Source organism: Podarcis raffonei, chromosome 2 (assembly GCF_027172205.1).
Source record: "Podarcis raffonei isolate rPodRaf1 chromosome 2, rPodRaf1.pri, whole genome shotgun sequence".
Lineage (NCBI taxonomy): Eukaryota > Metazoa > Chordata > Lepidosauria > Squamata > Lacertidae > Podarcis > Podarcis raffonei.
In genome coordinates this window covers 75539204-75611292 of record NC_070603.1, presented here as the reverse complement: position 1 = coordinate 75611292, position 72089 = coordinate 75539204, and positions in this window count along the sequence as shown.

Sequence of the window (72089 nt, the reverse complement as noted above, 5' to 3'; positions counted from 1 at the left end):
CATGTGCCACCCGATTCCATACTATTTACGCTGTTCATGCCACCCCAATCTCTGAGCGGTGTAAGATCCCAGTGGTTCCAGGCTCTTACCCAGGGTTCAGTTTCCTCAGGAGAGGCAGTGGAGGCTGTGGTGTCTTTATGATAAATGGTTTAGTTACACATATATGCAACCTGAGCCTACGATGGAGGGGCTCACAGCATTAACACCCCAATAAGGCCTTGCTTCCCCCATTGCCACAGCCTTGGATTCCAACAGAAATCAAGCATGACTCTCAGTCTCTGGCTTCCGCCTGCTTCTAACCCCATGCACTAACATCTCATGCACTCCACTCTGGCTATTGTCTTTCTCACTACCAGGTGAGGGAGGGGGTCCACACATTTGCCCCCAGCACAGAGCAACCTGTTACACTACAGCAATGAAGGCCATTCTCTCACAAAGGGACTTGCCTGGCCTGTTCAACAGTGGACTCCTCCAAAAACACAACAATACTATAGTCAGGAGCAGCACTATATACAAGGCCCATAGTGCTCATCTTTCTGTTGTACATAAAGTGGGCCGATTTATTCCCACTTAAGGATCAAGCCCTTATTGAGGGTAGCAGGGTTCTGATATGGCAAGGCAAGTGGGAATGTCAGAATTTGGAATGAACACATTCTTGCTAATGTGTGCAAAAGGCTAAGCCTCTCCAGAAAAAAAGTGTGTGGGGTGGGGATGTATTCAGAGTTTTTATGCCAGCCTTTCAGCTCCTGCACTAATTTGTGCTATTTTTATCAATGCTAATGTTGTGCTATGATAATAAGGTTCCACAGGAAAGTTTAGAATTCACGTTTTCTTTTATAAGCCACTCAGCAGAAAGTTAGCTCTGCAGCCTGCGCAGTGCCTAATCTCGCTTCATTAGCTTCTTCCACCCCATGAAACTGTCAGGTGGCTTTGGCCAGGCAAGTTGCCTCTCAGAGCTGCCGTGTCAAAGGAGTGGCGGGTGAACGTGAGAAGCCTTTTAACTCAGCTCATGACATACACAGCTAATCCATCTCCTTCATTATGCCCTTTCGCTCCTTTATTGACAGTCCCGTAAGACATCAAACCCTAACCAAACAGAAGAGTCTTTGCCACTCCATATATACTAACAGCAAATCCATTCTCCCAAGTTTGAATCTGTATGTGGTCAAAATGGCACCATCCATGCACATGAGGGAGGTAGCAGCAGGTTTGGAAAAATGCCCCCCTTAAAAAAACAACAAGGCTTTATACAGAAAAACGGTGTTGGGGTACCAAAATTCTGCTTGTCCCATGAGGAGAAAGCAGGGGGTCTGAGCTGTTTTCCATTTACCCCACCCCTTTCCCTGGGAAAACCCCCTATTTACTACTGGATCAGAGCAAACACCAATTCAATGGTAAAGAGCAGGTTTTTCTGTAGGAAAGTGGCAGAACAAACAGAAATGTAGATGAGTCCAGAGTTGGGGCAATAATGGGGTGCATTATTGTGATGGGGAAAAATTTGCAGTTCCCCAAACAATATGCAAATCACAACGCAGCTATCCTTTGAAATTTGCATTTGTCTGAATTTTGTGGTGAAGTTCTCCAGCAATACACACATGCACACACAAGACACAGCGCTGCCTGCCATCCTTGCACACTCCACTCACCAACCCCAGCCTACCCAGCAACCCCTGTTCTCCCACTCCTGGCCAACCCCTCCTCCCTTTACACATCCTTCATCCCCATGCCTATTCCCTCAGCTTATCCCACCCTCTCCTCCCCCACCTGCTCGCATTTAGCCCCAGTCCCTCCCTTGGAGTCATCTCACAGTAAAGGAGTTATGGAGTGCATGTATTCAGGAACAGATATAGGGATAGGGATGTGTGTATACATTTAACTCGTGCATCCAATTAAAGCTGTAGGCCTTCATTTTGCAACATATACTCCTTGCATGCCCCCATCACTTAGGGATGGCTTCACCACTCCCAGAACAATTTTCTCTGGCCACGGCATGGCAGACCCCCCAAATTTAAATCAAGGTATGCTAAGAAACACTGTCTTTGCTTTGGGCTGTAATATTGAGGTGGGAAAAAAATATCCGTCTTCTCTGTGCATCTGTTTCAGATTTTCATCTTCAGAAGAACAGGGAAAGGAAAACAACCCAAAGCTGTGGGGTGGGGGGAGGTTCTTCACAAAGGCAGCTTTAAGGGGAAGCAGGGCCTTTTCAAAACAGCCATGTTCAACAGCAGGTTAGTCTGCCTGTTCACCACTTAGCAAGGTCCCCTAAATGAATGGGGCAGGGAATCTGCTAGTCAACCTAACTAGCTGAAGAAGGCTGCAAGGTTGAAACACATCTAGCAGCTGGAATAGTTATATGCCATGTTTATCGTGGATGAGATCTATTTCTCTCTGTTCTCCCTGATCTCAATGTGTTATATTTTTAAACTTATTAGTTTTGTTTTTAAACGTGTTTATGCATAAGTAGTGGCAAACTGAGTAAATTGTGCTGCATCGTAGGACTTCTGGCCCTATTTTATTAAGTTTTGACTGGAATCAAACCAAAAAGAGAAATTCCTGCCAATGGCATGGTCGAAACATGAAATATTTTTCATCTGTAAGAGGCTGTCTATGGTGGTAACTGAAAGTTTCGTTTATCTGAACTATGATGCTAGATAGATATAGATACAGTGGTACCTCGGTTTAAGAACAGTCCCGTTTATGAACGATTCGGTTTATGAACTCTGCAAAACCGGATGTAGTGTCCCGGTTTGCTAACTTTACCTCGGTGTAAGAATGGAATCCGAACGGTGGAAGGGCACCGATGGCGGGAGGCCTCATTAGGGAAAGTGCGCCTTGGTTTAATAACAGTTTCGGTTTAAGAATGGACTTCCGAAACGGATTAAGTTCGTAAACAGAGGTACCACTATATAGATATAGATATAGATATAGATATAGATATAGATATAATGTTAGTTAGAAGCTGGCTTATCTTAATATTTAGCACTTGAAAGCACTGTTTCCTCACATTAGGCTGTTATATTCATCTCTATTTTATTGTTGTGTTGCTATTTTTGTACATAAGGATACTTTTAGTAAAACCTGTAGGGTTTTTGTCCTGACTTTGTATACTATCTCTTAGTTTTGATTATTCTGGGGTTCCCCTTTGTTGACTGTAGCAAGTGCATTGATAGTGGAAGAAGGATAAGAAATATCTGCTTCTCTAATTAATATCACATTTATTTATTTTATTCATATGATCATTTTACAGGACAGTCCTCTCAAGGTGGCTTACAAAACATAAAACTTCACAAGACCACAATTCCAGTAATATGACACAATGGCCATGTCTGCACAGCATAAACCATAAACAAGCCATAAACCATAGACAAGCTTGTCACACCCACTTTGCCTCTCCCCACTAGCACTGGGAAACAAATCACAATCCCTGGCTTAGCAGTACATCCAGATTTAGGATTGTGATCTGTTTCTTTCCAAACAAACTCTGATCTGAAGCCAGGAATTGGTTGTTGGAGCAAGCAAACCATGATCCCTGGTTCAAAAGTAACACAAAACCTAAGATTGTGGTTCCTATTCTCAATGCACTAGCAGAGAAGAGGAAAACTGCCCAGATAGGCATGTTAATTAACAATGGTTCACCAGGACATGCAAACTGGGCCAACATTTAAAAAGTTTGAAGGCAAAACCATTGCATAACTACCAGAGGTTTGGGCATCTTGAGCTAGTATATTTTCTGCACTAGAAGGGTGTTTGTAATGAAGGAAAACATAAGCAATAGAGCAGATTATTCAGAAGGAGCTGGATGAGTGGTTTATAGATTTATGAATGAGCTAAAACTGATTTCTAGTTTCAGACATTTGTTGTTTGCAAGGATTAAGTGCTCATTGCCATTGGAAATATATGTTAATTATGCTTCTAGCCCAGTGTCTACAGTAGACTCTACAAATTAATATAATCTGCGCCAGAACAGGTTGCTTAACAAAACAGAAAACAACTTGGAAATAGGGTTCTTCCTTTGCCTTTGGGGAATTTAATTATGCTCTTGTGTCATAACTTCTGCCAGTGTTTAGTGCATGAATGACACCTATCAAAGGAGACATCGTGACTCCTATATATATATATATATATATATATATATATATATATATATGGGGAAATGAGTCATTCCAGCACTAGAATATTCTACTTTGATCTGGACTGAGGCAAGAGGAATTATTAAGAAAAGAATCCCACTGAGAAGAAATAAGGAGACTGGGAGAGGTGTGTCTGAACCATTAAATGTTGTGATGTTGTTGTATTGTGTGTTGAAGGGCAAAGTAATTCCAACCATCACATGGATCTAAAGAAAAGTTTGATTGCAGCTGTGTCACTAGAAGTCGCTGCCTTTTTCAGTCCAAACAGAGGAGGTCTCAGCCCACCAAAGAGAGAAGAAAAGGTGTGTCAGATGGAGGTGACTTCTAGTGTGGGCGGGAGAAGTAAAAATATTCATCATGTGTCTACTTTCTTGTTTCCTTAGCAACCCAAGTAACGGATCTTCCAGGAATATTACAGGGTTGCTTACAACCTCCTATGCCATTTAGTGCACTTAAAACAATTGATCCACTTTTATATCTTGGCGCATTGTCAGTTCTAATCACAACAAAGCAAAATCACCCTCTTCCACTTCTTCATATTTCCGTACCCTCTCTGGAAGCAGTGGGAAGTCCAGAGAGAGACATCTGGTCTCAGTTGCAGCGAGTCTGAATCTCAACTAAAGCTACATGGACTTTGGGATATTTGCAAGGCTGGGCCAAGACATTTTGGCAGAAAATCCTAATGGATTTTTTTTTTTTTTTTTTGGTAAACAATAAAGTTAGCTGGGAATTTTCTGCACTTTAACAATATCCAGAATCTTCCAGCCTACTCCACTCTGCCTAACAGTAGGGCCAGCACTTGGCTCCTTAGTGCAGAGGACCCTACCACAGTACAAAAGGATGACTTGATGACATTCAGATCCTTACAGCCTCTGCTGTTTTATTAGTTTGTGAAACTGTAATCCATAAACTGCAGAAGTAGTATTAGCATGAGCACAACCTTCAGCCAAGCCCCCGCCGCATGACAACTCCTTTCATGCAATCTATTCTCCCATGAAAAGGGCAGGAATAATCTACACAAGGACTGTCTGCATAGGAGTAATTGTTCATTTATTAATCACATAGAAGTGAATAGGGTTCATGTGATCTGGCCACAGGCCATTTCCCACAATGCACCCCTTCCATTCCTTGGCTCAAGGGGCCCTATTGAGTGGTCTTTCTGCTAGAGATTAGTTCGGTCCCAACAGCAACTGCCTGTCATATTTTTCAGCTGGCTTTAGGTTTCCTATTGTCTGCCTGTTTATATTTCTAGGCAGAATTTGACCAGACATCTGTAGTTGGTTAAACTAACGCCGTAGCGCACATAGCACGCTGAATCACATGGTAGAAGAAAAGGGGGGACGTTGTCTTGAAAGTCTGCTCATTCCTGAGACCTGCTTGTCCACTATGTCAGCTGAAGAAAATGTGTTTCAGGTGTAGGAGGAGACCACATGCTCATGACTTAGCCCTTCTGCTTTGTTTTACTTCAGTGCCACTCCCATTCTTCTCCTGCTGCCATGTCTCCAGCGTGTTCCATTCACAAACCAGCCTAGTCCTTTACTGAGGTATGAATGCCGAGTTGTTTTAACAGCTAGAGGCCAAAGTCAATAATGGAGCAAAGCAGGCACACAACTCTATCGAAGCCATTCAGTTGCTGCTTCTGCTTCCACCACAGCTGGGCTTAGACCCCCTTTTTATGTTTCCAGGCCGTTTGAAGAGCTTAGCTCGATCTAATGCATCAGTCACCCTGGATTTCATAACATTCGACTCCACAATGAGAGTGACTCATCCCTTCTTGAAGTGCCTTATGTTGTTTGACTGATGATCAACTTTTGCTGAATGGGATGATAACCGGTATTAATTAGCACAAGGCTCACACTTTCGCCAACTGCTTTGCTGACCCACTTTCTCACTTCAAAACCACACAGATTCTTCAAGGAGTCTATGCTAGGCTTACATAGTCTATGCTAGGGTGGGGCTGTCTTAAGGCTAGCAGGATTGACTTTATTCACTAGCCAATGAGAGCCAAAATAGTGGCTCAGGAAGGGTGGACATAAGCTGAGAAAGAATTAATGACATATGTTCAGCCCAGGTGGGGGGAGGGGAACCACTCCTGGTTTTCCCATAAGATTCCCTTGTTTTAGCAGAGAGTGGGGAACCTTTTATTTATTGCTATTGTTAGACAACCAGAAACACTTGCTGATCCAGTGTGAATTGTCCACACAACTGTCATTACTGAATATGAGGGTGGACAACATGGAAGGTCGCTCTAAAGAACTTTTGATCACAACTGTCAACGTTTCCCTTTTTTTAAAGGGAAATTCTCTTATTCCAAATAGGATTCCTCTCAAGAAAAGGGAAAAGTCGACAGCTATGCTTTGGACATGGATGTAAACTGCAGCAATGATTTCAATAGCTCAGCGATGGAAAACTTTGAAAAATCTGCATTTGGCTGTGTGGTCTAAAAATCTATGGAATTTGGCTATTGCGAGTGAGGCGGGGGGTGGGAATCCACATAAACTGTGTGTTTTCTAGGGGTTTTGAGGATCCAGGACACTTTTATGACATTTGGTGGGATTATATTTCCTGTGCTTTGGATTTAGAAGCTCAGCATTCACCATCCACACCAGCTCGTGAAATATGGGTGCCTTGTTTTCTATCGGTGTGTCATCATTTCTTTCTCTTATTATTTATTGTTCATTTGCTTTTTATATGGTATGCTGTAATACCCTGCTACTGTACTCTTGGTTTGTTAATAATGTTAATAAAGGTTGTTGTTGTTGTTTTAAAAAAATAAGATTCAGCTGCCAGTCTGGGAAGATTCTGTAGGTGGCGGCGACCCATCCTGCTTCAGGCAGCAAAAGGTCAAGTTGCCCTTGCTTTTTCACATTACATGTACTGCAATTTGTTCCCAGGATTCCACAAGACTTCATAGGTACCTGGTTGGAACAAGAAAAGAGGAAAACAGAAATTAAGGTTTTGTCCTGAAAACATCATTTCAAGTCCATTGTGAGAAATATAATTATTCTAACTAATTACCAATCCAAACTTTAAATGGGGATTAGGCTTTCTTTCGTTCATGGCCACCTAAATCCAGCAGCAGCTGGCAGGGAGGAAGGGGTGGCTTTGCTCACCTGGCTTGCCAACGTGGAGGTCTCTGCCAGTAACCAAGAGCGGCAAGGTTGTTGTGCGGTTGATGTGGGCCAAGTGCCAGCAGTGGCAGAATGGCTTCGCTGCTATGCGTGCCCTGCACCTATCTCCCTGCCAGCCTCATTCCTCTCCCTCTGAGTTACCAGCAGCAACCTCTGTGTTAAGAATCCAGCTGAACAACAAGGACACCGTGCCTCACCTAGCCGGTCGCTATGACCTGAATCAACTTGTGCACAACAAAACCAGGCCTATCATCCAGCAGCCTGGCCCTGGCAGTGATTGCTAAAAGGACACATCCACCAAGTGAAGATTGAATAACACGGGCAATAAATCAAACAACACTCATTTATGAAGAGAAATCTATTTAGATTATTTATAAAAATAATGCACAATAACCTTCCTTGACGTGCTGAGGAGGAAAACTCAAGGTAAAAGGAAATGTAAAGCAACAGCAGATGCCTTTTAAAATATATATTCAAGAACCAAGGATAGCACAGTCTGGAAGCCACATTTTTTGAGCCACTGTAGGATTTACTGTCAAGATGGTTGCAAGTTAATAAGCAGAAATGGGCACATTTGAGGCACACATGAATCATTTTTTTGTCCTACACAAATCACTGCAATTTGTTTTTCAGAAGTGCTTTACATTTGCTTGAAATTAGACGCGCATAGAAGTTGCTAAAGTGCAAAGGACTTTATAACCAGAAGAAAGAAGTCGTTTTGTTTGCCAATAAGTTGGCCAACTAGTCTCTCGCTGACTCACTTCCATGCATTTACACTTCTGTCAAAGGGGGCTGATGATAAATGCCTCTCTCCTTGCAAAAGATCTCACTTCCCCCACCACTCCAGGTTGTTTTACAATAAACGGTTTTGAGCAACGCGTTTCATTACCTTACTTCCCCAAATACACTAACCACTGCACAATTATTCTTGCTCAACCAGTGTGGGCGACTCACCCGAGAGCACTCACATCATGCTCAATTAATTGCACATAGGGCGCTAATGTCGTGGACTCTGCTTTATGCTTGACACGGGAGTGAAGTGGATTTCCTTCCTCTTGTGATCACTGTGAAGTCATCTCACTAGTCTGAAGCACTCTGTATGCCTTACTCCCAATGTACAGAGAACACAGGGAGGAGCACCGTTTAAGATTTTACTGGAAATGGGAAGAAACTTCTGAGGGAGAAAAAAATTCAGCAAGGCCTGAAACTCCCCAGGGTCTTGGGGACACCAGACCCTCCAAGTGTCCTTATTTTCCAGGGACAGTCCCGGATTTACAGAAGCTGTCCTGGGTTCTAATTTGAAACCAGAATATCCTGCTTTTCCTTAGGGGATCCCTATTTTCATCGGAGAAATGCTGAAGTGTATGGAGTTATAAGACACACCCCCACACACCCCAAACCAATGAGATAAGTAACTATGCAACCTTGAGAAGACATCTTAATGGTTAATGTTTTATTATGTTTTTATTTATATTGGAAGCCACCCAGAGTGGCTGGGGCAACCCATTCAGATGGGCGGGGTATAAATAATAAAACTGTTGTTCTTGTTGGAATAGGTAAAGGTATAGGAACCCCTGACCATTAGGTCCAGTCGTGACCAACTCTGGGGTTGCGGCACTCATCTCGCTTTATTGGCCGAGGGAGCCGGCGTACAGCTTCCGGGTCATGTGGCCAGCATGACTAAGCCGCTTCTGGTGAACCAGAGCAGCGCACAGAAACGCCGTTTACCTTCCCGCCAGAGCGGTACCTATTTATCTACTTGCACTTCATGCTTTCAAACTGCTAGGTTGGCAGGAGCAGGGACCAAGCAAGGGGAGCTCACGCAGTCGCGGGGATTCGAACAGCTGACCTTCTGATCGGCAAGCCCTAGGCTCTGTGATTTTACCCACAGCACCACCCGTGTCCCTTCTTGTTGCAATAGGATGTCCCTATTTTCATCGGATAAATGTTGGAGGGTATGGGACACTCATCAAAACAACAACTGATCATTACACTTTGTAATAGCTCTAGCAAAGTTATTCGAAGAGGGCAAAAAGTGACTGCCTTTTTCAGCATGTGGAGCTAGTGAAACTGGTCCTGAAAACAACTACTGTGTCACATTGAGCTCCTTGGAGGGAAAGGTGGCATAAAAATGTAAGAAATAAACAAATAACCCCTTTGGGTAACAAGCAACTAGCAAGTCTGATAAATCGATAAAAATAAGTGACAGATATATGACTCGAGCTGGGCACTTTCCAGTTCACTGCCCAGTACCTTGGACATTACCCACATTAGCTCTCAGCCGGGGTTTATGTACAGGTATATTCTGCCTTTTGTTGCACATTCGCAAACTTGGTGGGCAGGTTGCTCCATGCGGCCTGGCATCGAGTGGCTGGTGCTCCTTGTGCTTGCTTGTTCTTCCCCTGCATTGGCACAGCGTTCAAGGCCATACTGTCCCTCACATCTGATTTAAGAAAGACTCTTTCATGAGCCAAGTACGTGTCGTCTGCCTTTCATTAGTGTAAATCAAGGACAGTAGAAAGGATGACTCATATGCCATCTACAGAAAACCGAGCTTGCTCGCTGCAAAAACTCGGTCATTTTTAGCTCTCCCCAGAACTATTCTTGTTTTGAAAACCTTCATCCCAGACCCTCTGCATGCATTGGGTTTTAATGTCTAAAAAGGGTAATTCCCATGTCTGATGAGTTGAGTTGCCCCTTCTTTGCAGCCCAATCAGGAGTTTAAATGCCTTGTCAAGATGGCAGGCTGAGGAGAGCGGCATGTTTCCACTTGCGAGAGTGTGTTTGTGTTTTGTGGACAATAAGTTTAAAAATTCCACAAGATTAAAAGCAGGTGGTGCATTTGATTTCTCTAGCAAAAGAAGGAGTCTTTGAGCACCACACAAGCGGATCCAGGTGCAGATAAAAGATAGGTAAGAAGTGGGGAAATTCCTCCTCTCATCCTATTATTACAGGGACTTATTTATAGCTTTTCAAGAGCAGCTGCTCTTGAAGCTCAGTTAGCATCTCAGAGCACAGTGAACCTGTACGGCCATGAATTATCTCTGCTGGTGCCAAAGTCTCTCTTTTTTTATCTCCACCCCTTTGTATCCATGAGTCACAGAGACTTCTTCCCTGACAGCTCTCAGTAAGAGAGGGAAATCAGAGCAAACTGGGGGGTGGAATCCTTTCCAAGGGGTAAAGGAATGCTGAGCACTTGAGGGGAGAAAACTCTGTCTTGTTTTTGCTTCAGTGTGCACATAAGGGACAGGGAGCCTGTGAGCCTCCAACTGTTGCTAGACTCCAAGTCCCATCAGCCCCAGCCTCAGAGACCAGTGCTCAGGGGTTATGGGTGTTGTAGTCTAGCAACACAAGAGTCTTCATTTTTCTTCAGCTGTATTTCTAACACCTCTTTGACCAGAATGCTAGTAGATCTGATGGTTTCACAACGGGAGATGTAGGGTGCAATCAAACAGGGTTATTTGTATACATCAGACATAAAAACAACTTCCCTATACAGTGGTACCTCGGGTTAAGAACTTAATTCGTTCTGGGGTCCGTTCTTAACCTGAAACTGTTCTTAACCTGAAACACCACTTTAGCTAATGGGGCCTCCTGCTGCCGCCACACGATTTCTGTTCTCAGCCTGAAGCGAAGTTCTTAACCCGAGGTACTATTTCTGGGTTAGCGGAGTCTGTAACCTGAAGCGTCTGTAACCTGAAGCGTCTGTAATCTGAGGTACCACTGTGCCTTCAGATGGCTTGAGGGTCGGAAAACTCAGTACCCTCCAACATTTATCTGATGAAAATAGGAACATCATAAGGAAAAGAAGGATATTCCAGGATCAAATCAGAAACTGGGATGGTGTCTGTAAATTCAGGACTGTCCCTGAAAAAGAGGGACGCTTGGAGGGTCTGCGATTGGTCTCATCAGCTCAGTCCACCGGAGCCTGTCTTCACATGCAGGGGAAGTCCCTAAATCACCCATGAGAAAGGCTTCGGGAGTAAGGTTACCAGGTTTTTTTAATGAATCCGAGGAAACTTTAATTAAATAAATAAATACTGCACGTTTGGGACGTTGATGCTGCAGCGATGGCGGTGGCAGAGAGGCGGCCGCAGCCTTGACCTCAACTGCTGTGTTTCCCCTTCCTCCGAGGCTTCTATCTCCTTTCTCCATGAGCCTGGGCAGCCCCTGAGTTGTTAGTTCTTCCGTGGTGGTGGGGACATGGTGTGTGGTGGGTCAGGCATGGAAGGCAGAGAAGGAGGACCGAGAGCGGTGGCAGCGAGGCCATCAGAGCAGCCCCGATCCCATTCCTACTTGCATGCAAGCAGGAGGGGGCAGGGATCCCTCAGCTGGGAAGGGATGCTTCCCATTGCCTAACTGAGAGATCCCTGCCCCCTCCTGCTTGCACGAAGGAGAAGTTGGGAGGCTGCGCCAATAGGCAGCATGAAGCCTCCCTTCACAGCTTAGTTGCCGGGGTCAGGGAAGGTGGAGGCAGCCTGGAAGCTGCATCTTAGAGCCCCTGCACCACCATCATATGGGGGCCTCAGAGCAGCTCCTGAAGCCAGCTAGAACCAACTGCTCTGGGCTGCTGAGACTGCCGCTGCTGCATTTCCCGGGGACGTTAGAAGAAATCCGGGGACATTCCGGGGATGGAATTTGTTTGAGGACTTATTTGCAAATCCGGGGGCTGTCCCGGGGAAACGGGGACATCTGGTAACCCTAGAGTAAGCCCCAAGGAAAAAAATCAGTACCCGCTGCCTTGCAGGACATCTTCAGGAGAAGATAAGGCTAAGGAGTAACCCCTATGCAAATCTGGAAAGAAAGCCCTGCTCATAACCCTTGAAACCATTTCGTTTCAGTCATTATCCTCATTATATCAGCATCAGAAGCATTAACGTCAGTGAGCGAGGACTGCTTGGGGGATGGGGGAGAGACAGTCCTAACTTTGCTCCCTGAATGCCTCCTCTTACACATAACTCCGCGCTGGGGGAGATGTGAAGCAAAAATGGAAGTTAGAATTCCGCTTGTGGGACTCAGTGAATGCCATCAGAGAGCAAGTGCCACACGTGACAGAGCTTTCTTGAGGCCCACGATTATAAAATAAATAAACGGGGGAGAAAGGGCGCATTTATTTTCATTGCAGCTGTGCTCCCCAGGACAGAAGGATTTCTGTGATAAGACAATAATGCTTTATATGGTGGCATTAACTTTCAGCTCCTTGAAACTATCAGCCATTCTGTCTTGTGAGTCATCTTGTATCCTCCACAATGACAGGAGGCTTTCCCAGTGGTAACTATTAGGTCATGCTGTTAAATCTGACACAAAGGCTAAGCTGTGATGGATTGAAAAGGGTGGAAAGGGCGGGGGAAGCAGACAGGGGCCCACACCGCTGGCTTTGGTGCCCCTCAGGTAGGTTGCCTCCTTTCTTAAAAGCCTGCTGAGCTTCTTTGTGATCTCAGGAACAGAGGAAGCTGCTTAATGTCAGGTCAGACTCTCTGTCCATCTCACCCAGCATTCATAAGGTGGGGAGAATGCCAAGCCCAGAGGCCAAATACCAGGCCTCTGGCCCCTCTTCCACACCTTCAAGCGCTTTTGCCTCATTGGAATGTGGCCTTGACCTGCAATAACATCTCTTTCTTGTGGTGTGTGGTGACAGCAGTGTAAAAACCTCTGGCCTTTTGTGTGGCTGGAATGTGGGTGGTTGCTCTGCTCACTTTTACCACCGTCCCCACCCACACACTTGCACACACCAAAACTTACCCATGAAGGGTTGTGGCCATCAAGGTAAAAAAGATTCCTCACCCCAGTGAGTAGTGTAGTGGGCAAATTCAGAAATGCAGGGCCCCCTCATGATAGCCACAGCCGCACACATACTAAATTCATGCCCCTTGCTAATTATTATTATTATTATTATTATTATTATTATTATTATTATTATTTACTTATACCCCACCCATCTGGCTGGGCCTCCCCAGCCACTCTGGGTGGCTTCCAACAGAACATTAAAAACACAATAAAGCATCAAACATTAAGAACTTCCCTAAACAGGGCTGCCTTCAGATGTCTTCTAAAAGTCAGGTAGTTGTTTATTTCCTTGACATCTGATTGGAGGGCATTCCACAGGGCAGGCGCCACTACCCAGAAGGCCCTCTGCCTGGTTCCCTGTAACCTCACTTCTCGCAAGGAGGGAACTGCCAGAAGGCCCTCGGAGCTGGACCTCAGTGTCCGGGCTGAACAATGGGGGTGGAGACGCTCCTTCAGGTATACTGGGCCAAGACTGTAAGAGGAGCCTGCAGCATTAGGCCAATGGCCCATCTAGTCCAGCACCCTGCTCTCACAGTGGCCAACCTGTAGAAACCTGAAAGCCAGACATGGGCGCAACGGCTGTCTCCTCACCTGCAATTCCCAGCCACTGGTATTCAGAAGCATTACTGCCTCCAACTGCCTTGTGGGAAACCTGCTAGCAAGATCCAAGCATAAGAGCGCTCTCCTCTCCTGTGGTTTCTGGCAATTGGTGTTCCAAAGCATTGCTGCCTCTGACCTGTTCCCAACAGCAACCCGGTTTGTCCACAAAGCTGGAAGCAATTGAGCAGTTGCAATCATAGCTTTTGGAATGGGTTGTTTAGATGAACCTAAAAAGTGCATTCAAGTCTTCATCTCCTTCCATCGCAGCTGATTCAAGAAGCTTGGAGGTTGTTGGGGAAAAGAGCAGACACCCACCACGGAATGGGAATAAAGGGGACATTGCAACCCTCCCACTCAGAACGGCTCTAACCCATACGCATGATCTAAATTTGTGCATCCATGCCAAAGCAAAACTATTTCAAGGCTGCGCTTTCATGGCTCACGATAGGCAAAATGACAGCACCGCCTGTCTCTGTAACAACGTGTTAACAGTCAGACAAGAGAGCACATCCTCGTGAAACATGAATAGGCAACGTTGATGGCAGTACCAAAGGGAGCAAGGAAGGGAAGCTGTCCGGCCAAAGGCACACAGTTGTCTGGGCACACAGCAATGATGTCAGCACCACATGTACTGGGGATTGTTTCAGGAAGTTGAAGCCACTGAGAAAAAGGCAGCATGCTGAGCTGAGCAAAAGATGCCTCCCCCCCCCCTTTAAGAGTGGAGTTGGTGAATTGTTCCCATTTAAAAATTCCAAAGTCCATATGAGGACAATACTTTTGTCTTTCCCCCATCCACCTTGGGTTTCTTAGCATGGGGCCCGATGAAGACTTCCTTGAAACTCAGAGGTTTGCACACTATTTAATGATGTTTCGTTTGGCCTGATAAAGGTATTGCCCTCATATGGATGTGAGGATGTTTTTAATGGACCAATACAGCTACCTTTATTCTGGATTTAACTCTACAACAGCAAGATCCTACCTACCTGAAGATGCGTTATTATCTTCTGAGGGACCATTACCTCCAACTACTAGGTAAAGATACCCAATTTCGCTTTGACTGACTTTTTCATGCGGTGCAATGCCTATAATTAACTCATATAAGGACTATCCAGATTCTCTCTTGTTACGGTTTCCCACCTACCAAAGGAATGCCTAAGGATGGCGGCAGAACTGTGGAACAGCTGGTTGTTGTATGTGCAGAGACAGGGACTCAGATATTATGGGTGTCTTCTGCCCACACCATCTTAAAACTTGCCAAATGCAGACATGGATGGCTTGACTAATACAAATAGCCTTCTGGCCACATTCACCCCATACATTTAAAGTGCTATGAAACAACTTTAAACAGTTGTGGCTTCCCCCAAAGTATTCTTGGAGTTTGTTAAGGGTGCTGAGAATTCTTAGGAGACCCTTCTGTTTCCCTCACAGAGCGACAATTCCCAGAGTAGTTTAACCATTAACCTCTCTTCACAGGGAACTCTGGAAACTGTAGCTCTGTGAGAGGAATAGGGCTCTCCTAACTACTTTCAGCACTTTTAACAACCTACAGCTCCCAGAATTCTTTGGGGGAAGCCATGACCAGTGGCATAGCGTGGGTTGCCAGCACGGAGGGGAGGAGGGAGGGAAACAGATGGAGTATGCATGTGCATGCAGCTGCCTAATGGCAGCTGTGTCACCCAGGAGATCGCAGCTGCAGAGATAATAAAAAAAGAGTCATTTCGTTGTCTGGAGGTCACTTCCTGGTTTGCATGGAGAAGCCACTTCTAACAGAGTCCAACAATGGAAGTGCACAGCTGTATTGAGGCAGCACCAGGTGTTGAAATTTTGCACCCCTAACAATTTTACTCCTGGGACAACCACCCCTGTGCCTCCCCAAGCTATGTCACTGGCCATGACTGCTTATAGTGCTTTGAAAGTATGGTGTGAATGTGGCTTCTCATTTCCTCTCAACCTCCATCTTGGTTTTGGTTTTGGTTTTGACATCTATCCTGACACAAATTTCTGGGGAACTCAGAAGCTTGCACACTGTTTTATGACATTTTGATTGGCCTAATAAAGGTATTGCCCTAATATGGACTTTTGCTTTTCTTAGTGGCTCTAAAGGATGCACTGACGCAACAAAGCCACCCATCTAAAAAAAGGAAGTAATGTGTAAAAGGTTTTCATCAGCTTCCCCCACTGCCAGCAGGCCTTGACAATGGTGAAGAGGGGAAAAGAAGAACGGACTGGAAGACATATTGTGCTCAGAGTAGAGATTAATTTGTGTCAGGATTAACCAGAGTTCAGCCAAGGAACCTGCTCTTTGTGTTAAATCTCAGCCCTATAAAATGCCAAGTGGAATATTAATTTTCAGGAGTTATCTGCCGCAAGAGAACAATTTCCTTGCCCCCAAGTACACAAGGATGTCATGACATACCAAACAGAGAGTCTGTAATCTGCAAGTTGGTTCTGACCTAGGGAAACTTTCGGAAAGAAACAGCCATTTTCAGGGCATAAACAAGAGAATAAGGGTGTCAAGCATCAATCTGGTCTTAGGCTCTAGTGCCTTACATATCACATTCCAGCTGAAATAATCTTTCTATGCATCTGTCTTTACTCATGCTGCAAACAGTGCTTTAATTTCTATTAATTCTCACTTCCTGCAACAAAACATGGACCGAAATGCAGTCACCCTTTGAAATTCACATTTCTCTGCATTTTGAACTGCAGTTCTAGCCATGTTTGTGTATAATATATGTATATAATAGGATAAAGTGTGCAAAATGTGCATATATTAATGGAAACAGCAAGGCAAAATGCATTATATTGGGGAGAATAGCTTTGCAAATATGTGTCTATAGGGAGAAATTCACGCTAATAATGGATGAATTTTCATGAGGACTTTTTTTAAAAAAATCATAAACTAATGTGGAAATGTGGGGAACTGAACTGAGGTTGGGAAAATGAGAAACTGAGAGAATCCAAATTTGATAGATTCGCCTATCCCTAGGAGCAGTCATCTATAAATTGTGCATGCTGAGTTGTATGTTAGGATATTTCCGTTCCACCTTAAAAGGGAGCAGGATGTTTGTATAACAGCCTGCGTAAGTTCCTGTCTCACAGGATGTTTATGTTGTAAGTTCGTTTCGTTTTTGGCTGTTTTGCCTGAGCAGTCGGAGCAGACGGTCATGCTTTCTTTGTTCTGACCAACGCCTAATAAACTGTAAATATGCATGTTCTGCTCTCATGCTGTGCAACTTCTGTTGTGTGAATTCTGCTGATAGAGTGTACACAAGTCCAAGAATGTGGCTATCTTTTCTTGAGGCTTCGTGTCGCTATAATTGCTAGATACTGCGTGACTAAGGGAGGTCGATGGATCGTCCGGCACCGAGCTTGGGGGCTCAGATGGACTTTATCTCCCTGGCAGTATCCCAACAACAGGTTATGGGCCCAGCACGCTTCCGCTGCGCCACTCTGCTGAAAGGTATGTGCTGGAAAAGCGAAAGCAGAGGCTTTTCTGAATGCCGGCAAGAGTCTTTGATGTCCGGCAAAGACTAATTGGCCTGGGAGCCGAGCCAGAGGCATCGTGATTTATGAGCTGCCGAGATAAGAAGTCTTAGAAGGCAATAAAGGCTCACGGCTCACGTAAAAAGCTGGAATGGAGTTTTTCCAAGCTTCAGAGGCCAATGAGTGCCCTAAGTTAAATAGGCACAACTATCAGACCTGGGCAAAATGGTGTGAGAGTTTGCTGCGTCAGTTTGGAGTCTGGCATACTGTATCTCAAGCCACTCCAGTTCCTCGGACAGAGAAATGGCAGGGCCAGAATTTGAAGGCCGTGGATATTATTGTCTTATCCGTCTCTCTGGAGGAAATAAAGACGCTTGCTGGAAATCTCACGGCACGTGACATGTGGGATGCTTTGAAAAAGGCCCACCAGCCAATAATCCCAGCCCAGTGTTTGAATGCATCGGAGGTCCTGGCTGTTTCCCAGAATGCTAGTGAATGCAGGGATGCTGAGGGCACCGGTTGCAAGCTGCAGGGGGAGCAGACTATAACGTCATCCCAGGCAGCATTCCAGCCTCCAGGGGGAGCCAAAGAGTCGGCAGCTGAGAGCTCTGTTTCTCGTGAGAACCAAGGTCAGAGCCTATGCAGAGGCCGGAAGACCAGATGTAAACAGAGCAAGATGCTTGCAGGTGGCCAGGAGCGGGGGGGCAAGTTGCAACAGCCCACGCCAGTGGAAAACAAGGCTATGTTTGCTGGCACAGCTCCACCAAAGGCTAAAGGCACGTCTGATGGCCAGGAGCAGGGGGGCAAGTTGCAAAAGCCCTCGCCAGTGGAAAGCAAGGCTATGTTTGCTGGCACAGCTTCACCAAAGGCTAAAGGCAAGCTGCAAAAGCCCACGCTGGTGGAAAACAAGGTTTTGTTTGCCAGCAAATCTGCTTCGAAGGGGAAGGCCAGGTTTATTGTGGACTCTGGGGCGACGCGCCATCTCAGCAAAGACCGCCATCTGTTCATCTCCTTCACACCTCAAGATGGAGAGGTCCAGCTGGCTGATGGAAGGACTTTGCAAGCTACAGGAGTTGGGACTGTGAAACTTAAAAGTCTGCATACTACCATTAAAGATGTACTTTTTGTTCCAGGAGCTGCGGACAATTTGATTAGTGTACCACAGCTGACTGGGCGTGGTTTTGAGGTTTCCTTCAAGAGGACTGTCTGTGTCATCAGAAAAGGCAAAGAGGACATGTGGCATGCAAAGTTGATGGATGGTTTGTTCTGTCTAATGTATGATGACAATGCTGTATCTAATGCTGATACTTGTTGTGTTGCACAAACTAACAAGGTTCTTCATGCAGGATGCATTCACGATGCACATCGCAGATTTTGTCACCTCTCTTGGCAAGCGCTAGCCAAGATGCCTGGGTTGGTTGAAGGTTTGGACATCAAACCTTGCAAATTTCACATGAAATGTGTATCTTGTGCAGAGAACAAGGTGAAGGTTGCTCCAAAAGGCAAGGAGTCTAGCAGGCAGGCTTCCAAACCCTACCAGCTAGTTCACGCAGACCTGGTAGGTCCTCTAGCGCCCTCTTTGGGTAGAGCAAGGTACTTCATGGTTCTAATTGATTCTTTTTCCAGGTACATTCATGTGTTTATGCTCGAGCAGAAATCGCAAGCATTTCCTAAGTTCAAGGCATTCTGTGCTTGGTTGGAGAATGCTCACGGTAAACGTATTGGTTGTCTGTTTACTGATCGAGGCGGGGAGTTCACTTCTCAGCAGTTTGAAGCTTTCCTGACTGAGAAGGGAATCCAGCATGACTTGTCAACGCCTAGATCGCCATGGATGAATGGGCTTGCGGAGAGAGCAAATCAAACGTTGCTGCTAGGCATAAAAACCTTGTTGCATGATGCCAATCTCCCTGAGAAGTTTTGGGGGGAGGCTTTGGCAAATTTTGTTTACACTTTTAACAGGAGACTGTCATCACCTATAGGCTGTACTCCCTATGAGAAGATGTATGGGAGGAAACCTAATGTCAAGCACTTGAGAATCTTTGGTTCTGACATGTGGGTACACACCCCACAAAGCAACAAGCTTGGGAAGCGTGGGGCACATGGTCTGTTCATGGGGTACGAAAAAGGTGCATACAGGGTATGGATGACTAACTCTAAATCCATAAAGTTCACAAGGAGTGTTGAGTACAATCCTAAGTGGGGGGGAAATGTGGGAATTTTCCAGAGTTACCCAGAGGAGGATGAAGGTGATGTGAAGAAAGCAGATCATGCTGAGAAAGCTGAGGAAACTGAGGATGATGATGATGATGATGATGATGATCAGAGTTCGGATTCCAGTTCAGTGGGCGGCGCTGCTGCTGCTGTCAGTGACAGTGATGACACAGCAGACTACAAGAGCGCAAAGGCCTCAGTCAGACCATCTGATGAGTCTGACAATGAACTGGAAGAACCACTGTTCACCATTGGTCGTTTTTCTCCTAAGAAGGAGGAGATGAGTCCAGAAGACTTGCGTCTGGTTCGCAGGTCTGAAAGGGCGACCAAAGGCAAACCTCCAAAGAGATTTGCTGATGAGTTTGCTAAGACGGCAACTGCTGTTCTTAGTAGCTCAGAGAAGGTGTGGGAACCTTCAAGCTTCAAAGAGGTCCAGGAGTTAACCTCTAAAGATGCTGAGCCTTGGCTTAATGCCATGAAGGCTGAAGTTGATTCCTTGAACAGGAACCAGACTTGGGAGCTGGTACCGGTAGTCCCAGGAATGAGACTGGTTGGCAGCAAATGGGTCTTCAAGGCCAAGACAGACCAGAATGGCAAGGTTGTCAGACACAAAGCCAGATTGGTTGCCAGAGGTTTTTCACAGGTACCAGGGCAGGATTACCACGAGACCTACTCGCCCACGGTCAAATATGAGAGCATTCGGCTGATGCTCAAGATAGCTGCAGAGGAGAAACTGCATGTTTCCCATCATGACATAAATACAGCTTTTTTGTACGGGATTTTGAACGAGCAGCTGTACATGCTTCCACCTGACGGGATGCAGATACAGAAGGGAATGGTCTGTAAACTGCGGAAATCCTTATATGGTCTCAAGCAGAGTGCCAGGTGTTGGAAAACAAAACTCACTGAAACGTTGCTTTCTCTAGGTTTTCACCAGGGCAAAGCTGATCCATGTGTGTTTGTCAAGGAGGAGGGGCAAAACAAACTGTATTGTTTATGTTTTGTTGATGATCTTCTGATGTTTTGGAAGAATCAGGCTTTTTACCAAAGCACCCTAGCTCAGCTGAAGGAGCACTTTGACATGAAGGATCTTGGTGAGGTATCCAACTATCTTTCTCTGCAGGTGGAGAGGGACCAAGCAGGTAATTTTCTGGTACACCAAACACAGAAAATTGCTGATGTATTAACCAGGTTGAATTTGGTTGATGCAAACCCAGCAGACACACCGATGGTGACAGGTTACCAGGTAGACAGTACTGCTGAAGCGTTTTCTGACACTACGCTGTACAGATGCATTCTAGGCAAGTTGAATTTCATTGCTAGATGTTCAAGACCTGACATTGCTGTAAGCACTAACCTGCTTAGCAGACATGCTAACAATCCTACTGTTCAGGATTGGAAAGCTCTGAAGCGCATAGCCCGGTATTTGAAAGGGACTATGCACTACAGGCTGAGGTTCACCAGTCAGAAGACTGGAGGTCTTGAAATCTTTGCAGATGCAAGTTTTGGAAGTGACACCACGGATGGTACAAGCACTTCTGGAGTATGCTACATGTACAACCACTGCCTGTTTGACTGGTTGTGCAAAAAGCAGACAACAGTTAGCCTAAGTTCCTGTGAAGCAGAACTCAATGCTCTGTCATTTTCACTCATGGATTGTGAATGGTTGATGCAACTGTTTAAGGACATTGGGGTTTCTGTAAAATGTCCTATACAAGTGTATCAAGACAATAGATCTTGTTTGGCTTTGCTGAACTCGGAGAGTTGCAAGCAAAGGACCAAGTACTTGCAGATTAAGCTACATCGTGCAAGAGAGTGTATTCAGAAAGGACTTATTCAGGTGTCCTACATGCCAGGAAATGAAATTCCTGCTGATCTGTTGTCTAAGGTTGTTAACAGAGAACAACTGAAGGTTTACGCACAAAGGTTGCAATTGGGTTGAACCACAGGTACTACAGGTTACACGGAAAGGGGGAGGATGTTAGGATATTTCCATTCCACCTTAAAAGGGAGCAGGATGTTTGTATAACAGCCTGCGTAAGTTCCTGTCTCACAGGATGTTTATGTTGTAAGTTCGTTTCGTTTTTGGCTGTTTTGCCTGAGCAGTCGGAGCAGACGGTCATGCTTTCTTTGTTCTGACCAACGCCTAATAAACTGTAAATATGCATGTTCTGCTCTCATGCTGTGCAACTTCTGTTGTGTGAATTCTGCTGATAGAGTGTACACAAGTCCAAGAATGTGGCTATCTTTTCTTGAGGCTTCGTGTCGCTATAATTGCTAGATACTGCGTGACTAAGGGAGGTCGATGGATCGTCCGGCACCGAGCTTGGGGGCTCAGATGGACTTTATCTCCCTGGCAGTATCCCAACATTGTACTCATCCCCACTAGAGGACTTCTGAGCATGTGCAATTACTGCACAAAACTTGAGTGATGTTTAAGGGGCTATTTACTCCAGGCTGCTTCTCTGCATTCCTTTAGAAAGTGAGACAAGGTTGGGTGTCAGTCAGCATCCAAAATAATCAAAATGCCTCTCACTTCTTTACGATCACTGCAACCAGACAGCCCAAGGGGCAGACAAGACACCTGAAAAATTGACTGGCACCTTGCATAGCTGATGCCAAAGAGAAAGAAAATCAGTTGTCAGTCATTTAGCTTGATGAATAAAGTCACACACCTAGTGGTACAGCAATAAAACTGCTAGCACAGTTGCAAAGCTAAGGAGGTCTAGTGTGGTTGCAAACTGGATGGGGAACCACATGTTGAGATTCCTGCAATGTAAAGGATTGGACTATAGATGACCCTCAGCTGCCTTTCCAACTCTACAATTGTATGAATTGAAGTTGAATGGGGGAAGAAATGGCAGGGTGGGTGAATTTCCTATGAGAGGCATGTGAGAGTGGGAAGGGGAACATCATAAATGCCTTCCCTGCTCAGAGCCTCAGGGTCAGTATATTTTGCCCACAATGGGGAGACAGTCACAATCCCTCCAGAGAAAATATCTGAGCTATGGAACTACACCACAAGCAACATTTTCCTAAAATGCAAGATTTTCTAACATGCTGAAGAGACATTGTTGCATGTGTCGCATTTATACCTAGAAATACAACCTCTTGCATTTTTACCCAAAAAACATGTCCCTTGATCAATTAATTAATTGCAAGACTTTAATTAATTGCCTTAAGCACCAAAAGATCATTTTCCAGGTATTCAGCAGGATCCTAGGAGAACAGCAGCAGTTTATGGCTTAGAATGAAACAGGATTTGTGTGGGGATATGTAAAGCTAATGTCCAATTATTTAATTAGGGCTATAATGTGGAAGGTGACCACAGAGCCTAGGGCTTGCCGATCAGAGGGTCGGCAGTTCGAATCCCCGCAATGGGGTGAGCTCCCATTGCTCGGTCCCTGCTCCTGCCAACCTAGCAGTTCGAAAGCACAAAGTGCAAGTAGATAAATAGGTACCGCTCTGGCGGGAAGGTAAACGGCATTTACGTGTGCTGCTCTGGTTCGCCAGAAGCGGCTTAGTCATGCTGGTCACATGACCCGGAAGCTGTATGCTGGCTCCCTCGGCCAATAAAGTGAGATGAGCACCGCAAACCCAGAGTCGTCCACAACTGGACCTAATGGTCAGGGGTCCCTTTACCTTTATAATGTGGAAAGTGTTTGGTGCAGAGGGAGGAAAGAAACACATTTGAGACCACCTACTTATTTCAGCCCCCAAATATAAAAAAATGAGTAAATTAGACACAGTCTTTGTGTCCTTTTTTATTTATTTCTGCTTTGATGTAGCCAAATTGCTTTCCAGCCCAGTCCCCCTCCCGGCCTAGCAAGGTTGTTTTATAATAGCTGCAGTGAGTGTCAGTGAAATCAATTAAATACTTAAGCAATAACTATTCCGAGATGATCAATTACCAACAGCTGCTGGCTTTTTGGTGGCTAATGAAGCACAGCCCTTTTTGGTTTTAGGCCACCTCGTCGCTGCTCAGTCAAGGGCATGTAATTGCATTTTAAGTTTTGAAACAATGGCTTCCACACCTTCCTTGGGTCACAGCTGCTACACACTGAGGGGAAAAATCAAGAGAAGGAGAAGTTAGCCTAAGTACTGTTTGTTATTTCTGCATGATGAAAGCCTTGGGCATCATTAGCAATGGGTATGGCCGGAGACAGGGCAGGACTGATGTAAACACTGTTCTTTTTTTAAAAAGTGATATAGCTGTCCCAGGACTGTACCATTTCAAAATGAGGGCAAGGGTAAGGATGGGGGGGGGGGAATTTGACTTGCTTTGTGTCTTGATTTGCTTTTCACTTTCTGAAACAATACAACTGAAATATAGTCATTTTCCAATAGCCACAATCTGATCAAAAGTAAGTATTTGTGGTGGTAAATAAATGGATTCCTGCCCCCGCCCCCATGCTTACAAGCACTGCTATTGTTCTAGAAAAAGAGGTGCTAGAATTCACCATGAACACCTCCCTTTTTCTCTTAGAATGGCAATGGCACCCAAATGAGAGGTTCTAGAACGAATCTGAGAGGTTGCGGACCTGAATTCCAGTGATTTCCTCCCGAAAAAAAGCCCTGCTCTCAAGTCCTGTTTCATCGAAGTCAGTCAGCAAGGCTTCAATTGGGCTTCCTGCCAGAATTCCTTTTTGAGGGGGAAATAATTTGATTCACCCGGCGGCTTTCTGAAGTCATTTGATTCTTTTCTGATTCCTCCGCTCCTCCCGTAACATTGACTGTGGATCATGAAAACAATAGCGGTAGTTTGCTGCTTCAGATTCGCTTGCCAGCACCAAGGATGCTCTCCTGATTGGCTACTGTACCAGCCCTTTCACAAAAGGTGCCACAGATGCAACAGCAAGCCTGACTGCTTGATGCAGCTGCCAATGAGAGCAAGAGAGCGAGGAAGCTGACCCACCTACTTGGAAATATCCCAAGAACCTTAGCTGCACTGTGGGGAACCCACTGGTGATGAAAGAGACATCCTTAAAGGAGAGAGAGAAAGGCAGTTTGGCAGAGTCCTGGAAAGGTCGAAATATCTGGCAAAGCAGAATGCATTGAGAAGAGTATTTCAGAAGAGTTCTCTGCAGTCGCCCTTCCGTCTGCGGTGTAGCAAAGTCAAAGGAAACTATTGGAGTATTACCAAGGAAAAGTTAGTGGTTGGGTGGCCAAGAGAGCAGTGCTAAGACAGAACAGGAGCCAAAAATGATGCAAGAAAGACAAGGGGGGCAGATTCCCTCAATGACTATATTTTCAAAAGGGCGGAAAGAACGGCCATGGAAATACGGAAATAAACAAAACAATTTCCTCACTGTGGATTGGCTGCCAGTTTTAAAAGGTGCAACTTTCCATGACCTCAGCAGAGAATACGACCCAATTTTTTATCCCAGCAGTCAGTAAGTAGGGCTGTTTCTCCCTGCTTCCCTCTCTCTCTTTGCATTGGAAAGCCAAGAACGCCACACATTACTAGCTAGCAAAGCAAGGAGGAACTATTAAGACAGTTGCAGCTAGTAACTTACTCGGTCAAAAAGAATATGCACAGAAGGATTTGCTGGTGCCAAAGCGGGCAAAGAGCAGAGTGGCTGGGTGAAGTCTAAGACAGAATTTGGAACCAGGAAAGTGACCAGAGCTGACCCAAGTCCAAAGCCCTCCAATAGCCATCAGGTAAGAAACCAGAAATCAAGGAGAGCTGCCAAAGAACAGCAGTGCACCTGCTGATGCAGAAGGTCCCGGGTTCATTCCCTGGCCTCTCCAGGTAGGGCTGGACAAGATGCCCATCTGAAACCCGGGTGCAGACTAGGTGTGGGCAGTGGCAGAGCTTCATGCTCCGGCACTGGGGGACGGAGAACAGGTGGGGGCGGGGCTGGCACGCGTCCCGGGGCGTGACGTGCGTCCTGGGGGTGTGGCGCTCAGCGCAGGCGGGGGGCAGCCAAAACGGCACCCCACTGGGATCATGCTGCTGGGGGCGGTGCGCTCCCCCCGCTCTCCTCTTCCTCCACCAGTGGGTGTGGGGAACCTTGGCCCTCCAGACATTGCTAAACCACAACTCTGATCATGCCATGATGGCTGGGGCTGATGGGAGTTGTAGTCCGTCAACATCATGTAGACTGATCAAGATCTCTCCATTGACTTGGTACGAAGCAGATTCCTGGGTTCCTTACATTGGTGCATCTAGTTAACCCAGCCAGATGGGCAGGATATAAAAATTATTATTATTATTATTATTAATAATTATTATTATTGCCACTTTTGTTAATTTCAGTGTGGCTTGTACCTATAGGACTGGTTGTGTGGGTTCTTCCTATGCTTACAGTTGAAACTTGTCTGAAAGGTTGAGCAGATCAAAAGAGAATAATTTTATTAAAATTAAAAAGCCAGGTTAAAAGGTTCATGCATATAGGACTTCCGGGTTAGTGCCATCGGCTAATGGCGGATTCCCTCCGAGCTCCGGAGGGAATCGGCTCCGCAGGATCCGGGTCTTGCCGCTGCGGCGACACGGGGACCCTCAGAAATCACAGGCGCTGAAGCCTGTGAACTTGGTGACTCGGCGGGCACCATTTGCGCCCCCCCGACCCGCAAAGGAGCCTTTTTAAAGGCTTCGGGAACGGGGGACGGGATGAGCTGCGCGGTGCTGAGAGTCGACTGCTTCTCCTGCGGAGTGAAGCCGCATGCCATGGTCGGAGAGCGCTGACTTCTTCTTGTGAACAATTGGACTCTAAAAGCAACAACCCGTGAGTAATACGGAAATTGGATTTGTAAAGAAAAAAATTTTTTTGAATTAGGCACGATCGGGGAAGGCGCAAACAGGAAGTCCGTCTCCCCGTCTTATAAATAATCTAAAGCAAGGACTAGCTAACTAAGGTTGAGAGAATTTCTTCTTCTTTATTGGGTAAAAGACATTAATTTCACGATTTGGCAGTATAAGTAATTTCACTGGAGGATAAGAGCTAATTTTGAGAGCTGAAGTGCCACCCCCCGGACCCGGGAGTGATCTGCGAGAGAGCCTGTTGAGGAGATATAGAAGAGTTTGACAGCTGTCAAATTAGCTGTCAAGAAGGAAAAAGAGAACTTTGTTTCTGCTATCTCTGCTGGATATATTTGCTACAATTTGGTTATATTTTGTTGAAAACAAGGAAGAACTGATACAAACTAACTTGATTTTTGGATTTGAACTGGAAGGAAGATAAAGTAACCAAAATCCCTCTAGAGGGGATTTTGGGACATTACAAGAATGGCTGAAGGAGGAAAAATTCAAGCTAAATTGGACAGAGTGTTTCTTCTCTTGGGAAAGTTACAAGGCCAAATTGATGTTTTGGCTACAAATGTTGCAACTCTGGACTTAACAGTAAACAAATCCATTGAATTTGATAAGGACTTGACTCATGAAGTCCATGCAGCTGGACAAGAAGAGAAACTTGAAAGATTTGAGAGTGTGGAGAAAGAGATATATGTTGTTTCTGAGGAAAAGGAAGGAGGAGATGTAATGTTGCAGATGACAAAGGAGAGCCAGAGGCCTGACATGATGGCTACAAAGGAAAATAAGTACTGGATGATGAAAAACTGTTTTGAATTGAAGATTGAAGAATGGAGAGATCTCCTTATGTGGAGATCTGAAGACCTATGGATTACAAATTTGATTAAGGTGAAAGTTGGAGCTTTTGGGACATTTGGACTTAAAAGGAGTAAGAAACAAGATTCAGGCCCCACTTTTAAGTATGGAGGTCTGGCTGGAAGAAATATGGACCCTATCGGGACAGAGCTTCTCCGAAATCTGGTGTTTAATATTAAGGACTACCAAAAAAACTGGCAGAGAGGAATTGAGAGAGAATTAAGAGCCTCGGACGTGAGGTCTCCAGGCTGATAGTAGACTAAGACTGATGGACTTTTTGGGGGGATTGAAACCGGGAAAGGGTGGGGTGGGGTTTGGGAATCCAAAGGGTGCAGAATTATAATCTGTTTTTTTTATTTTGTTTTGTTATTAGTATGAAAATTGGGGAATTCATGGAAGGGAATTTGGGTCGACTTTAGAAAAAAGTTTTAAGAATGAGTACTGATGTTTAAATACTGATGTTTATAAGTTAAAATTGGTTTTTTTAAAAAAATGAATTAAATATAAAAAGGTCAAAAATTGGGGACAAGAACTTGTTGAATTAACAATTTGAATTGGAATATAAGAAGGGGAGGTGTGGGGAAGTCAGGGAAATATGTTATTGAAAATAAGGATTGTAAACTTTATGTGTTTTTAACTTTTTTGTTTTTTTCTTTTTGATTTTTTAATGTATAAGGTGGAAAAACTCAATAAATATCTTTTAAAAAAATAAAATAAAAGGTTCATGCATATAAAGTTACAAAATACAAACCACAGATAAAACACAAAAGCAGCTGCAAAGGCAGGTAAAAGCCTGCAAGGATAAAAGTGTCTTGGTTATCTGGTTGTGCTTCACAAAGGCAAAGTGTTTGACAATATCAGTGCAGCCACAGAGAAGACCCTGTCTCTTGTTGCCATCAGGTGGCCTCTCCTGATCAGGCATGGCAGCTCTAGGGGGCTGGCAGGTCTTTGGCCCCCTCAGTATTTGTTGGAAAGGAGTCGGGTCCCCTCAATGTAGAGGGGGCCTGGCGCATGCAGTGTCACACACATAGCACAGCTTCATCAGCCGGCTCCTCCAGAGGACACGATGATGTGTACATGTGACATCACACACGTGTGACACACACCGGACCCCCTCAGTCTTGGGGACAACCTGGCGTCTCTTCTCCTGATAATGGGGAACAGTGAGGAAAGCCCTATGGCATCCTGGACCTAAGCCATTTGTGGCTTTAAGGCAAATGACCAACACACTGAATTATGCCTAGAAGCAAATTAGCAATCACCACAAAATATGTCACTTTCCTGACTTGATCATTGCTAGCATCCTTTGTTCCAGAGAGGCCATGAGAAGGAAGAGAAAATAAATTTGAAGAGAGCCTTCTTCAAAGGTAGAGACCCTCTACCGTGGGTCAAAATCCTCTCCTACTCTGCTCATGGCACCATCTGCAACCTTCAGTTGAAAAAGGGGGCAGGCTAGTTCAGCCAGCAGCCATTTTCTCTAATCAACTGCTGAATCATTTCTTCATAGCTGCCATGAAAAAGAACATAAGAAGAGCCTGTTGGATCAGGCTAAGGGCCATCTAGTCCATACACATTCATACTTCCGCTTGTCGCCCGTGGAGTCTGAGCGGCTTTTCGTTTGCCCCACTGCTTTCCCCGGGAAAACCCTCTGTTTACCACGGAATCAGAACATCAATCTGCAGCAAACCCATTTGACATTTGTTTTCGATTCAGCGGCAAACAGTGGGTTTTCTCAGGGGGAAGCAGCAGGACAAATGGGACGAGGCCACGATTTCTTATATTTCTATTGCTATATTGCTTCTCCGCCAGAGGCATCCTAGAAGGATTTACAATAATGAAATACAATTTAATAATAATAATAAAAACCAATAGAAATACATAATGCTACTAAGCATGTTCATACAAAGAAAAGCTAAAACAGATTTAATTAATTAATTAATTAATTAATTAATTAATGACAACAAGAATGAAACAGCACAAAATTTCTACCCACTCCACACAGGATGTTGCACCAGCAGCCAATCCCGAAAGCTACTGCAACATTACAGAGAAAATTCGGGGCAAGTTCCACTCCTGCATATCCCGCAAAGCAGACAAAAGCTAGAACTCCAGCTCTCGAGTTTTGTTTTCCTGCTCTCTGCGTATTGCTATTCCTGAAACACAATGCAGCAGGGAGCAATTTGGAGGGGAGGGAATCCCACAGTCTGTCATCCAAGCCAAAATGAAATGGAACCCTGAGAAACATCTGATACCTGTGAAACAGGCACTCACAACTAAGCCCGTCTTCTCGCTCAGATTGCTTCTGGGGTTTGCGTGGGGGTTTTATGTGTGTGTGTTTTTTACATAAATAAAAAAATAGGAAGCCGCATGAGTCAGGGAGTGTTACCCAGGTGCTGTATGGAAAACACAAAAACACAGAGAGGCTGCAGAGCAAAAAGAAGAGGATGGGGGATCTTCCCTAACTGCACGTCCTGTGGGATAATTCTAGCAGTGTCTTCACACTGGAGTCGAGGAGCCACAGTTTCCTGCTGTGCCTCTCATTCTTTAGCTTGGCTTAACACATCTGCTTAGAATTTCCTCCGGCGATCAAGTGGGCATTAGACAGTAATCATGTGCAGTGAACCTGGATTAGCTGGGCATTTCTCTAGCTCCGTAATTCCAATACTCTGTGCCAGGGCATCCTGCTGCTGCCCTACAAGTCCGGAGTGGGAACGTTCTGATAAGAAATCTACACTTAAACAATTCAGCACTCCAGAAGAGTCTAGCTGTTGCACCTCTGTACAAGTAACTGTTCTGCCGTTGCTTCCATCCAATCAGCCTCTTCTGGAGGTCATCCCAACCACTTGTCGTCATCCCACCATCACTCCCCTGGCTCTGAGTCTTCTTCCCCTGGGGGTTTCCTTGGGGGTTCCCTGGCTGCACCACTCTTCTGCATCCAGCCAGCCCATGACATCCGGGCACCTAAGAATCCATTCAGACTGGTTGTCATTGCAGAGGTACTTTAGGGATGTGTGAATACTTCTGATTGAAGTACTTTTGCTGTCGAATTCTTGGAATGTATCAAGAGTTCTTGCTCTGTGGCAAAGGAGGCTAAATCAAACCAACCCATAGATAAGAAGAAGACACATACAAGGTAGGTGAGTGCTTTGCCCTTTGCATCCTATGAAAGACACCACCCCTCTGGAATCTGTGCAGATAGCTCCGTCCGCAAGCATCTGAGCCATTGCAACAGAAATCACACTTCCCTGATGGTGCTTACAGCAGGTCTGCCACAACCTGACATTCCTGCAGCAGGGCACGTGCGGTTGCTATAGAAATCTCTGCGATGCTATGACTCTACTGCATGTCGAGACAAAGGGAAGGAATCAGTTACAGCTTGGGAAAGGCTTTGAGAGTTTTGCGTAAGAACCTTTCGGATAGGTAACTTTGAAAAAGCAGGTGAAATGGGAAAAGGACCCAACCTTCCATGAAACCATGAGTGTGGTCGTGCCATCGCCCAAAAACACACATGAAAATTCATGGGCAGTCATTTTCCACCTTTTCATGCTTAGCTATCCACAGAAGCACCTAATCACACTCAGCATCTGGTTTTATTACTTGTTTATAGAGCTGTGCCTGGTTGATCCATACATTCAGATAAATCATACTGTGTGGAGTCCCTGGGAGTCTATTCCAGACTCTGGGCGGGGGGAGGGTTTTGTGTATTAAATATCATGTTAAAATCCCACTGGCCATGTAAAACTCGAGCCTAATCCTATATAGTGATGGCGAACTCATTCTCTGAGTATTGATCCATATGTAACCAAAACAGAAACACCAACATACTAAAGGAAAGTATAGATGAGATTCCTGGAACCCAGGTTTTCCAGAAGTACCGGGGCGGGGGGGGGGCGGACTTTTTTTAAAAAAAATCTAAGTGGTGGGTGAGGAACTGGAAACAGCCTAATGAGGACTGAGCATGCTCAGTAGCCACAGAGCACTGAGTTTCCTTTGGGAGGGAGTTAAATTCATGGGGAGCAGGAAAGAAAGGGATGGAGTACCCTGAAAACCGGACCAGGAGTACTACATACACTGCAACATTTTCTTACAGGTCTCATTTGTCTAGGGGAGTTTTGTGTGTGCTGGGAGTTTGTGTAACTCATTCATAAGAGCAGAATGGCAGCGGTGAGTCCGCTGCAAGCAGACAGGCACCAGGCTCACCTAACGTACAAAGGGAAATCTGCTGCAGACACATCTTAAGGAGTTGCAACTCTTCCTGCCCCTCCACTGCATATTTCAACTGGTTGGCAGTGCTTGTCTCCTCTTCATTCTTTATGCATTTCCCACAGGAGGAATGGTGTTAATATGACAAACATGCCAGCCTCTGTAAAGTGTGAATTGCCTCTCGGTCTCCTCTTGCAGAAGCTCAGAAAAGCTGCTCGTGCAGAACCTGCTAGCTGTTCTTCAAGACTATGTCCTTATCACATGTGCAAAGAGCATTGAAGGGTCTGGGTCATTATTTATTTGCCCTAGCAAACAAAGCCAGATCGCCTGTCTCCTGCTTCTGGGATAAAGAAGCTGCTTGATACCCAAGCAAACTGTGGTTTATCTAGATAGGCATTGCCTACCTTGCTCTAAGGGACGCAGGTGGCGCTGTGGGTTAAATCACAGAGCCTAGGGCTTGCCGATCAGAAGGTCGGTAGGTCGAATCCCTGCGACGAGGTGAGTTCCCGTTGCTCGGTCCCTGCTCCTGCCCACCTAGCAGTTCGAAAGCACCTCAAAGTGCAAGTAGATAAATAGGTACCGCTCCGGTAGGAAGGCAAACGGCGTTTCCGTGCGCTGCTCTGGTTCTCCAAAAGCAGCTTTGTCATGCTGGCCACATGACCTGGAAGCCGTACACCGGCTCCCTCAGCCAATAAAGCGAGATGAGCGCCGCAACCCCAGAGTCGGTCACGACTGGACCTAATGGTCAGGGGTCCCTTTACCTTTTTACCTTTCTCTAACTGGCTATAACTCTCCAAGCAGAGATCGCTCCTCTTCCCTGCTCCCTTATGACTATTTCAAAAGGAGATGCCAAAGAACAAGCTGGGGACTTTCTATACCCAAAGCAAAATCAGTGGCAGAGCATCTTGCTTTCCTGTAGAAGGTCCCACGTTCAATCCCTGACACCTCCAGGTCGGGACTGGAATTGTCCCCTGTCTGAAACCCTGGAAAGCCTCTGCCAGTCAGTGCAGACAATACTGAGCTAGATGGGCTAATGGTCTCAGTATAAAGCAGCACCCTATGTCCCAGTGTACCTCTTCCCTCCCCATGTTCCTTCCCACCCACCGTCCCTAAAGTCTGCCTACAACAAATTGCCATAGGCTTGCCCCAGTGCACCTCAACCAGGCAATGTCCGCATTGTACTCATGCTTTGCTGGATCCTAGTGCTGGTACATACAGGTGAGCAATGCCCCCAAACTCGGTATTCTTCCACTGGATCCAATGAATTGCCTGCAGCCCACAGAAACTGTGCACATGAGATTGGAAACGCACATTCCAACGCTCTTTTTAAAAGACAGCAGGAGAACAACTTGCGTGAAATGGCTACAGGTACTTCTCTGAGAAGAACAAAACTGACAAGGCCAGAGAAGAGAGATCACTGCGAGAAAGAAAGGAATGCATTCGCCCCCTTCAACTATATTTGTTTCTAAGAGGAGCAGTGACTAAGAAGAGCGGTGTCTATTTTAGTATCACTTCAGCTGCTTCCAGACAGAGGTGTTTGCAAGTGTTGGGCATGCTAAATCAGGGCGCTGAAGACCTGCAAGGCCTCTGGGTCCCACTAGTCCAAATGAATCAACAGAACAGAGCAGGAGAGAGGGGCTTGGGTGGAGAGAGCAGATGTCCTTGCTATGATCAGCATAAATGTTGGCAGGACAGCCTCGGGGAGGGATCAGAAGAGGCAGCGGGGAGGGAGATGGATGTGTGGCCTTGCATGGTAGATGTGGTCAGATGCTGACCTGTGAGTGAATAAGTGGCATAAAAGTGATGGTGGAAGCCATGAACAAGAAAAATTGCCTGGAGACAGTGGGTGGAATTCAAAGTAGCGCTAAGGAGATTGCTCCATCAGTACAAGTATTTCATATTGACTGAACAAATGATCTCCCCTCTTCTCTCCTTGCATGCTGCATGAGGGTCAGTTTCTCCCGACCCCCAATGAGGGCGCAGGGGAGCAGAGCAGGGGAAGCCCCATTGCACTAGCGGGGCCTGTCATGCAGGTTTCCTCTAGCACAACTCTACGCTGAATCCAGCCCAGCATATAGATGAAAAGCTTGGGAGCGTTCCCAGTGGAACATATGAGGAAATTGTTAGAGAATGGTCAAAGAGATAGGAGGAAAAGCCAAGAGAGGGTAGTCTCAAAAGCTCAAGATGGGCTAGGAATTGATGAAGCAGCAGGTAGTGTTACTGAGAAGCTCGGTTCAAATGAACTCTGCACGTGCCCCAAGTCTGTGTGTCTGTTTTGGCTTTGTTTTGAACAATTAGCATGGTGCCATTTCAAGTACTTGGGGAAAGCAGCAGTGGTACAGCTAAGTATTACTCCACTGGGGAAATTGTAGTGGTTTCTGCCCAATGCCCTCTGCATAATAACTGCTATACAGGGGAATTTCCATGTAAACATTGATATGCATAAGGGATCTTGTGTGTGGGAACTTAATTAGTCTCTGAAACCTTTGTCATACTTAATACAAGTAGATATGCGGATGTAGCAATAATTAATTCTGGACGCTAACAATAAAGCTGTTTCCCGCAAGCACCTTACATTAGTAGTTGGATTAAGTCTAAATTTACATACCCTGGGAAACAACTCGGCCTTTCTCACTGGCTTCTCATGACCAATTCTGCCACTATGTGTTGATATTTCTGTAGCAACTCCGTATTTGAAAGGATGTTGAGCCCTCTCCTTAATAAGACCATCCTTTGAGTTAGAGATAACAGTTATCAGAAAATCTCCTTCATACAACTAGGCAATTCTTAGTCCTCACTTTGCTCAGCCTTTTGGATGTCCCAGGCGGCTCACTCTTTCCTTATCACAGTGTTCCATACCAAAGAATTCTCTCTAGTCTTCTGCCTCGGAGATGTCTTCACTTCATTCGTTTTGGAATACATCAGGAGGCTGTTCCACACTGCTCTTCTTGAAGCCTGTTCCAACCTCATGGATGACAGCAATTCCTCTCACCCTCATTGGTGGGCGGTGTTGCAGCCAGGCCGGGACCCACAAGTAGTCCAACAAATAGCAGACCAGATCGCCCGGGCTGGCAGCTATTGGCCAATGCCAGCAGCTCTTGCTCAGGCGTGTCCCCGGCAGTGGGCCCAATCAACCAGTGGGTATGCTTTGGCCCACTCCCAGGCATCGTTAAATTGTGCCCTGCCCAGCAGACTTCCCTGCCTTTTTAATCGGCTCTCCCATCCACCCTCTCCCAATTTGTTAGTTTTTACTTGTGCTCTGACCTTGCTATGGATAGAGTTGGTTGCCGTATTTGGGGACAGGCAGGAATTTTTCCATTTAGCAAATTGGCACCAGCCATCTGGTTTTCGCCTAGCTCATAGCAATCGTCACAACTTTGTAAGGCGGTTAGGAATTGGGTAAACCTAGATCTTTGGTAGAGGGGAGGTTGTAGCCTCTGCCTGCCCCTCCTTGGAAAAAAGATATCCTGGTAAACCGATCCAGAAGGAGTGGTTTCTGTTTGACACTCAGGCAGGGGCTAGGACCATACTATTCCTCCAATGGGGACCCTGCGGAGGGTACCCCTATTTGATGTAAGTCATAAGGCATCACCCCACGGTTGTGGTTTACCCTTAGATGTACTTCCAGCAGATGGGCTGAAGTGGAACAGCAATGGCTTTGCCCAATGCCTACGCCAAACCATTCTCTACTGTAACCAATAAAGTTGTGGCCATATTCAAGCTCCCAACCCAAAATGCTGTGGCCATATTCAAGCTCCCAACCCAAAATCCTGTGTGGTTATTCATTTTCCCTAGGGAGCTCTGGGGACACGGGGTCTTGGCATGCAAATCACCTTCTTCTGCTTAGCTAGATCCTTTAGCCTCACCTCCTCTCCCTGTCCCCTTGCTCCTCAGCCACATCTGGAATTTCTTTCTCGAAATTAGTCAGGATCTTTGTGGGAAGCACAGGCCAGTGTCATCCCCACCCAAAAAGTGCTTTCCCCCTTATTTGGGGGAGCGGCCTGAGAAGCCCAGGGCGGATTCGAATGTTGGCTCAAGTGCTAGCCACAAAGGCATATCTACCCCATTGTGGCTGAACCCTGCTAGTATCCTTTCAGAAGGCAGAAGCAGCTAGCTGTCCCTGCTAGTAAAAGGACTGACCACCGTAAAATGTATAGAACTGCTACAGATACATGTTGGAGGTGTAAAGAGAAAGAAGGCACATTTTACCACATGTGGTGGACATGTAAAAAAGCAAAGGTATATTGGGAAATGATTTATAATGAGTTGAAAAAAATGTTTTATATTACCGTATTTTTCCGTCTATAAGACGCCCCCGTGTATAAGACTATTTTGGGGGGCTCCGATTTAAGAAAATGGGGGAAGATGTATCCGTGTATAAGATGCCCCCAAATTTTTGACATTATTTTTTAAGGGGGAAACCTAGTCTTATACATGGAAAAATACGCGGTACTTTCATAAAAAAAAAACAACCCTGAAGTTTTCTTCCTAAGAATTTTAGGTCTAGAAATATCTATGGATCAGAAGAGACTATTTATGTATGCTACAACAGCTGCACGGATGCTGCTTGCCCAAAGATGGAAGGACAATTTACCTATAAAAGGAGAATGGCAGATAAAGATGATGGACTATGCTGACTTGGCAAAAATGATCGGGAAAATCAGAGATCAAGAGGGCAATAAATTTAATAAAGAATGTGGGATTTTTTTAAAGTTACTTGAAAGAACACTGTAAACAACTGAAAACATTAGCAGGATTTTGAAAACACTTGCAATGATAAAAAAAAATTGAGTTTTAAGAATATATGGAGAATATGATACGATGCAGTTTAATAATAATAATAATAATAATAATAATAATAATAATAATAATAATTTATTATTTGTACTCCGCCCATCTGGCTGGGTTTCCCCAGCCACTCTGGGCGGCTTCCATAGAAACAAAAAATACACTAAAATATCACAGATTAAAAACTTCCCTGAACAGGGCTGCCTTGAAAAGAATATCTGGGGAAACCATGGAGGGGTGATGGGAAGTTTGGGGATTCTGAGAATCCTATTTGTAAAATGATTATCATTTAGGTATGACGATAAATGTTAAAAGTGAAAATGAATTTAAAAATGTTAAAAATAAAAGGACCACCCACCCTCTTTTGTATCACCTCCAGAGAATCTCTGGGTCCAGCCATAACCCTGCACCTGCAAGTCACTGCCAAGCAGGCTGCTTCTATTTGTGATGCTCCCTTCCCCAGGACAGGATATGATTAGCAACCTTGGGAACCTTCCCTCTCTTCACATGTCTTATTTCCCTAATCTCACGTTCCCTAAACTCTCGCGTTTGTCCAAAGCCCTGTCATCTTCATTCAAGCTTTCTAGCCAGCGTATTTAGTCTTTCATTGTATTTGGCTTGATTCCCCAATGGCCGCCTTCACTCCATATAAGGCAATATCTCTGCCTGTCTCTATCTCTGTAATACAAACTGGTTCAAGCTTTATGGTCTTTTGTAACTATCTCAGGGTTTTGTATTTCAAGCCTCAAACCGCCAGCCGGTCAATAAAAAGGAATGTTTCTTCTCCATTTGGATTGACGTTCATTCACTTTGGATAATCTCCCCCAAAGTAAGCAAAGTAATTGTGCCCACTGCAACAACATCTGCGGTGCATGATCACCTCTAGCAAAGTTCACCCAAAGTAATAGCTCTGTGAACATGCATATAAGGTACAGGTTCAAATGTTCATGTGTACAGACACACCAAAGGTCAAGGAGAAGAGGCCAGAGAAGGTCCTTGGAAACACTGTGAGCAGGAAAAGTGAACATCAGATTGGAGAAGTCTGAGAGAAAGACAAAACTTCAACATGTGCATGGCGTAATGGATTACAGTTGTACCTTGGTTCTTGAACATAATCCATTCTGGAAGTCCGTTCAACTTCTGAAAATGTTCAAAAACCAAGGTATGGCTTCCTTTTGGCTGTAGGAGCTTCCTGCACTCAATCAGAAGCCGCATCAGATGTTTGGCTTCAAAAAAATGTTCGAAAACTGGAACACTTCCAGGTTTTCGGAGTTCAGGAGCTAAAACATACAAGTACCAAGGCATTCAAGAACCAAGGTATGACTGTACTTAATTATTTCCGGAGGTCCATTCTTAACCTGAAACTGTTCTTAACCTGAAGCACCACTTTTAGCTAATGGGGCCTGCTGCTGCTGCCACGCTGCCGGAGCACGATTTCTGTTCTCATCCTGAAGCAAAGTTCTTAACCCAAGGTACTATTTCTGGGTTAGCGGAGTCTGTAACCTGAAGCGTATGTAACCTGAAGCGTATGTAACCCGAGGTACTACTGTATAGGGAAATGTGTATTCATAATTTAATATTTCAGATGTTTTCTCTCTCTCTCTTTCTCTCAGACAGTATACCCCTAGAAAGCAGCAGACTTTTAATTCTGAACACCCGTTGCTGAGAGAATGTTCTTGCCCTCAGGTCCCGCTTGTGAACTTCCCACAGAATGCCAAACTAGATGGGCCGTTGAGCTGAGCCAGCAGGACTCATCTTCTTATGGGATCCCTGTTTTCTCTAGCCAATGTTGGACAGTATGAAACATGTGGCTCCATCCCCTGGGCACAGTCTGCAAACAGTGCACTGCAGTGTGCACCTCAGGATAAGAGGCCTGCAGAGTCAGTGGTCCCTATTTGCTTGTGGGTGGTTTGTAGTAACTGAACAACAGGTGTCATCTGTCCCAGAGGGAAAATAAGTGGTTTCAAGAATGAATATCTGAAGGGAGAAGGAAAGGAGAAGGATTGGGAACAGGGGTAGGAAACAGATTCAGAAACAAACATATGAAAGCAAAATTTAAGAAACATCAGGAGTGAAAAAGACGGCAGGAAAGAGTGAGGGGCACACAAACCAATCAATCTGACAGCATCCTGAAACACTTCTCACATTCTTAAACAGTGGGGGGAGACTTTATGAGGGCCAAAAAAGCAGCTATTTGCTTAATACATAGCATATGGTTATGTATCTTGTTTCTCCTCAAACTGCATGTGTGTGGGAGCTTGATTGTCACTGCAATGATTGTGGATGGGGACAGGAACTTATCTCTTCATTTCCCCACAATGTTCGGAACAGATATTCTCTTCTCCTCACTCCTAGCTGTATGGGGAGGGGGCCTGGTTTCTGATCCTGGTGGGGAGTGAAGAGAAAAGCCACCCCTCCCTATACACTGCCTTTTCTGGTAGGAATGAGGCTAACCTGCACCTGTAATTGTTTTAGGGAAAGCAAGCTACGTAGTTGCATACTGTTAAGTAAATGTCTAAGCTTAGCCCATAGCAAATACTCCTATCTTTATTGGAAGTAACACTTGAAGGAAGCCTGAGGCATAAGGTAGGAAACCAGCAACAGGAAGAACGAGAGGAGGGGGAGAAGGTTGGAAGTGATGCGGGGAGAGAATAATACTGATTCCATTTGTACGTGAGTGAATTATTCTGAAGCCAGGAAAATTGTCATGGGAGTTAAAACCAGAAATATTTATAGCAGGTTATGTGCAAATGCCACTACTGGGACTGATAAGAGGAGGGAAATGTCAGGGAGAAGAATAGAGGATTCAGAATTGCCTTATTGTTATGGAGATTGACTGCCACAAAGAGCATGACTTAAAATCTGGAATGAAAACGAGACATCTAAATAGAGCAAGAGAGGACAGAATGAAAGAGAAGGACCAAATCAAAAGAGCAAGGAGGGGGTGTTGGTGGCAGGGAGGAAGGGGGCATGATTGCTAACTTGCCATCATTTGAAGCTTGAGGCAGCGGCGAGGGCGGTGCAGTGCAAAGGCGCCAGCAGGAGCATCAGATTGGCCCCATGGTGCTGAGCTCCCCAACCGCCTCTCCCTCTCCCTCCCTGTGAGCAAAAGCGATCCACCTGCTGGGAAGCTAGCATGGCCGCCCCGCCCCACATGGCCAGTGGCTTCTGCTTCTATTCACACTCCAAAATGAACCAGAAAAGCAGCACTGTGGCTTCCCTGGCACATGGCAACCATCCCACAGTCGCCACCGTTCCGGGGCAGCAGCTGATCAATGCAGTTCCCCATCACTCAGAGCACATCACTGCTGGTGGTTCGTTCCTGCGTTATGATGGAGTTTGGTGCAAGTCCATATTAGATAACCTGGGGAGCGGGGGTGGGGGTGGGAGGCGGAAAACCTATATGGGAGGACGTGCACGAGTCCATAAAGTGCTCTGCACCCAAGCTGGGCAAGACGTTGGAGATTAACATCAGCACATTGAATTGCTATCAAGAACTGAACTGCCAGCCAGTTTGAAAGTGCTCTTTCCAAGTAGCGTTACAAAGAGACTAACAAAGAAGTCTTATCTGGGGCTGAGGAGTGGAGCAATGGATTCTCTGTGGGATACACAGTCCTGTTGCTTCCTGCCAGCCAGGAGGCAGAAAATTGGTGGTGCTGGGGCATTTCCAGGCTGGCCCAGACTGGATCCCTCTCCAGGAACTGGATCCAGCTGATCGGGTCCAACCTGCACCAGGGCCTTGCACATCAGTAGTGTACACTTGATCTGACTTTTGGTGGTTACAATGAAGAGGTCCCCTCCTCCAAAGGCCCCCCTCCATCAGCAGCATAGATCAGGGCCAGGGTTGCTCTGTAAGCCTGAATTCATGTGACTTTTAACATTCTGTTTTATTAAGCAACTGTTTAAAGAAATTCAGAGCTGACCTCAGGGCAGTGGGAAGCTGCTGTGCATCCACTGGCCGCAATCCTCAGCAGTTTCAGAGCTTCCAGCTTCCACCCTGAGGACACTCTTGCTGCTGACGTGTTTGTTTGGTTTTCACTTGTAGCTCAGAAATAATCATTTGCTTGATCTCTGAGATTGTGGGATTCCTCATACAATCAGCTCCGCCTCATTTTCTAGGGAAAGAGGAGTTGCGAACGTGATGCTAGATTGCCTCGGATACGGTTTGGGAAAGCCCACAGGGTGGAGGAAATGGCTTGGAAGGCTATTCCTTACAAAGACAGATTTGCAAATGAGCCTGCCCACTCCAGCACAACCGCTTCAGACTCGCTAGGCAAACCCTGTCTTTCAGGAATGGCCAACTTCACTGTTTTAAATGCAGGGAGGTTTCCAGAGGAAAGGAAACTCCCTGGTGAGCGCAAGTCAACACCCAGCTCAAGCGGTGGCAACCTTTGGCCTGCCTCTCCAGGTGTCACACAGATCCCAGATAAAGGCAGCAGGGACAAGTGTGTGCCATTTCTCTGCCTCTTGCAACATGGGAAGATGGGAAGATCCAACACACATCTAGACTCCAGTGTCAACAAAGACGGAACATGAGCAAGTTGGAAATTCTTCTTCTTGGGAACTCCACCCTCTACCCCAGAATAGGGCATCTTACTAGTGAGGACAAGGGGTGGGGGAATTTGGTTCAATTCACATCTAAAGGTGAACCTACCTAATCCACACTGCTCAAAAGAAGACATGAACCAAAACACCAACCGTCCTCTGAAATTTGCAGTTTTCTGAATTTTGCAGGGCAGTCCTCCAGCCAAGAAAGGTGTCCAAAAATATGTGTATTTGGGGAAAGTGTGCATGAGATTGTGTATGTTACTGAAAATAACATACAAAAATGCATTATATCCATGGGAAATGCTTGCCCCAAAAATGGTGGTGCTAAGCAAAACTGCACACCAAATTGTGCATATTAGGAGAAATTCACACTAAAATTATGACTTTTTTAAAAATTGCAAGTTGATGTGGCATGTGGAGAATTGAACTGGGAAAATGAGACAAACAAACCAAAATGGATAAATTTGCCCATCCCTAGCGAGGACAAATGCTGGGTTCCATTTGGAGAAGTGGTGCACTCCAGGCTGCAACCAAGCGCATAAGCTGAATCTCTGGGTAATGCCTGTGCCTTAGAGGTAATGTCTCCAAGAAACCCATTGCATTTTATTTCCTTGATAAGAAGAAAATAGTTAGCAGCTTTGCAAAGTTTCATTTCCCTGGGGGTGAAGCAGTTGGCAGGGAAAGCTAAATAAAGATGATTCGTTCCATAATGATAGTTGAGCACCTGGTCACCTTTTTGCAGCTTTTTAAGAGCTACAATATAACATCTTTCGATTTCACAACTGGTCTCCCTGCAGGGACATCAGAGCCCAGGGATTATCAGTGGTATGGTATGTGCGTGTTTAAATGAGTCAGAAGCCACCTAGCTCTGAGTGCTCAACCATTTCCCTCTGTCCATCTCCCTACATTCTGGTGTGTGCTTAATGCTCATGTTTAAGCTTGCTTGCTTTCTTACACAACAAAGATCATGTTCTCAACAAGAAGATAGGAGCAATGAGCCAGTTCTGAACAGCACTTCATGCTTTTGACAGCTCCCCTGCCTCCCATTCTCACTTCTGTCAGCAAATTCACTTTTGTCCCGGTATCTCAGCCTGCCTGCACCCACAGCCTAATGGTCAGGTTGCAAATCTTCCGTGTCTTTTGCAGCATGTTCAAATATGCTTAGAGTAATATGCTCATGAAACCAGGGTGCAGGAATAGCAAGGAGATGGAACGTCTCTCGAGAGGCCCTGCTAAATATCCACAGAAATTGAGTCCAGGCAAACCCTCGCATTTCCATCTGGGAACGTGCCCTTTGGCTTGATGTGAACAGCAAAGAGATTAAAAGCAAATATTTATGTTATCAAATGCTGGCAACCTCTGATGTGGAAATGGATAGATAGGTTTATAGCTGGAAAAGTCCCATCTCATGATGTGACCATGTTTCTCAATAGTCTGAAAACATACAATAATACTAACAGCCTCATCCACAACGTTACTCAGGAATTCTAAAACACACACACAATCAATTTTAAAATCAGGACAGTTTTGAAAGGTCAGCCCAACATCTTGATTCAGAATAGCCCCCAAATGTATCAAAAAGTAGGTGGAAATCTGCTCCTTGTTCTCAATAACCACCACACAAAATTTGGTTACACTATCTTGAGAGGTCTCCAGATGCACAGCGAACAAGCAAACAACTCCTCAAAATATATAATAGATGTAAGAAGAATAGCATGTGCCATTCCCATATGCTATCATGCATGGAGCTATGCCAAAACCGATAATAGCGAAACAAAATACAAAACACAAAATTCAATACAATACAAAACAAAACAAAAAAACCCCCAAAGATACTTCTGTGTTATACATGAACATTCAGAATTTGAAAATCATGTCCTTCAAGCAGGGCTTTTTTTTAGTGGGAACTCATAGGAAATCAGTTCTGGGACCTCTCAGGTGGGTGCCATTGCCATTCTAAGAGAAGGAGGGAAGTGTTCATGGTTCTTTTTCCAAAAAAAAATAGCACTGCCTTCAAGCAATGACCAGACTAGAATTTTCATCAGGGAGGAAGTTGGACCCGCAACTGGCTTACTTTTGCCAGAACTAAGGCACTGAAAACTTGGGCCAGGTCCCAGTTCGGTGGCAACACTCTCATGATGGTGCCATGGCACGATGAGTGTGGGCTACCATATATGTGGCTGCTTCCCCCACTGTTTTATGGGCCAGTGTGGTGAGATGAGGGCTAAGGAAGTTCACCGTGGCCACACCAGGCAGCAAGCAGGCCGTCTGTTTAGCCTTCCTATTAACATAAGGAAACTTGTTTCAGACAGATACACCAAAGGATGAGCTCTGGTGGTTTTCCAAAGGCAATTGGTTGGTCTTGAGATTTAATGGTAAATGCTGGAAATATCTGGATTCTTGTTTTGGATGTGAACACATTTGGATGTATAGAAAAAAAATTCTTTTTGTAAACTGTGCTGAGGTTTTATTACTTGTGAAATTTTTGAAAATGTGATAAAAAGTGGATGAAATACTCTTTACCAAAATACATACATACATACATACATACATACATATTATATATATATATATATATATATTGTCAGGGAACTGCCATCGCAGCCAGGAGTGGAGGAAGGGCTCCCAAGCGATGCCGGAGAAGGTCCCAGCAGGAAAGGAGGGGACTCAGCGACCGGGGAAGGAAATCAGCGTGACACCAGGGAGAAAGGCGGGCAGAGGCGGGCTTCGGAGAGTTGGCTCCAGGACTCTTCACCAGAGACTAGCGAGGAGAGTACGGGTCCTCCACTGCCCACACCCACCCTGCGCAGAAGACTTCCGCACAGGGAGGCTAGGCGGAGACTATCCGTCAAGGAACTTTTATGTTGGAAGAAGTTCAGGAAACGCCCACTGACGGATTCTGCCAGTGACTGAGACAGACGCGGAATCAGGACTGTCCAGCCAGGGAAAGGTTTATCCAGGCAACCTCGCTGAGAGTGGCGGCAACTTACGCACGAGCAACCCCCAATTCCCATCACATATATATATTCAAACCACCCATCTTAAGAACATAGCTGCATTATATCATGTCAGACTATTCATCTGTCTAGCTTAGTAGTGCTTACTCTAACTGACAGAACCTCTCCAAGGCCTTTCATATCACTGGCTACCTGAGATTCTTTCTTAACTGGAGATACCAGAGATTGAAACTGGAACTGTCTGCACACAAAGCAAGTGTTCTACTTTCCCCAAGTTCAGGCATTTACTGTAACCTACACACACCTTCCTATTTGTATCGCTTGCCTGAGAAACAAAACTAAGAGAGCCCTGCCATAGACCACAAAGCCAAACGTTGCAATTTGTGACAGCTGACCCTGGTGTCCGTGAGTCAGTGCCTTACCTCTAACCCAGATCCTCAAGTGCTTTCCCCTGCTCCTTGGGGATTTAATTGTTTTGCTCACACCCAAAGCCATTCTGGGAAAAGGCGAGAGCAATTAGCAAGCAGTAAAAGTGTGTGCATCATTCCAAAAAAGTCACAGGAGGAAGTGAACTGAGTCGAAGCTGAGTATTTTGTGACACTCGGCTTGCGGCATGGCACAAATAGCCAGGGTGGAGCCTACCCAGTGACTCAGTTGTTATGTGATTATTGTCCACTAAGCATGGCTGGCAACGGCCCCTCAGAAAAGGTTCCTTGTACTGGCACGACCAGTTAAGCTGCACATGCATGAGTAAAGCTGCAAAATGTATTCCAAGGCTGTAAAATTAAACATCAGGGCACAAGTGCCGGCTTTCACATGGACGCCCTGCTTTATGACTTGAAGCTGTTCCTGTTGGTGAAGGAGGCTGATGGGTCTTTCTGCCAGACGGCACCATGTTGATTTCTAGTTCTGCTACTCTTCTGGCACGTATAGAGTGCAAACGGTGTGACAGTACGCCATGCAGTCTATAGAAGGAGAAAGATATTTTGCAATCTAAAGAGCTCACCTGCACTGTGATTAGTTGTGGGGTGGGGTAGGATATGACTGATCGTCTATATGAATTATTGCCTATTCTGGCTCCAGGGTCAGTCTCCCCATCTTTGTGGATGACGTCATGAGGTAATGGTGCGGGGGAAGGAATTACCCTTGGTACTAACCCCAGACAACCTTACTCCCCCAGAAGTCCAAATGCCAAAGGAGGCCATCTTGCCATCAGCTCTCCAACCTGAGAAGGTTGTGCTGCTGTTGTCATCAGAGTTTGAGGGCTCCAGCCCAGAAACCACAGTGGAACCACACAACCATCTGTGTTGTCAACACCAATGGCTACTAAAGCAGGCAACTATAAGAAGTTTCTTCTTCTCCCAGCAAAGGTGGAGGTAGCCCAATCTACTGTAAGCCTTTGTCTTCTGCCTCTTGCTGAAACAAGATTTGGGTTTTCTCAGTGAGTCTCCAGCCTAAGTGTCACTTGGAGTTGTCTAAGATCCTGCCTGGAACTAACAGGCTGTTCTGGAACTCCCAGTTTGAGTTTGAACCGCCACCTAGAACAGTGCACCAGAAAGGAGGCCCACAGGCTTCCTGAACGATTTGGAGTCCTGCAAAATCAGGGTTCTGAATTGTGCAGGATGCTTCCACTAGTAGAGGAGGCTCCCCATGGTAGATTTTGTCCTATGAGTAGCACACCTGAACAGGGCTATTCTAGCCACTATGCCACATCAATTCTGCCAGCGAAGCCTGTTCTACGTGTCATTAGTTGTGGATGCTAAACTGCCTTTAACAAGGAGCAGAGCTTTCTCTGTTATGGCCCCTGACCTTTGGAATGCCCTCTCTTCTTCCTCTCTGTTTGGAGAGAGGGTGTGATACTTTTTTTTTTTTTTTTTTTTTGCTGTTTCTTCAGAGACTGGTGTGAGCATGTTATTTTGTTGCTGTTTTGCATATTCTGATGCTTTGCTTTCATTGGCCTGCTTTTGCTGCTCTACAGTTGGGCTATTGGTTTTTCTTCTTGAATTGTTTTAATTGCAAATTGTTTTTGTTTTTAAATTGTTTTTAAATTTGCATTTGTCATAAACTGCCTGGGGAGCCATTAAAGGTCAAATACGGAAGAAGGGAAACATGTTATGTGTATGTTCCATTAAAAGCAATGGCAGAAATAAATGACAACCAGTTTAATTCCCATGGATTTTAGCCAGCTAATATTCTCTGGGTTAGAATCTGGGTGTTTTTTCAGCTGGAACTCGCCAGAACTCAGTTCTGGCACCTCTCAGGTGGACGCCATTGCCATTATAAGAAAACAAGGGAGACGATCATTGTGAGTTCTGGCATCTCTTTTTTCTAGAAAAATATCACTGGCTGGAATCAGAAAGTCGGGTGGGGTTGTCTGATCCATCTCCTTCCCCTATGATACTCTGGGCCTATACAAATTTGTACCTGGCATTCCTTGACATTTCCATGGAAGGAAATTCTTCCACCTCTGCATGCAGCCTCCTTCCTAAAAGAATTGCTCTGAGATTTACAATGTTCTCCCCAAACCTGTGTTCCTCTCTTGCAACCAGCTGCTTTCTCTCTGCATTGTGTATAAGCAGACAACTTTAGCACATGATGTCCAGACTAAACATTTTGACCCTACATGCTTTTGTTGCAATATATCAGGCTGTGCTCCGGCCAGTCCATGCACAATGACAAATCATGCCTTGACACAAGAATGATGACGTACAAAGTGCATACCATGGTACAGTGTCAACATTTCAGAACTCTTGCTCCAGGACCAGAACAGCCCAGCCACCTGTTGTGCAACCTCTTTCCCCAGATATTTTCAAGGAATGTTGGATAGGCATCCATCTTATCTTAAGCCAGATGACTGGAGAAAAGATGAATGAAGTTCCAGCTCTGTTAATCATAACAAAGATGCAAGATACTTTTTGTGCCAGGGGTGAGTCTACATGCTAGGGCTAACCTAAGAAACACCTTGCAAAATGAAAACATAACCCCAAGGTTCCATACCGTGCTTATTAGAATCATAGAATCATAGAGTTGGAAGAGACCACAAGGGCCGTCGAGTCCAACCCCCTGCCAAGCAGGAAACACCATCAGAGCACTCCTGACATATGGTTGTCAAGCCTCTGCTTAAAGACCTCCAAAGAAGGAGACTCCACCACACTCCTTGGCAGCAAATTCCACTGTCGAACAGCTCTTACTGTCAGGAAGTTAAGGGTGATCTAACAGTATACCCAAGTTGAATCTAATCTTTAATATGGAATCCATATAGAAATATGCAGCAGAAATGAAACAAAACTGACCAAGTCATATCTTTCTAGGTGAAAGCAATCTTTAAAGCAATAATTTACAAGTCATACAGTCCCAAATTTGGCACCAAGACAAGTATCAAAGGGGGGAGTGTAAGAAGTGGAGTGCTTAACTTAGCCAGGTGTGATTCTTGCATTTTTGTATGTTTGCTTTGCTGTTGTTGCTGTTCAGTTTTAAATTAATTATTTGTATTTTACGCATTGTGACCAGTTGTGACAGCTTGTAGCTTTGAGCAATAAAGATTTCATTCAGTTTTGTTGTACAGTCATACCTCGGGTTACAGACGCTTCAGGTTGTGTTTTTTTGGGTTATGGACCCACCGAAACACGGAAGTACCAGAACGGGTTACTTCCAGGTTTCGGGCTTTGTGCATGGGCAAAAGCGCTGAATTGCAACCCGCGCTTGCGCAGACATGCCACTGCTAGTTGTGAATGCTGCTGGTTGTGAACGTGCATCCCGCACGGATCACGTTCGCAACCCGAGTGTCCAATGTATGTGTCATCTTGATCCCATAACAAGTACCGCTGAAGCAAAAAGTTAGTTGCAAATCAAACAGCCCCTCGTTTTAATCTCAGAAGCCCGCTTGATCTAATGAGACCTGCCAAACATGTTTCAAATTGCCTTGTGGCTTTTTAAAGACTTTTGCAGTGTACACGTTTCTCTGTTGGGCTCTGACACTGCAGTGCTAAAATTACATTCTAGGTTTGGTTGCCATCTTGGGATTAGCATGCAGGAATGCCTGGGTGACATGCCCTTCCATGCACTGTACACATCTGACTTTGCCTGTAGGGTTTATTGCTCTCCCACTCAGTGTTTACCTGTGCATGTTACCTCCCACACCTTGCTATGCAGGATTGAGCATGTAATACTCAGCTTCACTGCAGGAGATCAAATCTTTTAGAAATACACTTTACCCCCAGCCCGTAAGAGCAGTGGGAGACTCTGCTGTGCCACTGCATCAAGCTTGTGAAATTGGGGCAATATGCTGATTATCCAAGATTTAAGCCAGTGCGGGCACCTTAATCTGAAATAACTCCTTAAAAACAGGGTTACAACTTGTTTTGCACGAATTCTATTACTTCATAAAGAGCCCCGAGCTGCTTGGAGAGCAGCCTGACATCAGTGCTAGGTGGGATAAGGTTACCCAATTAGGCATCCTGTCAGAATGTGTTTTTGAAGCATAATTATGAAGAATCATTTCTGAAGTAGAGAAGCTGGGGCCTTGTTAGGGGGTGAGCCCCAGATCTTTTGCAATAAGCTCCAGCAGGGCCGTCTTTAGCAGATGCGGCGCCGAGGTGCAAATATCCACCCAGCACCCCCAAATTTCCACAGATAGTGGGAGGGGGGAAGCTGCGCACTGCCAGCCATCGGGGGGCGCAACTCTTCTCCCATGCCACTGCAGGAGAGCGATCCCCACAGAGGCTTGGGAGGGAAGCTGCACGCCCACCAACCATATGGCTGGCAGGTACGCAGCTTCCCTCCCAAGACTCCTTGGGAGGAGAGCGATCCCCACAGAGGCTTGGGAGGGAAGCTGCACGCCCACCAGCCTTATGGTTGGCGGGTATGCAGGGAAAGGGAATCTGCTGTCAAAGCCGTGCAGCTCCCCCACTCGCTGGGGCACCCCTGAGAGGCCAGCGCCCTGGCGCGATGCACCACTAAGCCCTATGGGAAAGACGGCTCTGAGTTCCAGGTCTCCTTTCGCCCTTTTACAACTATTTTTTTTCCTTTCTTCCTTTGCTCACAGGGCGTCTGGGTGCATGGCATATCCTCCAACATGACATGATCCAGGGTGGAGGCGCCATCTTCCGGGTTCACATTCCCACGGGAGTCACATGACCGGCACAAGATCGTGGATCTGAAAAAGCACTTTTTCCAGGCATGGCACAGTACCAAAAAATGTGGACCCAGAAAATCCCATTTTTTTCAGGGGGAGATCTTGGCCTGAAATTGTGAGACAGCACAGTGCCCAAAATGCTCAGTGCTCTCACAGGAAAAAAGTAACATCCTTGGTTTTCTGGGACTCCTATTCCTTATGTAGACAAAACTGAGATAGCTGGACCAATGGTCAGACTTGGTAGTCTGTAGAAAGCAGTTTCCTAATGCAACTTTTTCTCTCTTTCTTTTTTTAAAAAAGCTCAGTTCGCAATCTCTCAGTACCTCAAATGGGAATATCAGTGCTTGATGAATCATGGTATATATGTGTCATCGAGCAGCCGTGGGTGTCCACAAAACTATACCAAGCTGGACAAAAAAGAATGCCACTTGGTGCAAGGGTTTATAGGGAAGCTGCATAAACATTTCATAGAAAAACAAACAGGCCAAAAGGGATTGGAATGGGAAGGTTTTTTTTCTGGCCAATCCCAATTCCCAAGACATCAGGTTTATTTAGGCACTGCTTTTGTGGGTCTTCACAACGTATTACTGCCTTCTTAGGGTTATTCCAGTAACTGTGGAATCAACGCTACTAGCCCATGTCTGCTTACAGAGTTCTGATAGCAAAAATGTGAATTTAGGCAAAATTGTGCTCACAAAAAATGTATATCTAAGAGAAAGGTGTACAAAAACGTGTGTCGATTTTCATGCAGACTTTCTTAAAAAATCACAAACCGAACTTAAAATTGGGGGGGGGGAGAAACAGGAATTGATAGATTGTCCATTCCAATGACTACGCTGAATGGCAGAGACTTTGCTGGTTTTCACACAGGAATCTTTTCCAGCCCTATCGCGAGATGTTGGGGATTGAACTTGGGATTTCTGCAAACAGACTGTGTGGTCTTCCACTGTGCTATAACCCCTTCCCCAAATCTAGCGAGGTGCATCATTATTTAGAGATGGCGAGATGGAAGCTAACAGAGAACACATTGTCCTGAAGTGAATCCACAGGAGGAGGAGATAAACTCAGGCATCATAGATCCAACTCCTTGTATGTGTGAAAGAGTTGGCAAAGGCCGCTTGCTCTTCAGTATCTACTGTCTACGTCTGCTGGGTGGAAGACAGAAAGAGTTAACCCAACAGTTTTGCCCAGTTCTATATTGCCATGAAATAGGGGGACCTCAGTGCAGTCTTTAAAGCCACCCACTCTTTGTACATGAGTATATTTCTCCGGCTGGAGCATTTGCAGACTGGCAAATCATGATAATGACATCTAATAAGCCAATAGTAATGGGAGCACTTCTGGCTGGAACCACCGTCCCCAACCTGGAATAATTAGCCTGCACTACGCACATCATCAGAGTTTTCTGGGCAATAATCCTTGCTTGATACGGTTGGCTGTTACATAAGGCCCTGTTGGAATGGCATCTTTTTTCATCACACGAGCCTTAAAGAAAATGATTATGATTGAGCTCATTATGCAATTTCTTTACCTGATTAGGGAAATTGCTCACAGTCAGTTTTCTTACATAATATGCCTGGCACTCCAGAGTAGCTCGTTAAGGAGAAACAACATTGGCTGCCTTCTCCTCAGAATATGCTGCTGCAGAGGAACAAGTCAAGAGGTCCTCTTACAAGGGCTGCCGCTTGACATTTTAGTCCCTTAGGCACCTCCGTTCCTGGAAGTTATGGACCTCTCCTTTCCCATCACACCCGGTTTCTGTGACCTGCCAAATTCTGTGCCTTTGAGTATGTGCAGAGTGCCATGATTCCTCTATTAGATAGCCACAGCTGGCCAGTCTGTTCCGGAGACTAGGCCAAAGGGACCGCCCTTTAGAAGAAGCCTGCATAACTTGTGATCCACCACAACAGAAACTTCCCACCTGCCTGGTATGGCAGTATATCAGTGCCTTTGGAGGGTTGTGTGTGTGTGTGTGTGTGTGTGTGTGTGTGTCTACTGCAGACAGCAGTAGATCACCAGTGTCGAAGCAATGATTCTTCAACATCAACTTCACTGGACTGGTCATGTTGTTTGGATGCCTGATTATCGTCTTCCAAAGCAACTACTCCAGTCCCAACTTAAGAATGGAAAGTGAAATACTGGTGGACAACAAAAGAGGTTTAAAGATGTTCTCAAGGAGAATCTTTTAAAAAATGCAGTATAAGCACAGACAATTGGCAAACACTGGCCTGCAAGTGCTCCAATTGGAGAACAGCCTTTATCAAAGGTGTCATGGACATTGAAGAAGCACAAACTCAGGATGAAAGGGAAAAACAAGCTAAGAGCAAAGCACGGAAACCTGTGTCCCCACTGTGGAAGGACGTGTGGATCCAGAATTGGCCTCCACAGTCACTTACGGACACACTGTTCATGGAAGACAATCTTACTCGGCTATGAGTGATTGCCAAAGACTGCAGGTGGCAAAAGCAGGAGGATCGGCAGGCCCTTGACCACGATATGCAGATGGAGGATACAGGCATGTTTTGAAACACAAGCCATCACTAGCAGAAATGAGGTGACCAAAATGTCAGAACATTACAACTGAGTATATTTATTTCACTTAAGCCATTTATACACATAATGCTGTGTGAGAAAAGGGTGGGGAGGGGTCCTTCCTTATATTTAGTAGTGGAAGTGAGCAGGTACAGTGGTACCTCGGGTTACATACGCTTCAGGTTACAGACTCCGCTAATCCAGAAATAGTACCTCGGGTTAAGAACTTTGCTTCAGGATGAGAACAGAAATTGTGCTCCGGCGGCACGGAGGCAGCGGGAGGCCCCATTAGCTAAAGTGGTGCTTCAGGTTAAGAACAGTTTCAGACCTCCAGAACGAATTAAGTACGTAACCAGAGGTACCACTGTACAAAGGTACCTTCAAGACTCCAATCAAGAGATTTACCCCACATAGGCATACCTGTTTATTCTGCCACTGCCTCTTGAAATCCTTGCTGCATGCTTTCAGTCTAAGAATACATGCTTCTTCCTGTGATCTGGCCTCTTACCTGCCACATCAGCAAGAATGCGCATGGACACCTCCTGAGTTGGGCCTCAGGGTCTGTTTCATTAACTGAAGGAACTTGCAGGCTTTACGGATCAGAACTTTTTTCAATTCTTGCTGTGCTCACACAAGTCAGCTCTCAGTAAGCTGCGGTAAGGAGAAAGACCACCCTCACCCCAATTTCTAGTCCCAACACTTCCTGTTCTCTTTATGGATCCTGAGTTAATTCCATTTGCTCTTGATACAGGGCTGGTCAGCCCGAGGCATTTCGTTCCCTGAGGTGGAGTGGCAAATCAGCCCCATCCCTTCCAAGCCAAGATATTTCTGCACATGAGGCAGAAAATTTCAGAAGAGCCATTTCCCCTCCACAGCAATGAAAATGCAACAAAACCACACAAAGTATTATTATTAAATTAACTACCTACCTTTCACCCTAGGGCCCCAAGGCAAGTTGCAACAATTAAAACACAATATTACAAACAGTTTGGAACAACTTACAATCACAAAAATAGGGTGGGTCCTAAAAAATGTAATCTTAGGTGTCAAAAGCTGAGGTAAAGAGGTGTATCTTCAGCATTTGCCAAAAGCTGTATAAGGAAGATGCCAGATGAAGCTCTGTGGGGAGTTCCACCGTTTAGGGGCTGCTCTCTCTCGGACCACCACCACCCCTGAACTTCTGAGGGTGGTGGGACTATTGAGGGCTCCCTCTGCTGAGGAAGTGGGTAGAGAAAGAGGGGCACTTTCAGGTATTTGGGGCCTGAGTTGTTTAGGGCTTTCCACAGCAGTCAGTTTGCTGCCTTGTCATGAGCCTGACCCTAGCAGGGCCAGCCCCCCAAAAGCCTGCAGTTTAACCTGACACACACAGCAAACACAGACCAGTGAGGGCAGCTCTCAGGATGTCATACAAGGAAATGCATGCAGCTTTTCTCATCAAGCCTGAAAAATAAAGAGAGAAAGATGTGATTGGAACAGGCCCGTATTGCATGGAGCTAATGCATAAAAAAGGCATTCCGCTGCTGCCTCCGCATACGCAAATGGCTTACATCTGAACTCCTAATCGCAGATGATAACCTTAGAAGGGGCCTCTGGAGCTTTCCAATCCAATTCCTGGATCAAAAGGCTCTCTGCACAATTTCCATATATGTATCTGATCTCAGCCCCAGTGCAGTAAACATTTCATGCAGTGAAGAGGGACTCGGCCGCACATTTTGTGTCGAGGTTAATGGGAAAGTGCATCTTTATGATCCACACAGATTCACACTCCCAAAGACCCCTCTGCTGCTAATTCATTAATCCTTGTCTTGTGAGCTAAATTAATTTAACACTCCTTTACCGGGTGTGTACAGTTTTAAGCTTTAGTTTTAAGTTTTTTAATCAAGGGCTGAATAGCAGCTTTGGGGATCCACCTTGAAAAGGTCATTGGCATTCACAAGCAATTCTCAACATACCAAAACAGTGCTTTCCACTGGGTTGGTGGGGCATCAAGCTGTCAGAAGCAGGGTTAAAATGGAGCAAAAAGATACAGAAAATGTCTGTCTTTGGACATCTGTCCAAATAACGCCTGTCTTTGGACATCACCACATAATACAGTTTCTCATGTTGTGAATGAAATTAGTTTCTCCATGAGCTCACATGCTCCCCAATCCATCTCTAGCACAGCCATGAGAAGGAACTTTCTTTCTGTTTAACGACAGCTTGCCATATCATCTAATCTCCAGCTGTGGTTAATCTTTTGGCTTTTTTGAAGCAAGCAAACTTCAAACAGTGGTTGATAAAGCTGGCTTGTTTCAGCAAACCATCATTAAGGCTAGAGATGTAAGAACACAGAGATTTCCATTCCTATCTGTATTTATCACAATCATCACTGTCTCCCTTCTGCTGCAGTTTGGTTTCTGCCAAATGGTACATTATTCACTTCACTGTTCACTATTTAACTTAAATTACATAAGTCGTGTAACATGTAACTTACACTAATTTCAATGTAAAGAAAACAACAACTCAATGTAAAAAAGACATTAATTATGTGTAGTCGAAACAAAATAAAAAATTTCCTTCCAGTAGCATCTTAGAGACCAACTAAATTTGTTATTGGCATGAGCTTTCGTGTGCATGCACACTTCTTCAGATACACTGAAACGGAAGTCACCAGACCCTTATAGATAGTGAGAGGGTGGGGAGGGGTATTACTCAGAAGGGTGGTGGGAATGGGTGCTTGGCTGATAAGTGTGGTAAACCTGTTGATGACTGTTAACGACTGCAATTGGTCTTACAGGAATAAACCATAGTTTATCATGATGCCAACCAGTGATACCCAAGTGAAGTGCTGAGATTATCCATCCACAGTTCATTTTGCTTGGTCCTAATAAAGGTATTACCCAATTGTGGACTTTGGAGATTTCCCACCCTAATGGATTAGCATGAGTACCTTTGCTTTTGGGGGGATTATCAGGCATCCCTGTGCAAGACCAAAAAAAGACCACTGGTAAAATTTACCAGATACAAGTTTGGGAATCACTGCATTTCAATTCTTTTATGAATTCAGCATCAAAGTTGTAAAAGGGGGGAGGGTGCTTCTGAAATACTCTTTGCTCCCCGCTACGGTGACCGCTGAGGCAGACCTCTGAAGCATCACACAAAAAAAGGAATCTCTGATGTGTTTGTTACTTGAACGGAATGATGAGTTTCATGGTGTCCGTAACCAATTCTGCCTTTTAGAGGTTGCACGCAAAGTGTGCATCAGCATCAGTGCCGATTATCAATGGAAGGGAGTGACGCATCCCCACTGAATGTTTGAAGGTTTACAAGATCACCCGAGGCATGTTGCAAACAGCAAGGAGGGGCACTATCATCCCTGATGGGAAAACCAGGCCTTGGTGGACAGGCTGACTCCAACTACCACGTGAGTCAGAATGGATGACTAAAAGACAGCAACACACTGATGCAGGCAAAACAGTTACTAAGCAGCTGGTCCAGAATAGTTTCCACCGTCCAAAAGCCTAAATCCGGAAACCTTTGCAGTGCCGGAAATTTAGACGCTGACAACCGAACCTGCTGGAACCTATGCAAGGCAGAGCAAACAAGTGAGCAATGATAAAAATCAGTGAGTAAGACAAAGCCCAGACCAGCAGATTTAGTTGTTGTTTTTTCCAGAATCGGTTACCAATATGCACACCAAGTCTGAACTGTTACTGCACTCCTCCTGTTCCTGGCTTTCTCACACTGCACCATTAAGCTGGGCCCAGGCTTCTGAGCCCTTCGTCTGAAGAATCAAAGCACCATCATGCTCTGCTAAAATACAGTGGTACCTTGGTTCTCAAATGTAATCCATTCCAGAAGCCCGTTCAACTTCCGAAAACGTTTGACAACCAAGTTGTGGCTTCTGATTGGCTGCAGGAGCTTCCTGCACTCAGTCGGAAGTTGTGGAAGCCGCGTCAGATGTTTGGCTTCCAAAGAATGTTCGCAAACTGAAACACTCACTTCTGGGTTCGTGGCATTTGGGAGCCAAAACGTCTGACTCACAAGGCGTTTGGGGTCCAAAGTACGACTGCATCCCCATTTGAAGATGGTCCCTAAAAACAACCAATGGTTTCCAATATTCTGATTTTAAGGTGGGCCTTAAAACATCCAGGGTGGTATTCAATGGAGCTAATTTAGCAGCTTTCATTAATTTTCCTGGGTCTACTCTGAGTAAAACTTAGCTGGCTACTATATCCAATGATTTCCTGTGGCTATTCAGAAAGAACCAATGCACTGAAATGGCCATTCAGTGTCCATCTTGCTAATACGTCCCCTTTGAGAGTTTTGGGGCAGGTTCTGTTTAATATAATTTAGTGGTTTTTATGCAGCAACTCATCGTGGTAGGCATCATCATCTCCAGTGGGGAACTCCTACAGAGAGAATGTATGATCTGTTCACCTGAAGCCTCTGCATCACCCATGCGCAAATCATTTCAGACATTGCAATGGGAATGCAAAAAGCAGACCCCCTAGGTACCTGTGCATCCATTGTCAATGATTCTCGTGCGGTGACCGTTTTGTTGTGGACACACACTAAGGTCATCATCACACATGAGGATTGAATCAGTTCCACTGCAAATGTCAAGCCAGCGCTGACCAAGATGTATATCTTCTGTGTCTTCTATTTCATCCTCTGCATGAATAATACGCCAGCCACATGAGAGCTATTTAAATGCATTTTTTCACGATACACATGAAAATACCTTAGGAGCCAGTTTGCACATTACACAGGAATGGAGAAGCAGCAGCATGAGTGGCAGTCTGCTCCTATGGGTTTTCACTCAGGAATAAGATCCATTAATGGTGTTTACTTCCAAGTAAGTACGCATAGGTTTGTAGCCAGAGGTGTACCATTTCTCCTTTCTTCCAAGTAAGGGATGAACCAACTCTAAGCATTGGATTGAAATAAAATACAGCAGGGTGAATTATGGGTTAAGATTCTGGTTTTTATTTTCTGGCCCAAATGTAGCTTTTATTTATTATCAGACGGTGGTATGGCTTCAGAATGTTTCATTATACAACCTTAATCTTCCCCCCTGCCTGCACAAAAAGAGATTATCAGGGTTTGTTTCATGTATACTCAGATTGTATAATTGGGGTCTCTGAGCGTATATTGGGGGGGGTCTCTTTAAAGCTGCATGCAAGAGCAGTATTTGAGTGCTCAGAAGACCGTAAATTCTGCTATTTTATTTCCATAATCAGTTTGACCTTGTAGTGAATGGGAGCAACATTTGAAGTTCCCTCAGATTGAAAGTGGGGGAGGGGGCAACCACTTGTGTAGATGAGTCGAAAGGGGCAGAAAATTGCTTTCCAAAATGTCCAGATGAAATAAATATGAGGTTTTGGTTTTTTTAAAGCTTAGGAATGACTCTGAAAGTTGGCTTCCATCCCTATGACTTTACTGTGGCATTCAGCTTTGACCAAACTGCCAGATACAGCAGCTACTCATGAGCACATCCTCTTGTTATCAACTGCTGCCATTTTCCTACTACATGGGGATTTGAAAAGCTCATGGGCCAGATCTCAGACTGATCTTCTGGGGCACATTAATGGTGATACAATTCATTTTTGCCCTTGGCTAACCATTTCAATATGCGAACAATTGCATGCTATTTGCAGGAATTCCTTGCGACCGAAGGAGTGAGTGCCATTTCACCGTGTCTTTAATGAGAAGGCATAGATACAATCTTTTGCAGGTAACACTGGTTATTTTTCCCTCGCTTTCCTCACTCTGCATTAAGGTGACATCTGCTGGGAGATGTGGGTATGAAAGGTACTCATTCACATTCCCTAGAGACGCCTGTTCCCCTAAGCAAGCATTTCTTGACCATTCTTGTGTAAAATGGCAGTCCCAACGTCTACTCGGATGGAGAACAATACAGCTGGAGTTGCTTGTGCCTTTCCCCATTCTTGTTGATGGCAGGCAACTATGTATTCCAAAGGAGATAATTTCTCTGCCATTTGATCAAACGATGAGCCATACTTTCCTACATCCTTTAAGGCAAAAGCGGCATCAAACTTCTTCAGCAGAAGACAAATGCTTCAACTATTGACCTGGGACTATCTGTATTTTCTGGTACCTGCCCCTGGTAAATTGCTTCCCCTAGTGTAGTTTGCGTTTGGGCGAAGAATTTGATGTTTTTAATCCTTTAACTGTGGCTCATGTGTGAATGCATGTACTAGAGTTGCCATTTATGGGGGTTTTGGTTCTCTCCTCAGCGCCTCTAGAGCTACAGTTAAATCTCTGAGTGCTGACTCCAGTGTGCAGATATATTAAAAAGTGCACATGAATGAACACCAATGCCATGTTGTTGAGCTTTAGAATTGGGAAAACACAAACACAGAGAGAGGAAGAGAAATAACAGATTTTTTTACTATCTCTACAAACATCCCTTTGACTTTTGGCTAGGAGTCCTAAATAAAGTGGGGCCTTCCCACTTTGTCTGCTTCCTTTTTCCCAGAGCTTGTCTTTCAACAGCAGCAAGGAGGAGGAGGAGGAGGAGGAGAGATGCTCCTTATTTACAGTAGTACCTCAGGTTAAGAACTTAATTCATTCTGGAGGTCCATTCTTAACCTGAAACTGTTCTTAACCTGAGGTACCACTTCAGCTAATGGGGCCTCCCGCTTCTGCCGTGCCGCCGCCACTCAATTTCTCTTCTCATCCTGAAGCAAAGTTCTTAACTCAAGGTACTATTTCTGTGTTAGTGGAGTCTGTAACCTGAAGCGTATGTAACCTGAAGTGTCTGTAACCCGAGATACCACTGTATTTATTTATTTGTATTGTATTGTATTTTGCACCATTCCTCCAAGAATGTCAAAGTAACAGACACACACCTACTCATTTTGTCTTCAGAACAACCCAGTGAGGTAGGTTAGTCTAAGAGGCAGAATGACTGGCCCAAGGTGAGTGGGTGAGCCTCATAGCTGAGTGGGGATTTGAACCCTGGTCTCCCGGGTGCTAGTCCAAGACTCTAACCAGTACCCCACACTTGATCCACCACACTGGCTTCATGAGGCCCCAAAACTTTATGAGCTAGAAATTCTCAGTAAGATATTTGGGATCTTAATTTTTGGCTGGGCTTCCAGTCCTTGCTAAGTGCACATTTACATGGAGCAGCTAGTGATATTCATTGGAAATAAGCATCTTTTTGCTTTCATACCATGTGGCCAGACCCAGGCTGTGGCTAACTTGAGTTGTTCCTTGGTTGTTCAAATATCAGGACGCTGCTTCCACTCTGTTCCCCCAATGCCTGCCAAATTAAATAGTTCATTGTTGCTGAATGTGCTTGAGTTGCAGCTATTCTGAGTCTTATAATGAGAGCAACAGATCACCTGTGGAATACAAACAAGTTCAGAAAACTGCCAGGAATGGGAACTAACAGCTCTGGCCTCAGAAGCCTACAGCAAAGGGGCTGACTGCATATGAAATGACACTGGGCCCAGCAAATGTGGGGAGAAGGACAATTGAGGAGGACATTTTGAAAGGCTAGTCCATGCATTAGGCAGAGCAAAGCAGCTGCCTCAAACAGCTGGTGTTGGATGTCATGAAAGGGCAGGAGAATGTGAGTTACTTAATTTATTGTTGCTTATTTATACTCCTGGGGGTGAGGGGTATCAAGGCACTTGTGGGGTTTGTGGCTCAAGTGTCAAAATCACTTGGCTGGCCTTGGCTACTCTTAGAAAGTAAGAAAAGCTCTGTTGGGCCCATCAAAGACCTATCTCAGGCATAGGCAAACAGATGTTTTGGGACTACAACTCCCATCATCCCTAGCTAACAGGACCAGTGGTCAGGGATGATGGGAGTTGTAGTCCCAAAACATCTGGAGGGCGGAGTTTGCCTATGCCTGATCTATCTGGTCCATCACTATGCTTTCAGGGTGCCAAATGCCCACAAAGCAGGACCTCTTCACCTTGGGGTTGAGGGTGGAAATGATATGTTATTCTCCCTCAGCCTGCAAAATGTTTTAAGCCAGCCCGCCTCCCATTTCCCATAGCACCCAACCAGAGCCTTCTGGAAAGGCCACTAGCAGGACTGTCTGCTGCTGCTGCTATTCTCCAGTGAAATCCTGCCTCTGAACCTGGAGTCGACAGAGCCACCATCCATGACTAACACCCATATTCTCCATATGGGGAAAGCTACACCTGTTCCATTTCCGCCCTTTCGTGAACCTGTTAACAGCCTAGAAGCCTTGTCCCTCAAAGAGCTGTGAGTTGGATAAATCCAGTTCCTCCTTGTCCCATTCCCAATTCTGAAGCAGCTGTCTTAAACACTTTTGCCACGGTGATTTGGGATAAATACGCTCAGACCAGCCCATTAAATGTGCCGTGATGCCCGTGACTCAGCGTCTTTGAAGCAAATGCTTCCCAGGGCTACTCCTCGGGTGGGGCATTTACGCACCATCCCTTGCTCAGAGCTGTACCCAACGACAGGATCTACCCTGTGGTTTTTAATTAAGTAACTGCTAAGATGCAGGCAGCCTCTCATCAGCGTCTCCTCCTCAAGACGGAGCGCCAGCGTGCCAATGATTATAAGCCCCTTAAGGAATATGTGTTCCCCTTCAGGACTTATAATCATTTTTATAGTGGCGCTTGTAGACTCTTGCACTTTAATGAAACTATAAGCACAATTACTCTGCCTGACAGTGGACAGGGCATCGTGCTTCAAAAGCAGTAGAGCAGGTACACGAAAGCTTCAGGGAAATAATCAGCTTCCTCTCGCTCGTTCCGTGTCTCTCGGAGCACAACCCAAAGTTAAGAATTAGATGTTCGTAAGCAATGCAGAAGTCACACTTACCCCTGTGTTTTAAAGCAGAAAATGGAGGAGGGGCATATCCCTATCCTTTACTCTCTTTGCATCCCCTTCTCCCAGCCTGGCAATCTGCTCCCAGTGAGCTGTGGGGAAAGCCTAACTTTAGGCCTGTTGGAAGATTCAAGAGCCCTGCTGCTCCTTCTTCAGGTGTGCTAAGAGCCTAGCTGCCTGCCCTGCCACGGGCTGCCCTCTCCCAATTTACATTTGCCATTCAGAAAATTACTCCCAGACGCGGAGTGAACTGCTTGGCACGTCCATCCCAGCCCCATGTGTAACTGCAGAATGTTGTGTGCTTGGCCAATCTACGTGGCTGGTGAGAACTAATAAGACGTGTTGTTGCCGACATCTGTGGCGATGACAAAACCCATTAAAACGCATGGCGCATTGTGGAGTTTTGTAAGCTGAACGCTTCCTGTGTCAAGGAGTTTTATTGTATTCACTATTCAGCAGAGGGAGAGGCAAGGGTAAGAAGGGATGAATGTGCTGGGTTGGGCACCACTGAGGGGTAGAAGCAGACTCTGGAGAATTAAAGAGTGCTAATGAATGGCTGTTTTGTGGTCCCAGGTGGGGAGGTGCTGTTCCTCCTTTGTGATGTTGGGCTGTGTGTGTGTGTGTGTGTGTGTGTGTGTGTGTGTGTGTGTGTGGTGTAAGTTGACCACGCCCACTTTGCATCATTCATACCCACCACTGGCCTTACGGCCCTCCAAGGGTTGTTCAACAGGTAATGTGGCCCTTGGACCAAAAAGCGTTAGCTGCTCTTGGGTTAAGCCAAAACCTTCATGGCCTGTCATTCTTTTTTTTATAAAAAAAAACTTTGATAAAGAAAACAGAAGACCTATCTTCTCCTAAAGTTAAGTCTGCCTTCCTTTGTTTCATGAGCCAGTACAGTGCTACCTCGGGTTACATACGCTTCAGGTTACATACGGTTCAGGTCACAGACTCCGCTAACCCAGAAATAGTACCTCAGGGTAAGAACTTTGCTTCAGGATAAGAACAGAAATCGTGCTCCGGTGACGCGTTAGCACCAGAAGGCCCCATTAGCTAAAGTGGTGCTTTCAGGTTAAGAACAGTTTCAAGTTAAGAACGGATCTCCAGAACGAATTAAGTACTTAATCCGAGGTACCACTGTACAATGTTCGACTAGGGCCAGAGGGCCATGGATTCTAATTCCCTCTCAGCTTACTGGGTGACCTTTGGGCAAGCCACACTCTCTCTACCTCACAGGGTTGTTGTTGGGATAAAAGGTTAGAGGGGACAGATCATGTACGCTGCCTTGAATTCCTTGGAAGAAAGGCAGGATGTAAATGTAACAAAGAAGATTTCGGGCATAGGGAGAGGGACAGTCCAAACTGAGTACATGGATGATGGGGGTGTTGACTCTTTCACTCCTCCGCTGCAGTCAAAATGGAAATCCCACCCACCCTCAGCTATTGCCCCAAGAGGAACAAACAGCATGCCTCACCTGGAATGGGACACGTGTTAAGGGGTTTCTAATGGTCCCTTAGATAAGGAAACAAGATCCAGGTACCTGGAATTCCTCCTGAAGCAAAGAAGAGAAAAGCTTCATGCAGACAGCATACGAAAGTAGCCTGCTATGCTAAGGCAAAGCATAAGGAAATGTATTTGAGCAAGCTCTCATTTAGCTGTCAGGTGCTTTCCACCATTCCTTTCCCATCAATGTTAATTACCAGGACATTTGCATGTAAAAGAAAGTTGCTGTCCTTCGCAGAAATTCTGCCCCTCCCACCTCATTCATGCAGCAGCACCAGAAGCCAGAAGGTTGTACACAGTCTTGCATTTGGCCCCACTGGAGGGTGGAGATGTGGATTAGGAAAGGTTCGCTGCTGGGCACAACAAAATATGCTGGCATCCAGAAAGTCCCCCCCCCCCCACACACACAAAAATACTTTGGCATGTCACCTTTGTCCAGATTTATATAAAATAAAATAAAAAGCCTAAAACATAATCACAGAAAACAATTATAAGACACAGAGGTGCCAGAGACATCAGTAATACACGCCAGACTTTTTATACAATAGAAATTAATAACGAGCCTATAAAAATAAGGACACAATTGCCATGGAAAGCCCTTATTTCCCAGTGGGATGAGATGCTTTTCCAGATAACCTTCGTTTGTAAAGTTCTGCACACAGTCCTACTTTATTTTATTTACTTTTTTTTTAATCCACAGCCATTATTCACAAAAACAACAAACTCATACCAAACAGAAATAAATTTGTCCTTACTTGTTGGACCTCTAGAGGTTTCCAGTATGGTGTAGTGGTGTAGTGGTTAAGAGCGGTAGTCTAGTAATCTGGGGAACCGGGTTCGTGTCTCCACTCCTCCACATGCAGCTGCTGGGTGACCTTGGGCCAGTCACACTTCTCTCAGCCCCACTCACCCCACAGAGTGTTTGTTGTGGGGAAGGAAGGGAAAGGAGAATGTTAGCCGCTTTGAGACTCCTTAAAGGGAGTGAAAGGCGGGATATCAAATCCAAACTCTTCTTATTCTTCTTCTTCTTTCCAGTTTATATGTCAATTGTTCTAGTACAGCTGATTCCCATACCTTCATGTAACAGTTTTGCATTTTAATCCTCCCCCAATTTTAAAATCGTTTAAAAAATTAAAGTAATAAAATACAGAGCATACACACCAAAAATAAAGTTCTTTTGTGGAATAGTATAAACATTTTTTAAACAGCTTTTGAGAGTTTTACAGGAAAAGCAACCTACCCCACTTCCCATGTATGCAGTTGGTGAGTCAGTTAATAACCCATCCCACTGGAAAATAAGGGGTGTCGGGCCAGCCGTTACAAATGGCGCTTAATTCAGCATAAAATAAAGACGCAGAGAGCTAGCTTATTTCCTTGGACCGATGGAGCAGCTCTTTCAGACATCTTCTCCTCTCCAGTCCGGTCACTTTTATTACCCTTTGTTCTCTCCAGCCGCATGGCTGCTTGCCAGTGTCTCATGTTACCTCATCTGGCCAAGCTTAAACCCACCCACACCATATAGGGTCATCACTGCCCAGAGGAAACACAACTCCTTTTAAGGTCAATACAATTCTAATACATGTTAAGGCACAGACATGCTGGTCACTGGGTCAGCAAGACACCAGGTGGCACTACAAACCTTGCCATGACTTCCTGGCTCCCACATGCCCTCTTTCTTTATATTTTAAGCATAATCATATATATCAGTACCAATGGCTTTGTCGAGCGAGATAAGCGACTCTTTTGACACCGGAAGCGGGCCGTGGACTGGAGAACCATGCAGTACATACAGAAATTAAAGAATGAATACATTGTATATAGCAACACAAAAAGAATGAATACATTGTATATAGCAACACAAAATAATGCAAATAACTACTATAATAATCACTATAATCAATAAATGTCGAAGCCAACTTCCATCCGGAAGCTAAGAATATAAGAATTCTGATTCCAAGCTGCATGGTAGGCTTCCTTTCTAGTTTTTAGCCATGCACTGGTATCGCTTCTATAGCACTGAGATTGGTCACTGTATGTTCCTGTAAGAGAACAAGAGCTATTAAACATGAATTTCAATGTATATTGACAGTTTGGATATATGCCCCATGCTTCTTCCCCCTCTTTAATTTGAAAATAACTGGGGGCAGGCATACATACCCAACATTTAGAAGCATGCAATAAACTAGTAAACTTAATCATAACTTGTACAAAAATATTATTCCTCCATATCTTATGATAATTTTCACCCTTAAAAGTCTTATTCAACAACACTGTCCTTCTAGTTCGAGAGTGGCTGAGCCGTGAATACTGCCAGCCAGTGTAGGATTCAGGCAACTGCTGCTTGCCAGCCAATAAGGTGAAATATGGTGGTTTCAACTGGACTGTGTCGTCTGCTTCTCTTCCTTGTATAACGGTGCAGCAAAAGATGGCAAGGCAAATGGTTAGGAAGCACTTCCGCAGTTGAAGGGACTTGCCATGGCTGCACACATCGAGCTGAAACCCATAAAGGCTTGTCCTCGATATCCACTGCCGCGTACCCTCGTCCCCATGTGATCAGCGGGACAGGTCCATGCCATGCGGAATCAGGCAAGCGTCTGTACACCACCAAGGGGCGGGGGAGTGCCTCCTCCTTCCTAAAATGCAATTCCGCGGGAGTATGGGTCCTAGTATTTGGATATAAAAGAATGTTAAGCACAAAAAGAACTTGGTGAACAGCTGAAGGGATGAGTGCTGTTCGAATGCTTCGGCCGCCAAGCAGTTTTAGCAATAGTGTTTTGAACGTCAGGTGCGCCCTTTCCACTATCGCTTGCCCTATGGAGTTAAAGTGTATACCATGAGTTAATTTCACATTCCACAACATACAAAATTCCGAAAATGTTTTAGAAATATATGCTGGACCATTATCAGTTTTGATGCGCGCAGGTTTACCCATGACTTAGAAACAGCGGATAGTGTGCTGAAGTAAGGCTTGCAGGGCAAGAAACAAGGAAAACAAGTCAGAATCCAAGGAAGGAGTTATATAAGATATTGGTAAAATAGCAAAAAGGCGATATACATACTGAGTATCCACAATAAGATTGAAAGATTGAGTAGGAAAGGATTGAAAGGCAAGAATCACAGCCGCTAGCTCTGCTCGCTGGGCAGAAGACTTTGGAGAGGTAAATAACTTTTCCATTTTCCTCCCTCCTCCCACGTCACCCCCCCTCTTTTTCGTTCCATCCATGAAAAGGGTTAGTGCAGAGGGGAGAGGTGTGAGAGACAAAGGGTTTGTCAAAACATAAGTGACTTGTGTCAGAAATGTCAAACGATCATCCTTTAGAGGATTAAAATGATGACCTATAAAATCAGCCAAAACAATTTGCATGGCAGCATTTGTGATCAATAAATGCTGCTGTTCAGTCTGTGAAAATGGCAAATAAATTGATGCAACATCAAAACTGCTCAAAGTTATAGCATGTGAATGTCCTTTGATAACAATTGTCTGATGTGGATTCATTTGCGGAATAAATGTTCTTCGAAGGGGTATGAGGTAAATGTAACCATTCTATAATGCAGATAGTCTTCTTCTTGTCCATCTGAGCATATAAATTTCCTGTTGGCAACAATGGTGTAGCAAATACTGCCAGGTGCAGCTTGTGTTCAGCACCTCTAGGTGGCGCATGCGGAAAGGTTTCAATGCTTCATTCACAAAATTTTGGCAAAGTGTAGGGGAGTTCCGCATGCTGTTGTGGCAGAACAACCCACTGATATCGCTGGGTGGATTGCAATTTGTTATATACTGGCAATGTAAAAGCAAACTGTTCCTGTCTGCTGGATCCAGTGGGATGAAAATGAATCAATGTCAAAAGTCAATTGTTCAGAAATAAGCTGTTCAAAAACGAGATGGTGCCATTGCTGCGGTTTTTTCTTTTGGTGGAGGCCACTGTTCTACCCACACTGAGGTATCAGTGATCTTGGTTTGCCACGCTGGAAATGCTGTATTGATGGCTACAGGTTGGTTTTTATTTTGCGCTGCTGCCAGCAAATGAGCCTTGTGGGTGGCTGTACCAACAGACTGACCAATGCGTAGCATCGTAGCTGTATCAATGGCAGGAAGGTGTATTATCGGGCGCAACGCAACCTTACAATCCTCAGTGGCATTTTCAAAGGCCAATTGTTTGATAATTATTTGTATGGCTTCAGGATTTTCAATTTGGCTACTCACTGCTGTAATCAGCCTGTCCATAAAGGAAGAATATGATTCTCTAGGTTCTGGGATTTTTCTCATTGCTAGTTTAGCAGCAAGAGCAGTATCCCTCAATAAGATCTGCAGCAGTGTGGCTTGTACTGAAGCCTGAGCAAAGGGGCCATGCCCCATCATAGCATCTATCATCTCTGCGAGGGTAAGATTAGGATTATTCCCTCCTGCTTGGTTCATTAAAGCAGAAGCAGAAGCACCACAGGCAATTTCCCATTCGTGAGCAAACAATACACCAGTTGATGGGGGTAAAACTGTACGTGCCAAAGGCTTGATGTCATCTGGAGCCAAAAGCTGGGCTTGAATTCCTGCTGGAACACCAGGGAATGCCATAGTATCCTGAGTTAAGGAACAGGCAAATACTGCACGTTGCAATGGGGTAGCTGCCTTTGCTGCTGCTGAAAGAGCAGGATCATTTCCAGCCAGACCACGGTATTTTTGCAGGATTGGGTCTTCTGGTGAGGAACTGCAGTCTGGAGGTTTGGGATCTGGGGCTGCAGGCAAAGCAAGGGCTGGAACACATGGCAGGACAGCAGGCTGAATTAAAGAAGCTGAAGCTTGTGTTGGCAATGCAGCTATGGAGATATTTTTTGGTGATAAAGAATCCATAGCATATCGAACTTTGCACCATGCATTTAAATTCCTAACACCAATGCTGGGATGTCCATGAAAATGTGTTCCAATTTTGTCCCAATGTTTTAATTCCAAAGTTCCTTCTGCAGGAAACCAGGGGCAATGTTCATCAATTGCCAGAATGAGCTGTATCAAATCACCCTCAGGGACTTCCAATTTGTTGCAGGAGAGGAGAAATTTTAAGTCTTTTAAAAATTTCTGTTGGGGAGTAGTCAAAGAGCTGCCCATTTTTCTAAAATCAATATTTAAGGGATCGACTCACCTTGGATCCGTAGATGAATAGCGCTTGAAACCTTTACCAGGCGAGGTAAGTCGATGAATATCCACTGCTTGGATCAAAAATCTTCTCACAGTCTTGCCCAGACTGTTTGCTTCAAATCTTGCTTCTTAGCTCTCTTTTAAAAACCTCAGTCGTAATCTTTTATTCAGCCTCACACGGGGCACCACTTGTCGGGCCAGCCGTTACAAATGGCGCTTAATTCAGCATAAAATAAAGACGCAGAGAGCTAGCTTATTTCCTTGGACTGATGGAGCAGCTCTTTCAGACATCTTCTCCTCTCCAGTCCGGTCACTTTTATTACCCTTTGTTCTCTCCAGCCGCATGGCTGCTTGCCAGTGTCTCATGTTACCTCATCTGGCCAAGCTTAAACCCACCCACACCATATAGGGTCATCACTGCCCAGAGGAAACACAACTCCTTTTAAGGTCAATACAATTCTAATACATGTTAAGGCACAGACATGCTGGTCACTGGGTCAGCAAGACACCAGGTGGCACTACAAACCTTGCCATGACTTCCTGGCTCCCACAAAGGGGAACCCAGTTGCCAACAAAGGTCCGTATAGTTAAAGCTATGGTTTTCCCAGTAGTGATGTATGGAAGTGAGAGCTGGACCATAAAGAAGGCTGATCGCCGAAGAATTGATGCTTTTGAATTACGGTGGTGGAGGAGACTCTTGAGAGTCCCATGGACTGCAAGAAGATCAAACGTATCCATTCTTAAGGAAATCAGCCCTGAGTGCTCACTGGAAGGACAGATTGTGAAGCTGAGGCTCCAATACTTTGGCCACCTCATGAGAAGAGAAGACTCCCTGGAAAAGACCCTGATGTTGGGAAAGATGGAGGGCATAAGGAGAAGGGGACAACAGAGGACAAGATGGTTGGACAGTGTTCTTGAAGCTACCAGCATGAGTTTGACCAAACTGCGGGAGGCAGTGGAAGACAGGAGTGCCTGGCGTGCTCTGGTCCATGGGGGCATGAAGAATCGGACATGACTAAACGACTAAACAACAACAAAAAGTGTCCTTCAGCTGTTGGACTACATCCCCCATCAACCCTGACCATTGGCTGGCTGCAGCTGATGGAGCTGGAGTCCAAACCACCTAGAGGGCCACATGGTGTTGATGGTACAGAGCAGGGATGGATACCTGTGGTCCACTAGGTGTTGCCGGACTGCGATTCCCACCATCCCTGGGGCTGGGGCTGTTAGGAGTTGGTGTCCAAGAACAACATCTGGAGGGCCGCAGGTGAGTTGTGCAAGCAGGAGGAACCTGGCTTCGAGTTCAAAGATATATTCCAGTCTCTTCCCACTTGGCGCCTTCCAGATGTTTTGAACTGTGGCGTCCCTCAACCCCAGCCAGAAGGCTGAGCTATAGCTTTAAGAAACCAGTGGCAAAATAAATGAAACACATACACACATCGTTGTGCAATGTCCAGTGGGACTTAGTATACTAATCTCCCCCCACTCTTTAATCTTTGCCTCTTGCCTGGAACCTTGCAGCAAAAGGGCAATCCCGAGAGGCGAAGGGACGGGTAATTGCTGTGAAGAATGCAACCTCCCTGACGTGTTGTCGGGAAGATCTTCTCAATGGCTGCTTCCAAAGGTCAAAGAGAACAAGGATACCTGCAGGCCGCAGGAAGGAGACGGAGAACATCCACCTCCAAAGGCTGCTTACTCAGCACCCGCTGCATTGCAGATTATTCTGTTTGAGTGGGGGGGCAGGATACCATTGAAGCTGAGTTAATAATGCTAAAAGGCAGCGTCAGACTTCCTGCCCCGATAGAGATGTTTTATTTGGTAAGGCAAAAACTCAGGGCTGATTCACACACACATATATCACATGATGTCACATCACTCGATGACTTGCAGCTGAGTGTGCAAACTGTCTTTGTTGAAGAAACATTGTGGGTAAGGTGAGAGCTGCGCTGCTCAGGAATGGCTTCTTTCAGGCACTTGAGGGTGCAGTCGCCAAGTGGTGATAAACAGCCAGATGGCTCTTATTGATGAGGATGAATAATGCTTGCTATTTTCCGCTTCACGTATTATTATCTCAGTGAGCCTGGCAGTGTTATACAACAGGCATCAGGAACGGCAGGCCCAACAGCCAGAGGTGGCCCTCCAGAACTCTTCTATCAGGCCCTTCAGCCTCTCTGACCCTTCCCAGGCCACACCCCTTGCCACCCCTGAACTAACATCTCCTCAGCTGTTGACCTGGCTGAAATAATGTGATTGTGGAGGACAGGGAGTGGTGTGTGGCATGACCTCTGACCTTTGCGTGGCTGGAATGTAACTTCCTGTGGAAGGGGAAGAGCCATGTCCACTGCTCCACACACATCACTGGCATGTGGCTCCCGAAATGTTCCCCACGAGACAAAGTGGTCCTTGAGGTGAGGTGAAAAAGATTGTCCATCCGATATGTAAGAAGGGCACTGCATTTTCCTTAAGGGCTTCCTTCTTTCTCAGCTGTAAAAGCATACTGTTTGAAATTGTAGGAAGGAGCATCCTAGGCTAGGAGACCTGGGTTTGAATCCCCGTTCTGCCATGAAATTCACTGTGCGGCATCTAACTGAATAATAAATAAAATACTCTCTGACACCATAAATTGTAGATTCAGGTTGGTAGCCGTGTTGGTCTGATGCAGTCGAAACAAATAAAAAAAATGTCCAGTAGCACCTTAGAGACCAACTAAGTTTGTTCTGGGCATAAGCTTTCATATCTGTAGAAGTGTGCATGCACACGAAAGCTTATACCCAGTACAAACTTAGTTGGTCTCTAAGGTGCTATTGGACAATTTTTTAATTTTTTAATTTATTTCAACCATACATTGTGCTTGGGTTGCTAAACCCAGGGTTGTATCTAATGCTAGTCCCACTCAGAGTAGACCTGTTAAAGTTAACAGACATGACTAATGTAGCTTCCTTAATTTCAGTGGGTCTACTCTGAGTGGAACCTAACTGAATGTAAGCTACCTAGTCATGGAATGGTGATGCACATGGAATCAAGGGATATTGCAACAGCCTGTAGCTTTTTGACCTGTCCAAAGAAGCAGTGCTTGTGTGGCAATGAAATACCTGAAGCAGAGTCCAAGTCGTCTCCCATTCCTTCCCCAGCTATGTTCAAAGCATTTGAAGGTTTTGCCCCATTATTTCTGTCATTTTTGTCTTCATCTACCACCACCACCCCAACTGCTACACGCCGGGGTTGCGTGACTACTAGGCATCGGAAGAATGCTCCTCTAGCTCCTCACAAACTCAGTTTTGTAGTGGTGGTTGATGCAATATTACTCTTGTCACTGTCTCTGACCACTTCATAAGGAGACAAACATTCAAATACAAGGACTTCTGAGGCAATTTGATGGAAAGGAGGATAAACTATTCCACTGGAGACTTCTCTGCACAGCTGAAGGACATGGCAGAATAAGCCAGCCAAGGCATACAATGGTCTTGCAACTATGAGGTAATTAAATGAGTTTAACAATTAGAATGAAGGTTAATTGAATTATGGAAGTTAAAAGGGAAAGTTAATTATGGAGTGCAAGAAGCAGAATGATCAAAGCAGCTTTTCCCAGGCTTTTGTAAAGTTTTATTACCCTCTGCTTCAGTCGTACCAAAACTTTTCCCTGCTGAAGCTCAAACCGACTGCTTCTTTCTCTAGGGTGGTAGAGACAGGAGGAGGTGGAGCTTCAGAGATATCCCAGGTTCCTCTTCTGAATTTTCAGCTCTGTAGACAGCAAATTAGAAAAGGGGGGGGGGGATCTGTGGCTGTTTGGTGCTAAATGTCTGCATGCAAGTCTCCCCCATGTGGTTAAACCACAACTTTTAAGTCTGGACATCTTCCAAGCATTCTTCATGTGGTTAGACCATGATGAGGGCTATTTAGGGTACAAATGCAAGCCCATGTCAGAATGACCCTTGGGGTCCCTTCCAACACCACAATTCTATGATTCTATGTTCTGAACTGTTCATTAGTATGGTATTTTGTAATGTATGCCATGAGTTTGACCAAACTGCGGGAGGCAGTGGAGGACAGAGGTGCCTGGCGTTCTCTGGTCCAGGGGGTCACAAAGAGTCGGACACGACTAAACAACAACAACAATGTATGCCAATCTTTTCACTCCAGCCTCTGACATCCCCAGTGGCCACTTCCCCAAGCTCAAAGAGGTATCTCCCCCTCTTCCTAGGAGCAGAGTGTTGGAAGTGCACACTGAGCCCTGCCTAGCCTTTATAAGCCATGTCCCCATATTTGTCTGCAACTTTGTTTTCATTTTAATTGAAAATTAGAATATCCTAGATAAGCAGTACTGTGGGATTTCCTTTATTAACTAGGGATCCACATATATCTGTGTACCCTCACATATACATTGATTCTAGGCTACTGCCCGTTATGTAGCAGTGTTATTAAAAGTCCAGCATCATATTAGGGAGAAGATCCTACTGGTGTGCCACAAATTTGCTTCAGTTCTTTAAGGGAAGTGCTGATTATTTAGTCATATTGCTTTCTCGAGCTATTTAATCTGCTGCTTTACGGACTAAAGCAGCCACTTGAGGAGGACCATTATTAATATTTCTGCAATGTTCAAGAAAATGGAAACTGAAACGTCTCTCTCTTCGATTATGGAGCATTTCCTACAGGGCGCCATTTGCAATCTTGCAGCTGCATGGCCAAAGGATCCAGTGGAAGCCCTGCTACTAAGGTGGAATGCAAGACATGCCCCCTCCATGATAAGTAGGCTTACCACAGATATGCCAGCAGAACACTGTCAGGGCAGCCGTTCTGTCAGTGAAGATATGTGGGTGAAGCAGCCAAAATGGGGTTGAGTCATGGAGGTGGCAAGGGGATAAAGACAGGGGAGGAATTCAATTCAGTTCACATTTAAAGGCAAACCTAACTAATTTGCACTTTCTGAAGCAACCCAACAAGACAAGGCTGTCCTTCAAAATCTGCGTTTCTCTGAATCTTACAATGCCCAGTTATGTATATAAACAAGTGCATATACTGGAGGTAAAGTGTCCATCAAAATTCAAATATTAGTGAAAATAGCATGCAAAAAATGCCTTCTTTTAGGGGAAATTACCTTCCAAAAATATGTATATCACGCAAAATTGCACACAAAGGATTACAAGAAATGTGCTCTAAAATGTGAGCAAATTTTCATGAGGAGTTATTAAAAAAAAAATCACACACTGATGTGGAAATGTGGAGGACTGACGTTAAGGTTGGAAAAATGAGAAACTGAGAGGAACTAAAATGGGTAGTTTGTCCACCTCTACACAGGGGAGGAGCACAGCTAAATCCCACACTCCTCCAAACCACGGCCATGTGTCCCCATGAGAAGCAGAACTTCACCGCAGTCTCAGATCCCACACAAAGCATTTGCCTCCTATTGACCAGCATATTTGCTAGGCCTGCTTTAACAGGCAGTGTCAGGGCGCTTGCTTGGCTGGGCACCTCTAGCTGGTGCCTGTTTTCTCTGTGTTCCTTGCATGCTGCTGAAATGCCAAACACAA